Raw genomic sequence first — 72,089 nt, forward strand, 5'->3', positions numbered from 1 at the left:
TGAAAGTCCGTGTTGCCAAGCGAAAAGCCAAAAACATCACTGCTCTAGAGGAGATCTGCATGGAGGAATGGGCTAACATACCAACAACAGTGTGTGGCAACCTTGTGAAGACTTACAGAAAACTTTTGACCTCTGTCATTGCCAACAAAGGATATATTACAAAGTATTGAGATGAAATTTTGTTTCTGACCAAATACTTATTTTCCACCATAATATGCAAATAAAATGATAAAAAAACAGACAATGTGATTTTCTGGATTTTTTTTGTCTCAGTTTGTCTCCCATAGTTGAGGTCTACCTATGATGTAAATTACAGACGCCTCTCATCTTTTTAAGTGGTGGAACTTGCACTATTGCTGACTGACTAAATACTTTTTTGCCCCACTGTATTTCTATCACAAGCCCCCCTTAGATATCACTTGCCCTATTCCTAGCCTCCTGTCCCAAAGCGCTGCAACTCTTTTGTGCTGCCGGTGAACTGATACAAGCTTAATGCCTGCGCCCCACTCCGTACAGACTTTTCGCAAATGGGCGGTCAGGAGATCTGTCCCTAACGGGGGTTCGTTGCAATCAGTCTCTTAGTCAACAGCATGTGTAGTGAGCGATGTGTAGTCTTTATCAGGTAGGTCATCTATTCGGTCAGGCAGGGCATCCACAACATCATTCTGGCTTGGGTGTCATCTTCTGGTAGGGGAGCTTTCTTGCAATGCGATGAGTGGATCCAAGTGGGTCTTCCCTCCAGTTTCACAGAGTTTGGTGTCATCAGCAGCACTTGAACAGGACCATCAAATCTGGGATCGAGTGGTGTTCTCCTTACAAACTTTTTTCACCAACTCCCAGTCTCCTGGCTTCACGGAGTGCGTACCGGACACTGTATCTGGATCTGGCAATGAAGAAAAAAACTCGAGAATGGATGTTAGCAAGTTTCTTGGTGAGTTCAATTACATAAGCAGACAAAGTATCATATTGCATAATCAGCGGCTGAGGGAAAGGATACCCCTAATCTGGGGCTAGACCCAAACAAAATTTCATATAGTGGCAGCTTTTCTGGGCCTCTGGGAGTGTGCCTAACACTGAGTAGTGTGATTGGGAGTGTGTAGGCCTAAGTCTGACCCTACTGCTGACCAGATCTCTCGTGTGAGATTTGCTGTGAATGTGGGTCCCTGGTCACTCTCTATCACATCTGGGACTTCATAGCTGCATATCTCGTCTCTGAGAGTAGCTTCTTTGCAGTGGTCTTTGCTGACTGGTTTCTCACTGGGAAAGCTTCTGGCCATCCTGAGATCACGTCCACAGCCACAAGGGCATATTCAAATCTTCCACTTGGCGGCATTTGGATGTGGTCTATCTGGATCCTCTGGAAGGGGTACAGTGGTCTAGCAAGACGATGTGTGGGAACTTTCTCCAGTCTTCCAGGGTTGCATTTGCCGCAGGTCAGACAGCTGGTAGTGAACTTGGCTGTTAGGGTGGGGATCCCTGGAGCGAACCAGTAAGCACCAATCAGATCATTCATCTGTGTCTTTAATCTGTGTGCGGGCCCATGTGCCCACTGGACCATGATAGGGTACATGTTTCGGGGTAAACAGGGTTTGTAGTCCATTGAGTATACCCTTCCTTCTTCATGTGTTGCTCACTTCTGCATCCAGCATTCCTTCTTATCCTTTGGGGCTTGCTCTTGCAGCTTTTTTGAGCAGATCCCAGGATGTCATCTTGTCAGGTTTCCTGTCTTCAGCCGTCCTGTAGCAGCCATCCGGCTCTACGACCTCTCCCACTTCTCCATATTGTCTTCCTTTGCTGCTTATTTGGCTGCCATATCCGCCATGTTGTTGCCTCGTGCCTCTACTGTGTTTAGTTTTCCATGCGCTTTGACTTTTAGTACTGCCACCACTTTTGGAAGTTGAAGTGCGTTCAGCAGGTCCTTAATGGCTCCATGATGCTTCATGGTTGTTCCGCTTGCTGTGATGAAGTCCCTTGCAGCCCAGATGGGTCCGAAGTTGTGTGCTATGCCATGCGAGTACCTTGAATCGGTATACATTTTCTCAGTCTTGTCTTCTGCCATCTGGTAGGCCTTCATCAGCGCTATCAGTTCTGCTTCCTGTTGCATGATGCTGAAGCAATCATGGTCATCCGTCCGGAGCAACTCCAGATTGTATCATGCAGACTTTTTATCTGAGGGTCCATATCTGTATCCCCCCTTGGGAGTGGGAGTAGAGTGGACGGATTGAGGACTGTGCATCTGCAGTTGGTGACATTGTTGGGCAGGAGTAGAGAGCACTGGAGGCGAAGATGCCTGGCGGTGGAGAGATGTTTTGGCTGGGTTTGGTTGAAGATTGCTGAGATGTCATGCGGAGCCAGGGTTTCCAATGGTTTTTCCAATGATGTCAGTAGTCCTGTCCAGGAGGGCGTGTGCTGCAATTGCTGCTCTCATGCGGGAAGAAGAGGCTCCCCTTGCATCTGGATCCAGGCGAGCTGAAAAGTAGTCCAAAAGTCTCTGCTTTCCCCCTGAAGCTGTGTCAGGACTCCAGTAGCAAGGCCTTCTTTTCTCAGCAAGTAGAGACGGAATGGCTTCTCGTAGTCAGGTAGGCCTAGTGCTGGCGCTGAGACTACACAGCCTTTTAACTTCTTGAACGAGCTGAAGGCTGCATCTGTCAGGAGGAACGGGGTCACACTGACGTATTCACACAGAGGCTGCATTAGGACTGAAGCATCAGGGATCCAGGCTTTGCAATACGAAACTAGACCAAGGAAGGCCTGTAGCACCTTTGGAGTTGTTGGAGGAACCATCTTCTCCACTGTGGTCTTCCGGTCATCTGTCAGGCATTTCGCCTGGTGAACAATACAGTGTCTCTGGAACGTAACTCGCTTCAGACACCACTGGACTTTGTTCTTTGAGACTTTGCAATGCTGCTCCGCCAGGTAGAGTAGGAGATACAAGAAATAGGCTTTACACGTGTCTAAGCCAACTGCACAAAGGAGTAGATTGTCCACGTATTGTAGCAGGGTTACTTCTGCATGTTCTGTGACCCAGTTGGTGAGGACTGTGGACATTGCTCTGGTGAACTGTGAAGGGCTGTTCTGGGCCCACTGTGGCATCACTGTCCATGTGTGGTGTCCCCACTGGTGCATTAAGGCAAACAGGAACTGGTCTTCCGGATGAAGGGGAACACTGGAGAAAACATTAGCCAGGTCGGTCACTGTGAACACTTTTGCTGTGGCAGGCACATTTGAGAGCAGAGTGTGCGGATTCGGCACAGCTGGAGTTTCAAACACCGTGACGTAATTCACAGCTCTCAGGTCATGTACCATTCTGAACTTGGCTAGCTCTCCTTTTACAGTCTTTTTCTTGACCGGGAAAAGCGGGGTATTGCAAGGCGATGTGCAAGGAACAATGATTCCTATTTCCAGGTAGACCTTCAGTTGGTCAGAGGCTGCTTGACTCTAGGCCTTACGAGGGTACGGAGTACCTGGCTTGAGTGACACCCGTACTGGGGCAACTTGAGGTTTTCTCACGTGCTGGGGTCCCTTAGACCATAGACTTTCTGGTACTACATCCAGTACCTCCTTGTGTTGACCTCATCGGTTGTTTAATGTTCTTGTAGGGCCGCCATCATGACTCTTCTTGGGTCAGGGATGAAGAAAGTGTCACTGTCCCATCTTCCTGGAACACTGTGGTTGCCTTCAGCTTCTGCAATAGGTTCGCTCCCAGCAGGTTGAGTGGAAGGTCTTTGACACCACAAACTGGGACAGGATAGAGTGTCCTGGCTGAGTGCACACGCTCAGTGACTTTGTAAGCTGAGAATGTCTGACTTGACCATCAATGCCTATGCGAGGCACAGAGGATTCTGATAGGCAGGTGGGATCAGTGAGTTCCACAGGTCTCAACACACTTGCACCGGTGTGCAGAAGAAAAGATCTGACAACGCCATCCACTTTAAGGGTAATTTGAGGTATTGGTCTTGCAGATGAAGTTTTACATGTCAGGAGCGTAGTGTCTTGCGGACCTGCCTTGCTTGCCCCTATCCTTTGGACGGGGTGCTTCACTGCTTTCTGCACTTCTTCCTTGACCTGTTTCTCTGGACCAACTCTTGGGTTGCATGGGTCCAGTCTCTTCGGGGGTGTGGGTGCTTTGCACTGGTTCTGGAAATGGCCAAACTTGCCACAAATGTAACACTTGACACTTCTTATGTCTTCGTAGGGTGGTTGCGCTTCCAGGTCAGTGGTCACCATGAGAGGTGCTGTCTTCTGCATCCCTGGTTGGGACTGAATCCCTTTGGCTACTGTGGACAACGGCATGATGGGCACTGTAGCAGCAGCGGGGTCCGGCCTGCTGATTGAAGCTGTGGTGGTAAGATGGGGCCTGCAGGTGCGTCAGTGGCGAGGCCCGGGGGTGCCATGAGACCGGCGGCTGCATCCAACCCAAGGTCTTGGGGCATTACAGGGGCTGCGGCTGCATCTGCCATCACTTCTTCCCTCTGTTCTGACATAGCTTTTCCCCTTTGCTAACCTTATTGAGGTCGGTGTCTCCTCTCTGGAGTCTGCAGCGGTTCTTCCGGTGTGTTGATCGGCACTTTGCAGCGTCTTCACCTCTGGCTCCCCTTCCGGCGTTCTCAGCAGCACGGCACCCATTTCCTTCTTCACGCTCTTTGTGGTGCTATAATGGTGGCAGTTTTGGTGATAATCGGCAATAAACAGTCTCCTAGGCGCACATAAAACATTTTGCTGGGTCAGTCCATTGCCATTGACCTGTTCTCAGGCCTAGCCACTATCAGTGGTTTCCTGATTGGCTGTCTCAGTCCATGCACAAAGGCCTGTGCCAACATTTGCCTGTGTATCTGGTCATGAATGGTGAAGCCCAAGTCTTGGAATACTTGCATTACTCTGCCATGAAACTTCTTTACAGACTCTGTCTTGTCTTGGCTCATGTCATGTACGCTGAGGACTTGTCCTGCCAATCTGCCTTTGGCCCACTCCCTGAGCTGTTCAATTAGCTGTGGCCCTGACTCCCAAGCATGTACATCTAATTCTGCTGGAAGTTTGAATTGTTCCTTCATGATTGGCCAGAGTGCATCACCTGCTTTTGTTTCCATTTATGGCCCAGAGATCATTCCAGGTGGCTGCATATGTTCGCTGGTTCTGCTACATTCTTCGGTAAAATGGCATGGAATGCATCCCTGGGTCTGGAAGATTGTCATCTGACTTGAAGTGCAGTGCACATAGTGTCATGGTAGTGCCTCTATCTGCCCCTACATTCTTGGTGCCTGTGGGTTTCTTTTCCTAGTACTGGACAGCATGTATGATGTTCCCTCTTCATCTTAATCAGAGGAATAGTTGTGATAGCGTGTACTGGGGTCATACACTGACTGATTTTGGACTTAGAAGTTGCTTTTTTTGTGTGAGGATGCCTCCCCCCTTGCTGAAGCTGTGATGGATTTGGCTTATAGTTCTATGTTGGTGTGAATGTAGGCAGCTCTGACCGGTGCTGAAATTGTACATTACAACAAATGGTGATGTCAGTACTCCCCCCCTCTGCACCCAGGGCTGAGCTGTCTGCTATGTCTGGGGGCTGCTCACTGCATTGTGCGTAGGGGGATTTTCACCTTCTTTCCCTGATATCACAACTGGTAATGGCTGGATTGTGCCAGGGACATAGAAGGGGAACCTTGTGCTGTAAGCACCACATTGTTTGAATTGGGCGTTGGCCCAGCCGGCAACAAAGAGGAAGAAAGAGGAAGAAGAAGTAGGGGTTGATTGAAGAAGGAGGAAAGAGGTGTGGAGAAGGAGAATGAGGAGATAGAGAGAGAGATAGAAAGGTGTGGTAAAGAGAAGCGGGGAGAATCAGGGTGTGTAGAAGGAGGTGGAGAGAGAGAGAGAGAGAGAGAGAGTGAGGAGAAGGGGGAGGAGAGATGGGTGTGGAGAAGGAAAAGAAGGAGGAGATAGGCGTGGTGGGGGAGTGGAGAAGGAGGAGAGAGAGAGAGAGTGAGGAGAAGAGGGAGGAGAAGATGGAAGGTGTGGAGGAGAGAGATAAGGAGGAGAATAGAGGAGTGGAGATGGGTGTGGAGAAGGAAGAGAAGGAGGAGATAGGTGTGGTGGGGGAGTGGAGAAGGAGGAGAGAGAGAGAGGGTGAGGAGAAGAGGGAGGAGAAGATGGGAGGTGTGGAGGTGAAAGATAGAGAGAGGGAGAGAGAGAAGAGAAAAGTGTGGAGAAAGAGGAGAGCTGGAGAGAAGAATGAGGAGAGAAAGAGTGACAGAGAAAAAGGAGGATAGAGAAGAACAACAAGAATAATAGAGAGGAGCAATGATGCCTTCTCCCTGTAGGGAGAGACGGGGCGCGCCACATACTGTGCAAAAAAAACCTCCCTATACCATGGATTCTGCTAAAAGCAGACTGCGCAGATCCAATATCTCCCATCTCATACACACAAAAATCACTTCCTGTTTTGCTCACACAACTTTCTGTACCACCTAAACGATGTAAGCTCTGCTGCTACTTCATACCATGTATTAGTATTCAGCAATTTAACATCAGCTAACTTCCCTTATTTTCCTTTCTACGTCATGCCATTCCGCAGCTTGAAGTCTGCCATTCTTATGAATTTCACATACTCTATACCTTCCAAAATTCTTCACATACTTAACACCGTGTTTTGCCACTATCACTATCTGGGGGGCTGTTTTCTCTCCAGGAAGTAAAAGGCTTTCCTGTTGCTTGGCCACCTTATTCCCCATGGCAAAAATAAAAATAAAAAACAAACAAAAAAGGAAAAAAAAACAGCAAAAACTTCTAAAAATTAGTATATAAAAACTAAAAAAAAAACAAAAAACGATAAAACCGTCAAAAATTTAGTTCACAACCAAAAACTCAAAATTTTGATACAAAAGAAAAAACTTTAAATAAAAAACAAAAACAAAGAGACAGAAAGGATAACTTTGGAAAACTTAAAAAAAAACTTTAAAAAATATATATATAAAAAAACAGAATAAAGACTTTCAAAAGAGTAAAAAAAACTATATATATTTTTTTCCTTCTCTCTGCGCTCAACGCAGTCAGAGACACACACTTCCCCTTTTCTTATGCTATTGTATCCAATGTCACTAAAATCACGTATCTGAAAACACGTATGTCGCATCAGAAATGATAGATACAATTTGTAACACTTCTTCACAAATAGCTACACATAGCCAGCATTGCAGAAACAGCCAGAAAAAAAAAAAACAGATGTGACAGTGTGATTTACAATGCATATATCTCTGCTTGCAGCTTGGAAAAGAGGAAGTAAAAAGAAAAGAGAAGAAAAAAAAAAACAACAACTTTCTTTTACAATTGTATGCTCTTAAAGCAGCAATACTTGACACACAGAAACAGACAGACGTCCGGGAGTGCCCCTTTTTATTCTGTGACACGTGCAGGCCGTTCTGGGAACAGACAACTATCAATCGCACTGGCACGCATATGCCGGGAAATTCTACCACCCTCCGTTCCGGTCGTCCTGACTGGCCGCCGGCTACGGGAATCTGTGGCAGCCCTCTAAGCTATCACCATCTGAGCCTGGAACATGGGACTGCCTGTCCCGAGACCTCCTGTCTCCTGCTGCACGGGAATCTGTGATAGCTTATCGAGCAATTTGACCTCCTGCCGTCTCTTACCCAGCCACCACAGTCATTGTTCCTTCCTTCTCCCGGATCTTACACAAACACAGAACACATACACGGCACACAGCAGACACCTTGACTTATATCCCAGGGTTTGGATACAGGCTCTGGACTTTTTACACTACCTGGGAATGCGGTGGTGACCACACCTGACCGGCAAGAGGCATAGACCCGGACTGGGCACAGGGGACTTTCAGGTAAGATGATAACATTTTCTTACCTTACTTATGGAGCTGCGCAGTCTCCATCCCGTGAACCAAGGCCATGGCCAACACCTCCGTCTCTCCGGTCAGCAGGGTCCCGTGTGTTTCATCCATGCCCCACGTTGGGTGCCATTTGATATGGAAATTTGGTTTGGATAAATTTATCCCTGTGTGTGCTGCGGCCGCTCCCAATAAGACTGAGTATTTTGAGCGCTCAAGGAATGAGACATGCACACGCATTGTTGTGTCAATAACATTCCATCAATACTGATACTTTATTGTACATACATAGTTTTATAATTTCATATAGAAAGGAGTGGCTAGGGGTTGTTAGGGGTGGTTAGTTAATTACCATATTGTCTAGCTCCTCTGTCATTGGTTATCTAAACATATATGGAATATTGTGATTAATGCACATACGACTGCTGATTAAGCAACTAAAATTGAGCTTTCTGCATCTAGGACAGAGTTGAGACATCTGATCAGCACTTAATACATCTGACACTGTTGGTCTGCCATTTCAGCAAGATTCAGCGATATTCTAGACATTATTTCAGGACATCTGGCCTAAGTTCCTGTTTTTGCTTGGAAAACCCCATACAGTTTGTCTGGCTTATATCAGTTTATGTCAGCCATTTTAAGCCCTTGATTATAATATATATATTAGCTGTGGATATATGAGTATATATGATTATAGAGGAGTATACATGCAAGTGAGATCTACATGATATATATATTTCTATCACACAACCTGATGCATGCTACAGAACTACAGTATGCCAACCTGATGTCAACGACACTACTCGCAAATGCCATCCTGATATACACTAGACAACTCACGTATGCCAACCTGACGTACACTTCGTAATTAACGAATGCCAACCTGATGTACTGTACACAACTCACGTATACTAACCTGATGCACTCTACACTACTCACGTATGTCACTACATTATAAAATTCACATACCAGAACACACTACATTAATTCCAATATAGGGTCACTTCTGCACATATTTAGTATTTACACGGCAATAATGACCCGACGTATAAAACTATCCTACTTGTTAACTCCTTCAATGACCATTAAAAAAAAATAAAAACGAGGCAAACGACAATGCTTTATCATCATACCCCAGAACAAAAAGTGGAATAAAATGTGATCAAAAGGCAAATGTAAATAAAAATTATATCTCTGAAAACATCATCTTGTCCCAACAAAAACAAGCCACCACTCAGCACCGTTAGCGGAAAAGTAAAAAGTTATAGCTTGCAGAATAAAGCAATGCAAAAATATTTTTTTCTATAAACTTGCAACTGCAATGCGAGAAACTTGCGCGAGTCTCTCGTCTCAATACCTGGCAATGTCACCGGCGTTTCGGACCGGAGCGTTCAGCTGCATAGAAATACATGCAGCCGCACACTCCAGTCCCAAGTGCCGGCGTATTGAGGTGAGAGACTCACGCAAGTTTCTTGCATTGCAGTTGCAAGTGTGACGCCGGCCTTAGATGGAAACTCCAAAGTAAGTGCTCAGCAAAAAGCGCAGGATAGATATGCAAAATGTCATGTAAAATGTTCCCAATAAAAGCTTTGTGCTCCCAAATCCCTCTCCCTTCTGAGCCCCAGTGTGCCTAAACCACACTTAACGTCCACATGTTTGGCATTTCTATAGCAATGAGAGCCCGCCCAATTTAAGGGTGTGTATCTCCAGAAACACTAACTGAGGATAATGTACTGGGCACTACAGTGTACTGGTGACTACAACGTACTGGGCACTGCAATGGCAGTTTGTAATTTTCACTCAGCAACATCCACTGCTGCTTGTTTCCGGAAAACACTCATGGAGTCAAAATCGTCACTAGACCTATAGAGAAACTCCTAATGGGTATAATTTCCAAAATAAGGTTATTTGAGGGGGGATTCTGCTCTTCTACTACTTAGGAGCTCTGTATATGGAGGCCACAAACTATTTTAGGAAAATCTGCGCTTCAGTAGGCAAATAGCGCTCCGTCACTCCCGAGTCTCACTGTATGGCTAAGCAGTGCTGTATAGCCATATGTGGGGTATTTCTACATTCAGCAGAAATTGTGGGACACATTTTTGTGCCATTTTTACCCATTTCCATTGTGAAAATATGAAACAAAATTTTGGTGGTAAACATGCAAATTGTCTCTTCAGAGAGGAAGAGGACTAGAACTCTAGTGCCACCTATTGGAAGTAGCAATCCTAACAGTCAATGTCAACCCTTTAATGAGCCTTGTCACATGACTTAGGATAATAGCCAAACCAGAATCTCAATTTGCAGACACTGTGTTTCGGGGTACTGCCCCTTGTCAGTGCAAAGTGGAGATCTGGTTTGGCTCAGTGAGAGGCGTCTGACTGGGATCCAAAAAGGATTGTTTCTCCTTGCAGAGAGTGACATGTTAAGCATGTTGAGATGGGGAGACTTAAAGCCGCAATGCTCCTCTGGGAAATATGCAAAGAAGAGACAGTTTGCATATTTCCTAGAGGAGCATTGCGGCTTTAAGTCTCCTCATCTAGACATGCTTAAAGGGAACCTGTCACCTGAATTTGGCGGGACCAGTTTTGGGTCATATGGGCGGGGTTTTTGGGTGTTTGATTCACCCTTTCCTTACCCGCTGGCTGCATGCTGGCCGCAATATTGGATTGAAGTTCATTCTCTGTCCTCCGGAGTACACGCCTGCGCAAGGCAATATTGCCTTGCGCTGGCGTGTACTCCGGAGGACAGAGAATGAACCTCAATCAAACACCTGAAAACCCCGCCCATATGACCCAAAACTGGTCCCGCCAAATTCAGGTGACAGGTTCCCTTTAACATGTCACTCTCCGCAAGGAGACACGATACTTCTTGGATGGTGGTAAACATGTAATTATTTTTTCCTCATTGCCATATGGTATACATTTCTGTGACACACCTGTGGTGTCAATATGATCACTGCACCCCTAAATGAATTGAGAGGTGTAGTGTGTAAAATGGGGTCATTTATAGGGTGTTCTGTTTGGCACCTCCAGGGGCTCTGCCAATGTGACATTGCACTCTCAAACCAGTCAAAGTATGAACTCCAGTATGGTGCTTCCTTTTGTTATGTGCAGGGTGCCTCGGGGGTGAAGTGGGGTTTATAGTTGCCACTTTCGCAAGGTTTTGCAAGCAAGAAGGGCTCATTCGTTTCAGTCCTAGTGTAGATTCTTTCAGATCCCCCTTAATCAACAAAAAGCAGTGGCTGGGATGCTTTCTGAAGCCCAGGGCTGCTTCTCCACAGCAAGGCCTCATTCAGACGTCTGTTTCACATTGATATTCTATACGCGATTTTCATGTATAGAACACATACCCATTATAGTCTGGTCTACTGTTCCCATGCCCGTGGCTTTTATAGACTTGTCTGCATAAAGTCACAAATATTTTTGTTTTTGATCCCAGTGAAGGATCAAACTTACCCATACAAATCTGTGTAATTGGAAAATCAAAGCGCACATGGAGAGCTTTAGTTTGGTGTCAGTTTTTAGTATTAGGCCAGCGTCACACTGGCGTATTGCATCCGATGCGAGATCATCGGATGCTATATGCTAATGACATTCCAGAAATAAATGCAAGGCCGACAGCACATCTGACAAAAATTACCAGGAATTAACAGGAACAAAGGCCGAGGATGCCCGTCCTATATCCACTGGACCCAGGTGGAAGAGCACATACCATAAGTTGAAGTGAAGGACAGCATCCAATCGAGGTGAAAGTGAAAAATTCTTCTTTATTGTGCCATAAAATGCGATGTTTCAACCCAAATGGGTCTTTATCAAGCATTTATTATGCTTGATAAAGACCCATTTGGGTTGAAACGTCGCATTTTATGGCACAATAAAGAAGAATTTTTCACTTTCACCTCGATTGGATGCTGTCCTTCACTTCAACTTATGCTAATGACACTCGGCTCCTGCTCGCAGCAGAGCAGGAGCCGAGTGTCATGCGTCTGTGCTCCGATTCTCTCGCACAGGGAGGATCGTAGCACATCTGCGGAGGAGGCGGAGAAATGAATTTCTCCATCTCCTCCATTGCCGGGGTCCGCTTATAACGCACAGCACTCGGATGATATCCGAGTGGTGTGCGCTGTCTCACTCACACCCATAGGTTTATATGGGTGCGAGTGAGCCGAGAGATTGTCTCGGACTGAGGAAAACGGCCGACAAAAGGTCGGCTGGTGGGAGCTGCCCCATAGCTGAACATTGGTCCAAGTGCAATGCGATTTTTTATCGCATTGCACTCGGCCGTTTAAAACGCCAGTGTGACGCCGGCCTTAGACTGTGTTCACACGTTGCATTTTTGCATGAAAATTAACAGCTGCTTTTTACTGTAAGAGAAAAAGCTGTAAGATTTCCAAAATCTCATGCATACACATTGGGTTTTTTCCTGACAGAATTGGAAAACTGCTTTTTTTTAAAACTGCAGCATGTCACTTCTTTCGACGTTTATTCGCCCATAGAAAGCAATGATTAAGTGCAAAAATGCAGCAAACAAGGTTCCCATCAGTTTTTGTTGCATTTTTAGTGAAAAAAAGCAGGTACAGCAGGATGTGAAACCCATTTGTGATTTTCCCAAGTTTAACCACTTAACCCCAGGAGGTATTTTAGTTTTTGCGGTTTCGTTTTGTTCCCCTTCTGCCCAGAGCCATAACTTTTTTATTTTTCTGTCAATATGGCCATGTGAGGGCTTATTTTTTGCGGGACGGGCTGTACTTTTGAACGACACCATTGATTTTACCATGTCGTGTACTCGAAAATGTGAAAAAAAATTCTAAGTGCGGTGAAATTGCAAAAAAGTGCAATCCCACAGTTGTTTTTTGTTTTGTTTTTTTTTTACTAGGTTCACTAAGGCCGGCGTCACACTGGCGTTTTAAACGGCCGAGTGCAATGCGATAAAAAAATCGCATTGCACTCGGACCAATGTTCAGCTATGGGGCAGCTCCCAGCAGCCGACTTTTTGTCGGCCGTTTTCTTCGGTCTGAGACAATCGCAGCATGCTGTGATTGTCTCGGACTGAGGAAAACTCTCGGCTCACTCGCACCCATATAAGCCTATGGGTGCGAGTGAGACAGCGCACATCACTCGGATATCATCCGAGTGCTGTGCGTTATAAGCGAACCCCAGCAATGGTGGAGATGGAGAAATTAATTTCTCCGCCTCCTCCGCAGCTGTGCTCCGATCCTCCCTGTGCGAGAGAATCGGAGCACAGACGCATGACACTCGGCTCCTGCTCTGCTGCGAGCAGGCGCCGAGGGTCATTAGCATATCGCATCCGATGATCTCGCATCGGATGCAATACGCCAGTGTGACGCCGGCCTAAATGCTAAAACTGACCTGCCATTATGATTCTCCAGGTTATTTCCAGTTCATAGACACCAAACATGTCTAGGTTCTTTTTTATCTAAGTGGTGAAAAAAATGTCAACTTTGTTAAAAAAAAAAAAAAAAAAAAAAAAAAATTGTGCCATTTTCCTATACCAGTAGCATCTCCATTTTTCGTGATTTCAGGTTGGGTGAGGGATTATTTTTTGCGTGCCAAGTGGACGTTTTTAATGATACCATTCTGGTACAGATACGATCTATTGATCACCCGTTATTGCATTTTAATGCAATGTCGCAGCAACAAAAAAAAATTCTGTCGCTTTTATTTTTTTTTATTGCTACACCCTTTAGCGATCATATTAATGTTTTTTTTTATTGCTAGATCGGGAGATTCTGAATGCGGCGATACCAAATATGTGTAGGTTTGATTTTTTATTTTTATTTTTGAATGGGGCAAAAAGGGGGGTGATTTGAACTTTTATATTGTTAAATTTTTTTTTTTTTTTTTTAACTTTTGGCATGCTTCAGTAGTCTCCATGGGAGACTAGAAGCTGGCATAACTCAATCGGCTCAGATACATAAAGGCGATGATCAGTTCACCTGTGTGAAGATGAATTACTCACTTGCTATGAGCGCCGACCACTGGGCAGTGCTCACAGCAAGCCAGCAGTGACAACCATAGAGGTCTCCAGGAGCCAACCCATCGGTGACCTGCGATCACGTGACAGGGGTCACCGGTGGGCGGATTTCTGGCACGATTGCCGGAAGCACATGTTAATTAACGCGGTCAACTTTTGACAGTGGCATTTAATGGGTTAACACCGTGGGTGGATCGTGATTCCACTCATGGCTGTTCCGGGCACTCGTCACATGTTGAAAGCAGCTGACACCTGCCAGAAAAGATGTGGGAGGGAGGGAGTCCGACATTGGCGTACTTTTAGGCCAGATGTCGGAAAGGGGTTAAACCAAAAAGTCTTGGGGTACCGTCACATTTAGCGACGCTGCAGCGATCTAGACAACGATGCCGAAGTCCCCGGGTAACCAGGGTAAACATCGGGTTACTAAGCGCAGGGCCGCGCTTAGTAACCCGATGTTTACCCTGGTTACCAGTGTAAATGTAAAAAAATATCGGATTACTCACCGGTAATGCTCTTTTATAGAGCCCACGACAGCACCCACTGAGAGAGAGGGGATCCGCCCCTAGGAACAGGAAACCTACAGAGAGATAAAAGGGGCGGCCCCCCCTCGCTCCTCAGTTGTTTTACAGAGAAAAAGGAGGAACCGCCGCCAGGTTTTTTAGTTTAACAGGTTTTAGGCATATATACATATTTACAACTTCATATCATATTACTCTATTATATACATCTCCCTATTAAGACACCACGTGCAACTAAATAAAGAAAAAGGGAGGGATTTGAATGGGTGCTGTCGTGGGCTCTATAAAAGAGCATTACCGGTGAGTAATCCGATATTTTCTATTCGCCACGACAGCACCCACTGAGAGATTTTCAGAGACTATATACTGGGTGGGTTAACTGAATCAAGAACCGAAACCCCAAAGGTTAGGTCAGAAGCAGCAGATAGGTCTAATCTATAGTGTCTATAGAAGGTATTTGGTGAAGACCAAGTTGCAGCCTTACATATAAGGTCTATCGGCACATTCGCCCTTTCTGCCCAGGAGGTCGACACGGCTCTTGTGGAGTGTGCTCCCACATGCATTGGAGGATCTCTTCCTCCAGCTTTATACGCCAGGACTATGGCATCTCTAATCCAGCGTGATAGCGTGTTCTTTGTAACTCTGGAACCCTTGGTTTTTCCCTGGAAAGACACAAAGAGAGCCCTACTCTTCCTCCAGTCCCTAGTCCTCTCTAAGTAGGCTAGAATAGTTCTCTTAACATCTAGGGTATGAAGCCTGGCTTCTTCTGGAGTCGAGTGGTCTTTATAGAAGGTAGGTAACAAGATCTCCTGGGATCTATGAAAACTAGTGGCTACCTTAGGGAGATAACAAGGGTCCGTTTTCAAAATTATTCTATCAGATGTCACGGATAGATAAGGAGGGTCAATTGACAAGGCATGGAGATCACTCACTCTTCTAGCGGATACTAACGCTACTAACAGTATTGTTTTTAGCGAGATGTTCTTTAATGAGGCCGCATGTAGAGGCTCAAACGGGCTTTGTGTCAAGGCATCTAGGACCAGAGATAGATCCCACTGAGGCACCTGTGGTATATGAATAGGTTTTGATCGTTCACATGCTGATATAAAACGAGAAACCCATCTATCTCCCGCCACATCATAATTAAAGAGGGCTCCTAGAGCTGAAACCTGGACTCTTAGAGTATTTACAGACAGTCCCAATTCAAGTCCTTTTTGTAAGAACTCCAATATTGAAAATATAGGTACTTCAGCGGAAAGTTGTGCAGTATGAAATTGAAGGAATTTTTTCCAAACCCTGACATAGATTTGGGTAGTGGAAGGCTTTCTACTCTTCATAAGAGTATCTATAAGCCCACTGGAAAAACCCCTTAGAGTTAGTAAGTGCCTCTCAAATTCCATACCGTCAGATTCATGCCTTTTACCCGAGGATGGAAAAACGGTCCCTGAGACAACAGGTCCTTGGTCTGAGGCAGGATCCAAGGGTCTGTAGTTGACATCGCCCTGAGCCAGGAAAACCATGGTCTTTTGGGCCAGAATGGGGCTACCAACAGAACTCTTGCCCCCTCCTCCCTTATTTTTCTTATTACTATAGGTAATAGATTCCATGGAGGGAACGCATAGGCCAGGTCGAATGTCCATGGCACCTGAAGGGCATCGAATATGTCGGGGTTGTCCAGTCTGCAAAGGGAAGCAAATGTTTTGACCTGACGGTTGGACCTTGTTGCGAATAGGTCTATTTGTGGCACGCCCCATCGGTCTGTTATCAGCCGGAAAATATTTCTGCTGAGCATCCACTCCCCTTGATGAAGGGTATGGCGACTGAGGAAATCGGCACGAATGTTGTCTATGCCTCTGATGTGCACCGCTGATAAGGACAACAGATGACTTTCGGCTAACGTCATGATGTCCGATGAGATTTTCATAAGATTTTCTGACCGTGTACCTCCTTGATGATTCAAATAGGCTACTGCCGAGGTGTTGTCTGAGAGGACCCTTGTGTGAGAGCCTCGTAGCTGGGGAAGAAAGTGGAGTAGGGAATAATATATGGCTCTTAATTCTTTTACATTAGAGGAATTAGCCAATTCTGACCTGCACCAAAGGCCCTGAACCACCTGATCACCAAAATGTGCTCCCCAGCCCTCCGGACTAGCATCCGCGGTTACTACGGTAGAAGGGGTGATGACCCATGGTACCCCCTGTGATAGATTTCCCCAATCTAACCACCATGTAAGGGAGTGTACTACCTCTGCCGTTAGGAAAATTGTTCGATCTAAATGTACCCTATTTTTAGTGTCCTCCTGTAATACCAATCTTTGGAGCTGCCTGGTATGGAATTGAGCCCATTTAACCGCAGGGATACATGATGATAGTGAACCCAACAATGACATGGCATTTCTCAGTGACATATTACGCTTTTTGATAGCTAAACTCACTTTGCTAATAATCGAAAACTTTTTATCATCAGGCAACCAACATTTTTGGTCTACTGAATCCAGAAGGAGTCCTAAAAACCTCTGACAAGTGACGGGTTGGAGTATGGATTTTTCCCAGTAAACAATCCATCCAAGCTTTTGTAAAGAGAATACTACCTCCTCTAACCTTTGCTCACACTGAAAGGAATTTTTTCCCACAATTAGTAGGTCATCAAGATATGGGATGACCAACGTGTCTTTTAATCGTAGAAAGGACATTACTTCCAAAAGTAACTTAGTAAAGACCCTAGGAGCCATAGATAGACCAAAGGGCATTGCTCTATATTGAAGATGACGAACTTGACCGTCTATAAAAACTGCTACTCGAAGAAACTGCTGGTGTGACTGGTGTATAGGAAGATGGTAATAAGCATCTTTGAGATCCAGTACTACCATGTAACAGTTAGGGAAAAATTTTTAATGGCTGATCGAATGGATTCCATTTTAAATGTTGTGGGTTTTATGAACATGTTTAGTTTTTTCAAATTAAATATAGTTCTATAGGATCCGTCAGGTTTGGTAATCAGAAACAAGGGGGAGTAGAACCCCTGCCCCGTTTGAGATGACGGAACCTCTATTAAGACCCGTTTGGTAAGAAGGGACTTAATTTCTACTTCCAACGCTTCTTGTTGTAGTGTGGATTTTAGGGAGGTGAGCAGGAAGGAATCCGGGGGTTTTCGGACAAAGTCTAGGGTGAGGCCTGAGGATATTAATTTTATGGCCCATGGGTTGACAGTTATTTCCTTCCACTGATTGATAAATCCTAGTAGTCTACCGCCCACTGGTGGAATAGGGTTCCCGGGATTTTTCGGCTGGTTTGAAGGGACGTTTGTTAAACAAATTGCCTTTCTGCCTGAAGTCTTTCCTCCATTGCTCTTTAAAGCTTCCCTTTCTGCCAAATGTTGGCCTCCTGAATGCCCTTCTGTAAGCAGGAACAAAGGGATTAGGAAAACCTTTTTTACGTTCACCCACCTTAGTGAGTATCTCATCCAGAATAGTTCCAAAGAGGTACTCACCCTGACAGGGTAAGGCACACAACTTGGATCTGGACTGGGCATCCCCCTTCCAGTTTTTTAACCATAAGGCTCGGCGGGCAGTATTTGCGAGGCTAGCTGTCCTGGCCGCCAGGCGGAGAGAATCCACGGAGGCATCGGATATAAATGCCGCAGCGCTCCTAATCAAGGGGATGGATGCCCACAATTTCTCCCTAGATATACCACTCTTGATATTCTGGTCCAGCTGGTCTAACCAAACCAGCATAGATCTACTGGTACATGTGGTCGAGATTACCGGCCTAAACGCAGTGACACAGGCCTCCCACGATTTTTTCAAAAGTGCATCCGATTTCCTATCCATGGGATCAGATAAGGAGCCTGCATCTTCCACTGGTAGAGAAGAACGGCAGGAAGTGGATGCGACAGCCGCATCAACCTTTGGAACTTTAGCCCAGGTATTTAAATCTTCGTCCTCAAAGGGGTAACGTCTCTTACAGGATACTGGTATAAACCCCTTCTGTCCCTTGCTCCATTCTTTTTTAACGAGGTCTTTTATAGCCTGGTTTACTGGGAATACGTGGCCCTTTCGCTGAGATAGACCTGCGAACATAACCACCTGGGCCGTTTGGGGTTCTTTAACCTCCGACACCCCCATCGTTTTCCTCACTGATTTGACTAGACTATTTACTCCATCAGTCGGGAAACAGACATGTTCCTCCTCATCTGAGGAACCAGACAAGTGGGAGACGTCTGAATCAATCTCCCCACTTTCCGCCGACGTGTCAGCATTAGGTGAGGATTTTCTCCTACTCCTCTTTTCAACACTGCCTGAGGGACCACCACTCAACGACTGGAGTTCCTCCCGAATCATAAGCCGTATTTCGTCCATTTTAACGGACTCCTCCTGCCGCAGGGTGTTATCTATGCATGCCTGACACAACCTTTTAGAATGAGAGTCAGGCAGGGGCTCAATACATATAGCACACTGCTTGTGCTTGGTCTTCTCCTTGCTTTTTGCCTAAAGGGACATAAGCAGAGATCAATATAAGCTCTCAAGGAGCTGTATACCCAATCATTCTAAAGTATACTATATACCGGTTGTTGGGTGGATCGTCCGGCCTGGGGTGTGGAACGGGATGATTTCCTTCCCGATTTATCAGTGGAATCACTCTTTCTGGAGTGTCCACTATTCCTTTTTGCAGCATTACCACTTTGCATTAGTGGCTCTTCTACAGGGTGCTCACTGACTTCCTCGTGGGACGACATAATGCGCACTGTTTTCCCTTCCTAACGGATTTTTATAGTGCGGACTATCAATCCTAGCCCCCGCAGCTGCAATCGCCCTTTTTTTTTTTTTAATTACCTGCATCAGGAGGCTTGCGAACACCGCCAGGAGGAATCCAACATGGCGGTTCCCCCAGAAATGCAATGCCGACCTCAGGGGGTCGGCCATACTACATCCGGGATTCCGGATGCACTGCGCATGCGCCGGCGTCTGCCGCATTTTCCCGGCACTGCAACCCCACGCATCGTACCTGAGGGACCGGGGGGAGCCACAGCTGTTCAGCGCCACACCGTTCCAGACCGGGACCGACCAGGTAACTTCACACTGCCATGGTCGTCCTTCAACAACGATGTCCCAGCAGGGAGATCGTTGGAACATTTCAGGCCCCACTATTCGGCCGGAGCAGACGAGGAGGGAACCATCAGGAATCCCCGACTCTGCTTTTACTCGCTCTGGAGCCCCTGCCGCTCAGCAGAGACGTACAGGTGGCATCCAGGCGAGTTTTCCTCTTCTCAGACACCGCTGTACAGTGTCTACAGAGATCTTCTCTGTGGGCTTCCTTCTAGGAACAGGAAACCAACTGAGGAGCGAGGGGGGGCCGCCCCTTTTATCTCTCTGTAGGTTTCCTGTTCCTAGGGGCGGATCCCCTCTCTCTCAGTGGGTGCTGTCGTGGCGAATAGAAAAACCAAACACTACATACTTACATTCCGGTGTCTGTTGCGTACCCCGGCGTTCTGCTTCCCTGCACTGTAAGCGCCGGCCCTAAAGCAGAGCGGTGACGTCACCGCTGTGCTTTGCTTTACGGCCGGCCGGCGCTGACACAGTGCAGGGAAGCAGAACGCCGGGGGACGCGACAGACACCGGAATGTAAGTATGTAGTGTTTGTTTTTTTTTACATTTACACTGGTAACCAGGGTAAACATCGGGTTACTAAGCGCGGCCCTGCGCTTAGTAACCCGCTGTTTACCCTGGTTACCAGTGAAGACATCGCTGAATCGGCGTCACACACACCGATTCAACGATGTCTGCGGGAGATCCAGCGACGAAATAAGGTGCTGGCCTTCTAGCTCCGACCAGCGATCTCACAGCAGGATCCAGATCGCTGCTGCGTGTCAAACACAACGATATCGCTATCCAGGACGCTGCAACGTCACGGATCGCTAGCGATATCGTTGTGAAGGTACCTTTGTTCTCATCACTGGAGGATGGCAGTTAGGATTAGTACAGATTAATTAAATTAGTGAGGTGTGAAATTGAACAATGCCTGATCAATTCAATAGCTGACCAATGTGTAAAAGTAAAGTGTCCACCCTACAAAATGCTCTGCCAATGTCTTAATTAAATTATACTTGACCAATTCCACGCCTCCCGCTGTTATATTTGTAATTATGTATTTTTCCATGAACTTTTTTTGTTTACCATCAGGGAGTTTCTCATCTTCCAAAATTGCAAAACTTTTCCTGTCCATTCTAATACTAGGTTTATATGTTGCTTTTTTGCTACTTTTTTTCTGCAGCTAAAATCTGATCTCTTGGCAGAAAAAAAAAACTGCAGACAAAAAGCAGGTGAAAATCTAGATCAGTTCCAATTTGAGAAAAAACACAAACACAAACAGTGCTATCAGAATCTATATGAACCCAAGATCCTGGTTGTTGCAGTCGAGCAGTGGGGGAGGGGTCCTGCAGTTTCCTCACAGCCAGAGACCGCACCTAGGGCTTATACAGGTCCTTCTCAAAAAATTAGCATATAGTGTTAAATTTCATTATTTACCATAATGTAATGATTACAATTAAACTTTCATATATTATAGATTCATTATCCACCAACTGAAATTTGTCAGGTCTTTTATTGTTTTAATACTGATGATTTTGGCCTACAACTCCTGATAACCCAAAAAACCTGTCTCAATAAATTAACATATCAAGAAAAGGTTCTCTAAATGACCTATTACCCTAATCTTCTGAATCAACTAATTAACTCTAAACACATGCAAAAGATACCTGAGGCTTTTAAAAACTCCCTGCCTGGTTCATTACTCAAAACCCCCATCATGGGTAAGACTAGCGACCTGACAGATGTCAAGAAAGCCATCATTGACACCCTCAAGCAAGAGGGTAAGACCCAGAAAGAAATTTCTCAACAAATAGGCTGTTCCCAGAGTGCTGTATCAAGGCACCTCAATGGTAAGTCTGTTGGAAGGAAACAATGTGGCAGAAAACGCTGTACAACGAGAAGAGGTGACCGGACCCTGAGGAAGATTGTGGAGAAGGACCGATTCCAGACCTTGGGGAACCTGAGGAAGCAGTGGACTGAGTCTGGTGTGGAAAGGCGTGTGCAGGAAATGGGCTACAGGTGCCGCATTCCCCAGGTAAAGCCACTTTTGAACCATAAACAGCGGCAGAAGCGCCTGACCTGGGCTACAGAGAAGCAGCACTGGACTGTTGCTAAGTGGTCCCAAGTACTTTTTTCTGATGAAAGCAAATTTTGCATGTCATTCGGAAATCAAGGTGCCAGAGTCTGGAGGAAGACTGGGGAGAAGGAAATGCCAAAATGCCTGAAGTCCAGTGTCAAGTACCCACAGTCAGTGATGGTGTGGGGTGCCATGTCAGCTGCTGGTGTTGGTCCACTGTGTTTCATCAAGGGCAGGGTCAATGCAGCTAGCTATCAGGAGATTTTGGAGCACTTCATGCTTCCATCGGCTGAAATGCTTTATGGAGATGAAGATTTCATTTTTCAGCACGACCTGGCACCTGCTCACAGTGCCAAAACCACTGGTAAATGGTTTACTGACCATGGTATTACTGTGCTCAATTGGCCAGCCAACTCTCCTGACCTGAACCCCATAGAGAATCTGTGGGATATTGTGAAGAGAAAGTTGAGAGACGCAAGACCCAACACTCTGGATGAGCTTAAGGCCGCTATTGAAGCATCCTGGGCCTCCATAACATCTCAGCAGTGTCACAGGCTGATTGCCTCCATGCCACGCCGCATTGAAGCAGTCATTTCTGCCAAAGGATTCCCGACCAAGTATTGAGCGCATAACTGAACATTATTATTTGATGGTTTTTTTGTTTGTTATTAAAAAACACTTTTATTTGATTGGACGGGTGAAATATGCTAATTTATTGAGACAGGTTTTTTGGGTTATCAGGAGTTGTAGGCCAAAATCATCAGTATTAAAACAATAAAAGACCTGACAAATTTCAGTTGGTGGATAATGAATCTATAATATATGAAAGTTTAATTGTAATCATTACATTATGGTAAATAATGAAATTTAACACTATATGCTAATTTTTTGAGAAGGACCTGTATAAGGAAGGGAAAAAATATTTCCTGGAATGCTTATTAGTACGATTTTAACAAATATGTATAGGTTCTTTGCCATACTCAGTCTTCTAACACTCATTTGGCAGCTGGTGAAGGATTTTTTTTTTTTTCTTGCAGGATACATATAGCTTTTAATGCTTTATTTTCAGAGGCAAAACCCCAGCAATTCTTGCATAGATTTATTTTTTCTTGTGTTCTGAGTGCAGAGAAACATAATTTACAAGGGGTTATCCCAATTAAAATAGCTCATAGGCTCAGCAACATAAAATCACTGTGACTGGGTAGATGTAACGTCACCACTGCAGCAGATCGACAAAGCGCAAAGCAATGGTGGAGGGGCAGCGATGGACACTGGGCAGGTAAAAGCTCAATTTGTTATTTTGTGTACCACTGAATCTATGGGCTAATATTTGAAACGGATGACCCCTTTAAAGGGAATCTGCAGGTTTTTGCAACCTCATCTGAGAGCAGCATAATGTAGGAAAAGAGATGCTGAAGACAATGATGTATCACTTAGTTTACAGTCATGATTTAGTGTGGAGCAGAGCAGAGGAAGCTAACCCCGCCCACACCAGGCTCTGTATATACACAGTCTATACACAGTGAGCTGCCTATTACAGGAGGGGGCGTGTCGGACTAGTATGCATGCACTACTGTGTCCCAGCAATGATAAGCTCCTGGTGCTAATCATTGCATGAAAACAAAGCCACGTTCTGGTCTTGTAGGCTGACAGAGGAAGCCCCCTGTGACAATCTCTGGGTGCTGGCAGCAGACTGCAGGGGTGGTCCTGCTGCTGACATGCGGGCAGTGACAGTGTGAGTCCTGTGGGAACTGCCTGTGCCATACAGCGGCTGTAAGTGGGGACATGTTGGGATTTCGTTTGTGTATCCTTCACACAGTGTTCCTGTACCTACCAACTAAAGCCAATTTTAGGTTTTCTTGGGCCATGTAAACACATTAATATAGTTGCCTTTTTCATACACATTTATTAAATAAAAGTTTATTAGACATATTTCCAAAAATGAAAACAAAAAGGCAACTTCACATCTGTATTAAAAAAAAGTTTGTATAGCAACTTCTGAGTACTAGAAGGTGAGACTACTAAAATCTCTGCGCTCCTGTGTGAAGGGGACAGCTCCTGGGCGTGATCATTGTCATAAATAAACAGTCTTGTCAATGGCTTCTTAGGAAGGCCACAAATCCACGGAGACCGGAGAGTCGTCCTGTGCCGCTCACTCTGCTGTGTTCGAGCCGGTATCTACAGGGAAAAGAAACATCAGTGGTCAGACTGCCTTCATACGGGTCACACACAGTGCGGACACGTCTCCACTGAGGACCACGCAGCTTTTCCTGACACTTTGCACTTTATTCACCAAATGTTTTTAGCTTTGATCCATTAGGTCACAACTGCTATCAGTGAGGGCTTGGGGAGCATTACACAATGGAGGCTTCGGTAATCTGACATTACCTCTTGTTTGATTAGTGGCTTAGGTCGCTGCTCTATTCCTGCACTATACTTTGCACTGCAGCTCAATCTGTCACAGAAGCAACTCCAGGATATGTAATCATGTTTTGGCCCAATAGTGAAGAAATTCTGAGATTAGTAGTGCCCGCAATTCATCTACCGGTACTATATTCCTGATTTGTGAGCCTACATTTTGTTCCTCGGCAGTACCAAATAACCATAAATCTGACCACCCATGTAACACAGCGTCCTTTGTGAGTTATAGGAACGCAGACGGAGAAGTGGTCAAAATGGACACCGTGTGAATGATCCGCGTAGTCAAAGTAAGGGTCAGGGGTAACAACCAGAAAGAAGTCGCCAACATTTACCAGACGGCTGGTCATGCTTTATCCTTAGGTCTGCCCGTAATAGAGTGCTTATTTAAAGCCACCCTCATGGTCATGCATGTGAGCCACCACTCTAGTCATTGGCCAGAAAACAGATGGCGGTCACATGGACAACACTCGACTCGTTCCAGCAATGCCAAGGACCACGCATGGAGCCCTGGTTTTTTTTTTTTTTTTGGGGGGGGGGGGGGGGATTTGCTGACTCGGAACAACTTCTGCTACATATATAGCGGCTGGCCCACAAGTTCAGCAGGGAGCATGGAGACTGGAGTCCAGATTGTATGGTCATACAGATGAATTGTTAAAAATTACAAGGATTAACAAAAAGAGGTTGTGTCTGATATGGCGAGTTGACCCCACTACAGTGAGTGAAGCTGAGCTGCTATACCATACACGACCAGTGGTCAGGGGTGGTGCGGTTTCTGAAAGAAAGCAGCCATGTTTTCCCAATTATGGACAACTCCTTTAACCACTAAAGAAAAAAGATCATGTAGAACACGAGACATGTGCAATAAACGAGGAAATTCGGGTCCCGAGCCGTCATTGCGAAGGTTTCCAGCAGGATCTTACTTTTTCCATCACAGGCTACAATCTTTACTTTGTCCACTTTCACAAGATCCGTCACTTCTCTGAACTCCACATCATTTAGCACGAACGTCCACACGTTGTCACAGAATCTGTAGGTATTTAAGGATCCCTGAATGGAAACACAAGCATGGCAGATTAGATAGCATGAGTATAGTGTGTAGAGAAGGAAAAGCTGGACAAAGCGCAATAGGGTCTTATCCAAGTATAGAAGGGTGATGTGCCCCCATATAGGCGGGGTGTGAGTGACCGCTGCTGCAACATCCACACATGATCAACTTCGTGATGTACAAACAGGAAAAGCAGATTTCAAATGCGCTGATGAAGCCAACATCGGGATATTGGAATCCGCAGCGCATTTAAAATCACTTTACCTGCTTGTACATGATAAAGAAGGAAAGATGCTCGGGTGCCTATACTGATAGCGTCAGATCTCCTTCAGGGGCCAGAGCTGTGAGCCCCTGGGGAAGTCCAGGGGCCAGCCAGGCATCATATACATGGCCGTCAATATGTCAATGGGACAAAGCGTAGCCAGACATGGCTTCCCCCGGTGATGGCAGCTAGTAGGAAGGAGGAACACAAGGTATACAGGTCCTTCTCAAAAAATTAGCATATAGTGTTAAATTTCATTATTTACCATAATGTAATGATTACAATTAAACTTTCATATATTATAGATTCATTATCCACCAACTGAAATTTGTCAGGTCTTTTATTGTTTTAATACTGATGATTTTGGCATACAACTCCTGATAACCCAAAAAACCTGTCTCAATAAATTAGCATATTTCACCCGTCCAATCAAATAAAAGTGTTTTTTAATAACAAACAAAAAAACCATCAAATAATAATGTTCAGTTATGCACTCAATACTTGGTCGGGAATCCTTTAGCAAAAATGACTGCTTCAATGCGGCGTGGCATGGAGGCAATCAGCCTGTGACACTGCTGAGATGTTATGGAGGCCCAGGATGCTTCAATAGCGGCCTTAAGCTCATCCAGAGTGTTGGGTCTTGCGTCTCTCAACTTTCTCTTCACAATATCCCACAGATTCTCTATGGGGTTCAGGTCAGGAGAGTTGGCAGGCCAATTGAGCACAGTAATACCATGGTCAGTAAACCATTTACCAGTGGTTTTGGCACTGTGAGCAGGTGCCAGGTCGTGCTGAAAAATGAAATCTTCATCTCCATAAAGCATTTCAGCCGATGGAAGCATGAAGTGCTCCAAAATCTCCTGATAGCTAGCTGCATTGACCCTGCCCTTGATGAAACACAGTGGACCAACACCAGCAGCTGACATGGCACCCCACACCATCACTGACTGTGGGTACTTGACACTGGACTTCAGGCATTTTGACATTTCCTTCTCCCCAGTCTTCCTCCAGACTCTGGCACCTTGATTTCCGAATGACATGCAAAATTTGCTTTCATCAGAAAAAAGTACTTGGGACCACTTAGCAACAGTCCAGTGCTGCTTCTCTGTAGCCCAGGTCAGGCGCTTCTGACGCTGTTTATGGTTCAAAAGTGGCTTTACCTGGGGAGTGCGGCACCTGTAGCCCATTTCCTGCACACGCCTGTGCACGGTGGCTCTGCATGTTTCCACACCAGACTCAGTCCACTGCTTCCTCAGGTTCCCCAAGGTCTGGAATCGGTCCTTCTCCACAATCTTCCTCAGGGTCCGGTCACCTCTTCTCGTTGTACAGCGTTTTCTGCCACATTGTTTCCTTCCAACAGACTTACCATTGAGGTGCCTTGATACAGCACTCTGGGAACAGCCTATTTGTTGAGAAATTTCTTTCTGGGTCTTACCCTCTTGCTTGAGGGTGTCAATGATGGCCTTCTTGACATCTGTCAGGTCGCTAGTCTTACCCATGATGGGGGTTTTGAGTAATGAACCAGGCAGGGAGTTTTTAAAAGCCTCAGGTATCTTTTGCATGTGTTTAGAGTTAATTAGTTGATTCAGAAGATTAGGGTAATAGGTCGTTTAGAGAACCTTTTCTTGATATGCTAATTTATTGAGACAGGTTTTTTGGGTTATCAGGAGTTGTATGCCAAAATCATCAGTATTAAAACAATAAAAGACCTGACAAATTTCAGTTGGTGGATAATGAATCTATAATATATGAAAGTTTAATTGTAATCATTACATTATGGTAAATAATGAAATTTAACACTATATGCTAATTTTTTGAGAAGGACCTGTATATGAACATTAAACTACACATGTACTGCAATAATTAGGTCACTGACGTATTTCTATATATCTATTCTATTCTGACGGGTAACTTAATATTTCATATTTACATGGTTTAGCACTAAAGAGTGCAACTTTATTTGTTATAGATAGAGATGGCTACTCTTAGTTTGCACCTGTACACACCAGTTTTCAGTTTTTTGTTATTTGTAAATTTACTGTACTTGGCTGATGAAATGTCGGGATTCCTATGAGATTGGTGTGTAAAAATCGGACGGCATACGCATGGTCCATGTGCCGTGCTATTTTCTCTTTCTCGCACCTATTGACTTGCATTGGTGAGTCTCATCCGATATACGTGACCACTAGCAACATGCTGCAATTTTTTTCTCAGTCCGATTCGAGCCGAGAAAAAAAAAAAATTGAAGATGAACATAATCAAAGACTATCATTAGTCAGAGTGCAATCCAATTTTTTTAAACGTAGATGAGTATGAGCCCTCAGCCCCAGTTACAGGGAAATGTCAGCTTCTTGCCTGCATGCATTGCACAGCTGACTGGGTGTCCCAGGACCAAGCACCAACTGTTCCTTCCCTACACTCTGAAACAACAGGAATGCAGGGTTCGGCAAAGGAAGCACTGACAGTGATTCCTAATCTATAGAAACAAGTGCTTCCTGGTTCATCCCTGTGTGTACAGAGATTATCAATTACCAAGTCTACCTTCTCTGTGGAAAATCTGTCTGACAGTCGGCTCCCCACCCCCACAACTGTACAATCTGTTTGGAGTGCACTGTGTTAGAACAGTTTGAGAAGTACTGGGGCCCTCACCTCTCTGAGTGCCAAACATTAGGGCCTTGAGGATTACCCCCTGAAACTGACGGAAGGTCCCCGCATTGCCTGCAGATTGGAACAGCACAAACGCATTGAACAGTGCCATCTGTACAATGTGCACAGCCAATTTTTTGTACCATACTTTGGCTTTTCGCATGGCACTGTATGGTTTGAGGACCTGATCTAAGAGATCTACACCCCCCCATGTACCGATTGTAATCCAAGATACAATCTGTTAGGGCTGGCGGAACGCACCAAGTATATTTAGATATAATTATTGGTGCGTTCGCAAGCCCGGGGTCCACAGTGCAGGAGACGAACCTGCTGCTAGCAAATGGTGGCACAATATGGCGGTAGAAGCAAACTCTGTTACTTCACAGAGTCGCACAGAAGGGAAAACGCTGTGCCCTGTTAGCGTCACAGGGGAACACAGCTGCCTAACAGAGCAAAAGCAATCAGTGGTCAGGGAGTAGCAAGCACACAAACACCTCCTCTCCGGTGGAGCCGGAATTCTAATGGCTGTACGCCAGCCCTGAATTCACCATACAAACTCCTCAACGGAGGTGCCGGTATTCCAATGGCTTATTTCAGCCGGACCCTGACCACAAGCTGACAAGACCACTGAATAGCAAAAGCTCATGACATAAGCTGATCCTAGCGCATGGTCGTGCGGCCATGCAAGCCTTTTATAGCTGCAGCAACTTCAGGACCTTCCTAGAGGATCAATGGGAGTTGCCACAGTACCTGAGCAACTTCAGGACCTTCCTAGAGGACCAATGGGAGCTGCTGCAGTACCTGAGCATGTGACCCCTGACCTCCAATGAGGTTTTACCTTGGGCATGCTCAGAAGGGGAAAAGCAGGACTTAGTCCCAGAGACGTCAGCTCGCCGTAGACCAGTACTGGCTACAATGGCTGAGCCTGGAAAGGCAGAGATAACCATCCGCACAGTATCAGGCTGAGCCAGACGCTGGGACCGACGTCTCCGCTGAGCAGACTCCACTGCGGCTCGAGAAGAATGGGAGACCGCAGCGGAGATGGTTCGAGACTCCCCCTGTGCAGAGGCAGGAACTCGATCCCTAACACAATCTGGCTTTCGGACTTGAGCTGTGGTCCCACGAACACTGACAAGGGAGCTGTTGTCACGGTGTATGGTGGTCAGGATAAGGACATCCCTTTTGTCCTTATAATTGACCATTAGCATGTTGTCGCTGCATTGGGCTCCGCTTTCACCTTTTGTCAGCGTTTACCCAATTAGCGGCTTAGGGAGGCCTCGTTGATTTTTTTCGCACGGTGCCACATGCAACTGTAGCTCTGACAGAGTATCTTGAGGGGGATGCTGGTGTAGAAGTTATCAATGTAGAGGTGATAACCCTTATACAGCAATGGGTGCAGCAATTCCCACACAATTTTCCCACTCACCACAGGACAGGGGGGCATTCAGGGAGGTTAATCTAGGTGTCCTTCCCCTCGTAGACCCTATATCTGAGGGTGTACCCTGAGGTACTCTCGCAGTTTGTACAGTTTTCTTCCGTACCTGTACCTCTTACTGGGCAGGTATTGTTGAAATTTTAGCCTCCATTTGAAATGAAGCAGAGATTCATCTATAGTGATGTCCCTCTGGGGTGTCTACGCATCATCAAATTTTCTGCTGAAGTGGTCAACCACTGGAAGAATTTTATATAGACAATCAAAGTTTGGATCATCTCGGGGAGGACACTGCACATTATTACTACAATGCTAACATTTTTGGATCTCCTCAAATCGTGTCCTTGTCATGGCCATGCGGAATACCGGTGTGGTGTAGAGAATATCAGTACTCCAGTATTGCCAAATCTCTGGTTTTCGGATTATGCCCATATGCAGCACAATTCCCCAAAATGTCATCATCTCTCTGGCATTTACAGGGGTCCATCTGGCGTATGATGAAGTGGGATTTTGGGTGAAAAATTGTTGGGCATACATTTATTTTTTCATCACTGAAAATGAATTTGAAGAAGTCAATTTCAGTGAGGCCAGTGGTGTCAAACTGGATTCCTGAGCTGCCAATGAATTCCAGAATGATGGGCTGAACATTTTTTTTTTGTAGGGGAAGGTGCAATCCATATGGGAACAATTGCTGCAGGAGTTGCCTGGGTCCTAGAGCGCCTTACTGGGGTCCTTCCTCACTAGAAGAGGAGGAGGAGGAGGAATGTGGGATCTTCCTCACTGCATGAATCCGTGTCGGAGGCAAGGAAGGCATAAGCCTCCTCTGGTGAATAGCGTCTTCTTGACGAATGGACCATTTTTTTTTTTTTTTACATCTTTTTCAAAACCCTGAGGATATGTGTATAAGTGGTGCTTTTACATGCGTAATGTGTGTGTGGGGCTTGTGTATAGGGTACTATTTATTAGAAAAGAAAAAGTACAAAGAAAAAAATGTAGAAGAAACACTTAGAAGAAAAAAAGAAAGCAAAAATCAGATGTGTAAAAAAAAAAAAAAAAAAAGTTTGTATAAAATAAGTTAGATGGTCACTACACTAATGCCCTCTCTATAAATGTACCCGATGTAACATTTTTTTTTTTTTTACAAAAGAAAACGTCACAATATGACGTACCCTAATGCACTAGAAATTACCCAGCGATTTTTTTTTGCATAAAAAAAATAAATAAATAAGACGCTACCTCCTACCTATAAAACTACTCTATATTTTTTTTTCTCTAAAACAAGATCGTTCGTCACTAACATTGTGACGTCTGCTACACTAACACACTACCTCACTACCTCTAAAACTACGCTGTACTATTTTTTTTTCTTCTCTAAAGCAAGATCAGTCGTCACCAAACCCAGTGACGCTGGCTACACTAACAATACCTCGCTACCATTAAAAATACTCTGTACTAACTACTATTATTTCTTAAAATAAAAAATCAGATGTCGCTTAGACTGCCATGTCCACTACGCTAATTAACTTAAAAAAGAAAAAGTCCTGTGGCGCAGTCTCTGACCAGCAGCGGTACTGATCAGAGCACTGCAGGCACAGGAAGAGCACAAATGTTCTGCGCAGGACTCCGTGCACATAAAAATAAGCGCAAAAAAGTACACTAAAAATTCAAATGGAGGGGGGGAGGGGGTGGTGGGTGCTGGAACAGGGTTGGGGGGACTGGGAGGTGTCTCAGAGGAGGGGATGGGAGAGCACAGATCGCAGGAGGATCTCAGCACAGATGGACGCTGGAACCGGAGGCAGGAGATATCACACTGGCCACCAATGAATTCTTTACTCAGGTGACACAGAGTGGCTAGAGAACCGCCCTGCAAGCCAAATCTGAGACAAAGATGGTGTGCAGGGCGGTGATCGCTGTTTTAGATTAACCCCTTTGGCGCTGATTGGCCAGAAACTATTGTTCAGCCAATCAGCGCCAAAGGGGTTAATCAGGTGAGGTGACGTCGCGATCACCCCACCCAGTGTGACGGCTGTAATTGGTGCTGTGTCACACAGCATTGATGACAGCATGTCACATTTTTTTTTTTTTACTTTTTTGACATATTGCTGTGATTGGCCAATTCTGACCTGCCAGCCAATCACAGCAATCGCCGATGAAGGCGGTACAAACCCCCGGGGCAATGTGCCAGGATGGCCTGCTGTCAGGGTCAGCAGCCATCGTAACCCGAACACCGCGCGGTGACCAGAAATGATGCCGCCGTACATATACCGCTCTTTGCGGGAACGCACCTCCCACAAAGCAGTATATGTACGGCGCATGTTGGGAAGGGGTTAAAGTAAATGCCAACATGGAGATAGGATAGGGGGTGCTTGAAGCTGGATGTGGTGGGAGTGCTTGTATCCCCTGGATACAAGCATATTTCCTAAATATTATATCTGTGGGGAAGCTTTGGCTGTCATTAGAGCAATAATGGGGGCTCTTGGCATCACTACTGTGGAGGAGGCGGAAACTGGATGCACTACTCAGTGTGAAGGGAGGGCTCTGGATATGGCTTGTAACCATATCTCAGACCTGAATGTGGCCATCAACACAGGAAAGGTTGGTGACCACTGTCCTACAGGTTTTTCCGGTTTTATAGAATTATTAATGGCTAACACTGACGATTGTAGGATAGGTTATCCATACAAGATCAGTGGGGGTTCAATATGGACAGCCTCATTGCTGAAGTCACCACCGTAGCTCCATGGCCCCTGCCGCGTGCTGCACCACCTCTCCAGGTCTAGGTATGAACACTGACAAGCTTAGGAATGTGTGGAACAGTTATCATTCATAGACAGCACAGGAATGCCTTCTAAATGGTAATAAAATGAAAGGTTGCAGATGTGCTTTATCATAAAGCCCTACATTGTGTCTCACAGCTCCCATGATGTGGAGTTGAGTACTAGATGGGCAGATATTTTTCAGCTGAGTAACCTCATAGGTTTAGGACTGACCAGTCCATGTTCAGTGAAGCTGGATTATTGAAAATTACAGTTGGATTAAGTAATAGAAATTCCCTTTACACAGAAGGTGGTCCCGATCCCTCCAGCAGCTGATGTGTAAGCCTCTGATGTTCTTACCCGGAAGTTGACTCTGTTTCGGACCCGGTGAGCCAGCGCCGAGTTGATTGCCTTGTCAAACTGCAGCAGCACTTGGAGAGCGAGCTGTGGGTTGATTTGCTGAGACTGGAACATAAAAGATAAATCAGATACATATATTGCTGATTATCCACAGTTACTTCATCAACTGCTGCACCGCTGCGCAACTGAGGCTGCTGTATTCCTGTTGTAGGTACAATAGGAGCCAATATAATACAGGCATGTTTCACAGGGTGGGGTGCAATTGGGGGGAGTCCTAGATTAACAGCCTGCAGAGGCTCCCCACAGACAGCTGCGATACTCATCAATGTGACCTGTAAATGGCATCTGCAGAAATACCGAGGGGAACATAACCTAAGCTTAACTATGCTACATATTGAAGTGTGACTTGTAGACCAAAGAAAGATATTATATGATGCAATAAGGATCAGAGAGCTTTAGGGTATGTCCCCTCTTCTCCCCCCCCCCGACAGTAAATGCTGCGGGTTGGACGCTGCGTACATCCGCAGCGTCCAGCCAGATGTTACAGCATAGTGGATGGGATTTCAAGAAATCCCATGCCCCAACGTCTGTGGTTTACCTGCGGAGACGGACATGCGGCACGTCTCTCCAGACCGCAGCATGTCTATTTATCTTGCGGAGACGCGATTCTCCACAAAATACAGTACAGACCAAAAGTTTGGACACACCTTCTCATGTAAAGATTTTTCTGTATTTTCATGACTATGGAAATTGTACATTCACACTGAAGGCATCAAAACTATGAATTAACACATGTGGAATTATATACTTAACAAAAAAGTGTGAAACAACTGAAAATATGTCTTATATTCTAGGTTCTTCAAAGTAGCCACCTTTTGCTTTGATGACTGCTTTGCACACTCTTGGCATTCTCTTGATGAGCTTCAAGAGGTAGTCACCGGGAATGGTTTTCAATTCACAGGTGTGCCCTGTCAGGAAAAATCTTTAAATGAGGTGTGTCCAAACTTTTGGTCTGTACTGTAAATCTCACCTGTACAACGTATTGGACGCGGTGATTCCGTACGGTTCAATGAACACATGCGGAATCACCTGCGCTCAAAAGCCAGCAGCACTTTGGACGGAGCGAACATGTGCTGTGTCCAAAGCGCTGCCTAATATTGACCGTGTATACAATACTCAATCTATTCCTTAACAGGAGGCAGGGGGTAAACGAGGGGAAAGAGAAGTCGATAGCGCTGATGAGATAAATTAAGTTTTTTATATTCGCTTGTAATATTGATTTACGCAAAGTCCATAGGAAATAAATACAGTTCCCATTTAATCAGACCAATAATTAGCAAACAAGCGTTTATAAGAACGAGGGACCAGGATGATCACCATGTACGTTGGTGCCATATAAATAATGGGATTTATAATAATGACGGCAATCAGCCCACAAAGGAGCATAGAGCCTGATCATTGGGTGATGATGCCATACAGGGACAGAGCAATTGGATTAACGATTATCTATCTCCTGACTGCTTCTGATGCCCAATGTGAACAGGACCAGAAACCTTGTATGCAGTCCATTGGGCCACCATTGGCTAATGGATATGGGCCTTTAGTTGTAACGGATTCATCCTTTGCAAAGGGAGAAGTAAAAGATATCATCACAGGAGGAGGCACTAGTGATGAGCGAGCTCAGATATCACAGTATCCGAGTATCTTGGGCGTGCTCGAGTAATATGTTACAGTGCCCTCGGCTGTTCGACAGCTGCAACACATGGGAGGATTGCCTAAAAAACAGGGAATCCCCACGTGTTAAGCTGTCAAACAGCTGCGAATCATGCAGCCGCGGGGACTCGAACATGTTACTAGAGCATGCCCGACATCCTCGGAAAACACGATATCGGAGCTCACTCGCTCATCACTAGATGGCACCAATCTGACTCCTGACCTTAGTACCAGTTCAGACCTACTGGTAAAGACAGGAATCTGACACCTGATAGGCGCAGTGATGGATGCACATCCGGTTGTCAGCGTAAAGCTCATGGATCGGATATCTTGCGCAGTTAAATTGGTAATACAGGATTATGAGGGGCGGATCACTGGGCTCCTATATACTGGTGGCAGGAGAGTGGGGGAGGGGATGACACCTGCACCTATATACTGGTGGCAGGAGAGTGGGGGAGGGGATGACACCTGCACCTATATACTGGTGGCAGGAGAGTGGGGGAGGGGATGACACCTGCACCTATATACTCATGGCAGGAGAGTGGAGGAGGGGATAACACCTGCACCTATATACTGGTGGCAGGAGAGTGGGGGAGGGGATGACACCTGCACCTATATACTCATTGCAGGAGAGTGGGGGAGGGGATGACACTTGCACCTATATAATAATAAATAATAATAATTTTTATTTATATAGCGCCAACATATTCCGCAGCGCTTAACAACTTATAGAGGGGACTTGTACAGACAATAGACATTACAGCATAACAGAAATCACAGTTCAAAATAGATACCAGGAGGAATGAGGGCCTGCTCGCAAGCTTACAAACTATGAGGAAAAGGGGAGACACGAGAGGTGACAGGTGGGAGGAGGGGATGACACCTGCACCTATATACTGGTGGCAGGAGAGTGGGGGAGGGGATGACACCTGCACCTATATACTCGTTGCAGGAGAGTGGGGGAGGGGATGACACTTGCACCTATATACTCGTGGCAGGAGAGTGGGGGAGGGGATGACACCTGCACCCATGTACTGGTGGCAGGACAGTGGAGGAGGGGATGACACCTGCACCTATATACTGGTGGCAGGAGAGTGGGGGAGGGGATGACACCTGCACCTATATACTGGTGGCAGGAGAGTGGGGGAGGGGATGACACCTGCACCTATATACTGGTGGCAGGAGAGTGGGGGAGGGGATGACACCTGCACCTATATACTGGTGGCAGGAGAGTGGGGGAGGGGATGACACCTGCACCTATATACTGGTGGCAGGAGAGTGGGGGAGGGGATGACACCTGCACCTATATACTGGTGGCAGGAGAGTGGAGATGACACCTGCACCTATATACTGGTGGCAGGAGAGTGGAGGAGGGGATGACACCTGCACCTATATACTGGTGGCAGGAGAGTGGAGGAGGGGATAACACCTGCATATATGTACTGGCAGGACAGTGGGGGAGGGGATGACACCTGCACCTATATACTGGTGGCAGGAGAGTGGGGGAGGGGATGACACCTGCACCTATATACTGGTGGCAGGAGAGTGGGGGAGGGGATGACACCTGCACCTATATACTGGTGGCAGGAGAGTGGAGATGACACCTTACCCTATATACTGGTGGCAGGAGAGTGGAGGAGGGGAGAACACCTGCATATATGTACTGGCAGGACAGTGGGGGAGGGGATGACACCTGCACCTATATACTGGTGGCAGGAGAGTGGAGGAGGGGATGACACCTGCACCTATATACTGGTGGCAGGAGAGTGGGGGAGGAGATGACACTTGCACCTATATACTGGTGGCAGGAGAGTGGGGGAGGGGAGAACACCTGCATATATGTACTGGCAGGACAGTGGGGGAGGGGATGACACCTGCACCTATATACTGGTGGCAGGAGAGTGGAGGCGGGGATGACACCTGCACCTATACACTGGTGGCAGGAGAGTGGGGGAGGGGATGACACCTGCACCTATATACTGGTGGCAGGAGAGTGGGGGAGGGGATGACATCTGCACCTATATACTGGTGGCAGGAGAGTGGGGGAGGGGATGACATCTGCACCTATATACTGGTGGCAGGAGAGTGGGGGAGGGGATGACACCTGCACCTATATACTGGTGGCAGGAGAGTGAAGGAGGGGATGACACTTGCACCTATATACTGGTGATAGGACAGTGGAGGAGGGAATGACACCTGCACCTATATACTGGTGGCAGGAGAGTGGAGGAGGGAATGACACCTGCACCTATATACTGGTGGCAGGAGAGTGGGGGAGGGGATGACACCTGCACCTATATACTGGTGGCAGGAGAGTGGGGGAGGGGATGACACCTGCACCTATATACTGGTGGCAGGAGTGGAGGAGGGGATGACACCTGCACCTATATACTGGTGGCAGGAGAGTGGGGGAGGGGATGACACCTGCACCTATATACTGGTGGCAGGAGAGTGGGGGAGGGGATGACACCTGCACCTATATATTGGTGGCAGGAGAGTGGAGGAGGGGATGACACCTGCACATGTGTACTGGCAGGAGAGTGGAGATGACACCTGCACCTATATACTGGTGGCAGGAGAGTGGGGGAGGGGATGACCCTTGCACCTATATACTGGTGGCAGGAGAGTGGGGGAGGGGATGACCCTTGCACCTATATACTGGTGACAGGACAGTGGAGAAGGGAATGACACCTGCACCTATATACTGGTGGCAGGAGAGTGGGGGAGGGGATGACACTTGCACCTATATACTGGTGACAGGACAGTGGAGGAGGGAATGACACCTGCACCTATATACTGGTGGCAGGAGAGTGGAGGAGGGAATGACACCTGCACCTATATACTGGTGGCAGGAGAGTGGAGGAGGGAATGACACCTGCACCTATATACTGGTGGCAGGAGAGTGGGGGAGGGGATGACACCTGCACCTATATACTGGTGGCAGGAGAGTGGGGGAGGGGATGACACCTGCACCTATATACTGGTGGCAGGAGAGTGGGGGAGGGGATGACACCTGCACCTATATACTGGTGGCAGGAGAGTGGAGATGACACCTTACCCTATATACTGGTGGCAGGAGAGTGGAGGAGGGGAGAACACCTGCATATATGTACTGGCAGGACAGTGGGGGAGGGGATGACACCTGCACCTATATACTGGTAGCAGGAGAGTGGAGGAGGGGATGACACCTGTACCTATATACTGGTGGCAGGAGAGTGGGGGAGGGGATGACACCTGCATCTATATACTGGTGGCAGGAGAGTGGAGGCGGGGATGACACCTGCACCTATATACTGGTGGCAGGAGAGTGGAGGAGGGGATGACACCTGCACCTATATACTGGTGGCAGGAGAGTGGAGGAGGGGATGACACCTGCACCTATATACTGGTGGCAGGAGAGTGGAGGAGGGGATGACACCTGCACATATGTACTGGCAGGAGAGTGGAGATCACACTTGCACCTATATACTGGTGGCAGGAGAGTGGAGGAGGGAATGACACCTGCACCTATATACTGGTGGCAGGAGAGTGGGGGAGGGGATGACACCTGCACCTATATACTGGTGGCAGGAGAGTGGGGGAGGGGATGACACTTGCACCTATATACTGGTGACAGGACAGTGGAGGAGGGAATGACACCTGCACCTATATACTGGTGGCAGGAGAGTGGAGGAGGGAATGACACCTGCACCTATATACTGGTGGCAGGAGAGTGGGGGAGGGGATGACACCTGCACCTATATACTGGTGGCAGGAGAGTGGGGGAGGGGATGACACCTGCACATATGTACTGGCAGGACAGTGTTGGAGGGCATTATACCTGCACCTCTAATGGTGGCTCCCCGCACACCACTGCTCAGTGCTCTGACGCACTCACCTGGATCAGCTCGTCCAAGCTCTCCTGCAGACTGTTGCCCAGAGTGGTATTCCTATACAGCTGATAAGCCATGACTTAAGGTGGTCAAACTCCCGTTGACCAGTCCCTACTTTGCTGCCAGCGGTCCCCTACGAACAAACGATTATGGGAAAAGGTAACGGCTAAAAATCCCGGCACTTCCTGCAAAACACAACACCGGAAGCTCTTGGACACTCAGCAGTAATGCGCATGCGTTAGGCACTTTCGCAAAAGTCCCATTTCCGGCGCATGCGCAAGTGACTGCCGTTGTGGGTCATTGCTTGATGACGTCCTCATTGAGAAGCGAATCAGCTACCACTGCGGGTCACGTGTGCATCGTAACCGGAAGTAAACTAGTGTCGTAATGACGTATGGAAGGTAGAAAGGCATTGTGGGGAACTGTGGATTGTTTGCCCAGTTCGTGCCTGACTGCCTGTTGTCATGGTGATCGTTTTTTTTGCTACAGCAATGTCTCCTCATGTCCTTACTACTACAGCTAAAACTACAGCCGTTTTCCATGGCGGACCGCACTTAGGCCGTTATCCGTCCAAACCCTTAACCCCTTCACCTCCTTGGGGTTTTCCATCTACGAGTTTTCTTCCGTTTTTCGCTCCCCTTCTTCCCAGAGCCATAACTTTGTTATTTTTCCATCAATGAAGCCATGTGAGGGCTTGTTTTTTGCAGGACGAGTTGTACTTTTGAACGACACCATTTTTTTTGTCATTCACAAATCAGTGTTATTACCACAATTGTCGCCTCCTCAGACTTTGGCAACCGCCGTGGTTCCTCCTGTCGCCGAGTCCTGATCACTGGATAAAGCAGGGCTGCGGCGTTGTGTGTTCCCATTGTACCCGGCTCTCTGACATCACGGTACCGCACAGTCGCCCCTGCAATGTGCCTTCTGTGTCTACACCAAGATGATGACGGGATGACTGAGGCGCCATCAGCACACCGGAGCCTTTCTCCCACTCTTATGTTGCTATAAATGGACATCTTCTGCTAGAAAATGACTTTACACCTCAGAAATCTTACACAGTAAAATGGCCGCCGGGGAGCAGACTTGCGGCAGTTCTTCCTCTTTTGCTACAGTCTTACCACACCCACCCAGTGCTTCTCAATCAGGTGAAAATCGACACCATTTGTTCTTGGAAGAGGTAAAAAATTCAAAATGCGGTGAAATTGCAAAAAAAGTTCAATCCCACACTTGTTTTTCTTTTTTTACCATGTTCACTAAATGCTAAAACTGAGCAGCCATTATGATTCTCCAGGTCATTACGAGTTCATAGACACCAAACATGTGTAGGTTATTTTATTAATAATAATATTATTACCAATATTTAAGTGGTAAAAAAAAAATCAAAGTTTCTTAAAAAAAATTGTGCAATTTTCCAATACCCGTAGCGTCTCCATTTTTCATGATCTCAGGTTGGGTGAGGGCTTATTTTTTGTGTGCTGAGCTGACGTTTTTATTGATTCCATTTTGGTGTGTATATGATCTTTTGATCGCCCGTTATTGCATTTTATTGCAACATTGCGGAGACCAAAAACAGTCATTCTGGCGTTACTATTTTTTTTCGTTTCTCGTTACACCATTTACCGATCGGATAATTTTTATATATTGATAGATCGGGCGATTCTGAACTCGGCAATAACAATATGTTTATTTTTTGTCTTTGTTTTATTTTGAATGGGGGTGATTTGAACTTTTTAAAATATTTTTAAAAACATTTTTTTTTTTTACTGTTCAGTAGCATCAATAGTCTCCATGGGGGACTAGAAGCTGCGGTCATCTGATTGCTTGTGCTACACAGAGCAGGGCTGAAGCAGAAATGCTCACTTGCTATGAGCGCTGCCCATAGCAACACGGCAATGACAACCACAGGGGTCTGCTGCAATCCCCAGGTTGTTATGCTAACCCATCGGTGACCCCAATGTGACACGGGCACAGATAGGCAGGATTAGTGACGCGCTTCCATCGCGATTATGTTAAATGCCGCTGTCGGAGATTGACAGCGACATTTAACATGTGAGCAATTGCAGGTGGATCACGATTCCAGAGATGTTAGGGGCACATGTCAGCTGAGAAAATCAGCTGATGTGCTGGAAAAGTTGCGGGATCGGCGCCAGAGCCCGCACCAAACGGGGAGGCCACCTTAGACATAACTAAATGTCTAGGGTTAACAAAGGGGTTAAAGGAGTTTTTCAACTCAGTATTAATTATCTCTTTTTCTTAAATGCATGTGTTTTGTATTGAAAATCATTAGGCATACTTCACTGTTTTGCATCTACAGACTTGTTTCCTGCATATTTAGCTTTGATGTGGTCTGTGGTCATAGATCAGCTAAGAGGAGTTAGAAAAAAGCAGAAAAGAGTTACAAACTCTGCTATTGGGCAGTCAGGATGGGCTCATTCTCAGTTACCTCACTCTGCGGCCAGCAATAGAGAATGGAACACAGAGGCTAAAGAAGGCGAAGAGTGCTAAATTTTAATAAATCTTAATTGCAAAAAATGATTATGGCTGAAAATAGATGCATTTATGTAGGAGAAATTGCCCCCAAACACCTGAGGAAGTGGATTTGAAACGCGCGTCGGGGTGGAGGAATGCCTGACATGCTCGTGAACGCCTCATCACATTAGGTAAAACATACTTTATCTTTACTCATTTGGCCCGTCTATTTTTACCACTGTCTCTGTATTAGGACCAAAACTGGTGCCTGCTATTACGAACAGCACTTTACACTACAGCCGCCACCTTTATCCAGTCCTTGCGCTTCTTATAGCTGCATCTCTTGCACTTTGTTTATTTAGTCAAGGACTATATGTATTGAAGGATTATACAGGGCCTTTACTTACCTTATTTGGGTGTACTGTTCTTTGTTCCTGCTGGTCAGTATGGGCTATATTGTCAGTCCTTCCCTTTTGTGAGGCACGTTCAGTTTTGAGATTTTACTATTGCACTGTTATTATATTTATTTTAATAAATATGTTTGCCTTATATTACCTTAGTGGTTATTGCTTACCTTCCATATGGGTATGGTTTGCTTTTTGATTTTAGTACCCACAGACTTGTATTGTTTAGTTTGATCTGTGATTTGAATGAAAATCAGACTTGTCTCCATGATTTTGTGCAGACTACTTTGATAGCAAGAATGCAGATATAGGAAATGCTCCATATACCGATAGGTACGGAGGTTTATTCCTGAAAGATACAGATAGAACTTGTTTGTAAAAAATTGAAGTCTGAACAAGCCCTACGAAAAGTACAGTGTATGCGAGTATGAACCTAATATAAATAACACAGAGGCGGCACAAGCATCACTGTTCCTTCATGCTGATTGTCAGGGAGCGGGACCCGCAGCAATCCAATAACGATGTCCTATTCTAAAGGTATGTGCACACGCTGCGGACTGGTCTGCGGATTTTTCCGCACTGATTTTGATAAATCCGCAGGGCAAAAGCACAGCGTTTTTCCTGTGGATTTATCGCGGTTTTACCGCGTTTTTTGTGCAGATTCTACTGCGGTTTTACACCTGTGGTTTTTTAATATGGAGCAGGTGTCAAACCGCTGCGGATTCCGCACAAAGAATTGACATGCTGCGGAAAATAAACAGCAGCGTTTCCGCGCGTTTTTTTCCGCAGCATGTGCACAGCGGTTTTTGTTTTCCATAGGTTAACATGGTAATGTACACCGCATGGAAAACTGCTGCAGATCCGCAGCATCAAAAACGCTGCGGATCCGCAGCAAAAACCGCAACGTGTGCACATGGCCTTAGAATTTTGAAAGTTTTGTTAACCTGCATGTTTGACCCCGATTCTGCGTACACCAGAAACATGCAAAACAAATCTAAAAAAAGAAAATTATCAAAAGCTAGTTTTTATTAGATCAGAGATGAAACCAACTTTGAATAAAAGTATCATAAAACCGCACAGGTGAGAAAACAGTGACTGGGACAAAGCAAGATGAAATGAGTTGCAGTATACTCCGGACACAGATGAAAGGATTAAAAGTTTCTTTGTTTATTTAAATCCACAGCAAGATGAAATAACCTAGATTACAGCAATAGATCTGCAGTGCAATGTGCATGCACAAGGGGGCAGCTAAGTGCAATATGGTGAATGCAGATGCAAACCAGAGAGAGAGCTGACGGAGGAGAACGTAAGGGTAGATGTACTCTGTCAATGACTATATTCAGTCACCTCAGAAATGACTAAACACAATATAACATACTAAAGGTCCTGCCAGTCAGTATGACCCACACCAACAAACACGTGTAGACACAAGATGTGGGCTCCGGGCCCCCTGGGGGGCTGTCCCCTACATTTAGAGGAGTTGCGTTTGGTGGCGTACAGTAATCCAGGATGTCCCATCTTGTCTCTGTGACTGTTTCCGCTCATCCGTACGGTATGACAATACACCGGTGTATAGCCAGGGGGCTTGTTGCCTAGAGGGGTTTTTCATACGTAGATGGCATGTTTGGCACTTTTGTAAATCTGATGGTATTTGGGCTGCAACATGAACAAAAGAAAACGCACCAGACAAATGTAAAATTTGATAATGAGAAGCCTCTAGTAGGAGCTCTTACAACTCCCGCAGAGGCAATGACACTTATGGAAGACTTGCTAGTAAATAGCTAATACCCTGAGACTCAGGCCTGTACTGGACAGGTAAAAATACCTGAGCACTAGTTATAAAAAATGAAAACCTACATGACTGCAGAGAAATATTTTTTGCCCAAAAAATAAGTTGACTAGATATGAGAAAATAGATTGACACAACCCTGGTCCAGCATCTACATGAGCCCTCCGAGAAGCCAGGCAAGGCAGTTTGACACTTCAATTCCAGGGTCCCGGGCACCTCTAGGATCCCACAAAGTACATAAGCATGACAGTTCGCCCAGGACGCCAGCATTCTTGTGTCGGCTGAGGAAGTTTGCACTGCCCTGGTCTGGCTGCAAAGGAGCAGACACCAGGCCAGGGTCCTGAAGATCTAGCTGCTCAATACCATTGTGTACCCATAGAGTAACCTAACGGCGAGATACGAATGAGTGGGGTGCAATCAATTGGAGTTGGCAGTTTTCTACCAGAATATCATAACCCAATACTATCAGAGAGATACCCTAATTTGTAAAAGATCAATGATTTAAAAAAAAAAATATATATATATATGATGGTATGTCCTGGCCACCTTGCCATAGCCCTGATTATCATCGTCTGCAGAAAGAAGCATGCCAAAGAGATTTTCAATGACTACTAGGAGAAGTTTGAGAACCCTTCATCAGTTTTTTTTCCCTTTCTCTACATTTGGTACAAACTGTCACAAAGACCAAACACCGATGAAAATCTGATCCGACACATTGTGACAGTTTGTACCAAATGTAACTTCAATGTGTCGGATCAGATTTTCATCGGTGTTTGGTCTTTGTGACAGTTTGTACCAAATGTAACTTCAAAGACCAAACACCGATGAAAATCTGATCCGACACATTGAAGGAAATTGTTTTTTTTTCAAGCACAATAAAAAATAATGGCATACTCTGTCACACAAATGTTATGTTGTCTGACTTCTGCACCAAAATAACAGGTGGAAATGTGATAACACTCGCCGCCAGGCCAGGATATCCACCTGTAAATAAATGACAGCACCGTAAAGATCAGGATGGGTTTTGTGGACAAGACACAGACACCAGAATGTTCTTGTGTTACTGTGAAGTTTACCTAAAGGGTTTCTGCATTCGACATCCCAAACTTTTTTCTTCTTCTTATAATGCTGTATTGATATTAACCCCTTCACAACCTTGGATGCATCTATAAGTTAATTTTGGTAAGTACTTACCGAACTTGGATGTATGGATACAATGTATCTTTAATGAAGCACAGCAGTCGTGGTGATCGCATTAAGATGCCTGCTGATTCTCATGGCAGGTAACCAGGCATCGCCATCCCGCGGGGGTGGTATCAGCACAGATCATAGGCTGGAGACTGGCAAAGCCAGCGTCTCCAAGCCTACAGCCATCAGATTGCACAGATGTGATCTGCCCCCCACAGTGACAGCTTTGTGCTGCCTCATTCTAGCTCCGGCCGTGTGTCTGGTCAGAGTGCTGTTCTGTCACTGTGCCGGACCTTGTGGTACCACATACTTTTGAAACCCGCACCATCACTGCTGCCAGTGTTCCTGCAATTCCTGAAAGACGACGTTCCCAATCCCTGATTTTTCCTAATCCACCCCAATCCACATACCTTTTTCCCCCCTCTCCACATCCCGCCACTTCTGCTGCTGAGCGCTGATTAGTACTTGATCACTCTATTTTTGGCAGCTTTTTTTCTGTTCTTACGTCTTGCAGCCTCCAAGCACTGATCATTGACATAAATGATGGATCGGCACCCGAGCTCACTGTTTTACAGGACTTTTTGTCCATATTTTTTCTTCTCCCCCCACCTCTTTGCATCACTGCTGAGTCGCTGATCACACGTCACTGATGGTCAGCCGTGATCACTTTTGGCAACGCCTTTTTTTTTCTGTATTTTTTTATGCCCTTTTTGCACCACATCGGTGCCACGTCCTACAGCCGTTGAGCGCAGGTTGGGGACGAATTTCACTTATGGGCCTCTGCTTATTTTGTGTGTGGAAAAATAATTAAAACAAAAATTTAGATTAGTTGACAGGACTAGATCAGGGATATTAAAAATATACTGTAATAATCAATGTCTACTACCGTATTTTTTTATACTGAATTTAGTTAGGGTTAGTGTCAGATAGCAAAAACAGAATCACATCCGTGCATGCGTCCTGCAGCCATCAAGTGCTGATCTGAGACACATCACTGATCGGCATCCGGTTGTTGTTTTTTTGTGTGTGAAAACGAATGAAAAAAAAATTTGTTGATATAACTATATTAGGGACAGTAAAAATATACTATAGTGATCGGCGTCTAATACAGTATTGTTTTTTACTGAATATAGTTAGCTTAGAAAAACCAAAAAGAAAAAAGGTGTTCCTCCGCACAGCTGTGAGTCCAGTTTTACTCTATAAGACCAAATAACCCCTTGCTTCTCGGAACAGCCGACAAAAAATACCGTTAAGTATAATCACGGGGTGCAACTTCCAAAAACACTTTTGCAGTCCATATGAAGATAAAAAAGTGCACTTACCCGTGTTCTGAGTGGTCACAACTTTATTCGGACATAATGTGAAAATAGCAGGGAGGGATATGAAACAACTTGGACAACGGCCATTTCGTGCCTCAGCACTTCAACGGGTCCTTGAACCATAAAGTTGTGACCACTCAGAACACGGGTAAGTGCACTTTTTTATCTTCATATGGACTGCAAAAGTGTTTTTGGAAGTTGCACCCCGTGATTATACTTAAAGGTATTTTTTGTCGGCTGTTCCGAGAAGCAAGGGGTTATTTGGTCTTATAGAGTAAAACTGGACTCACAGCTGTGCGGAGGAACACCTTTTTTCTTTTTGGTTTTTCAAGATTGCATTGTGTTGTATTTCGTCCACGAGCACGCTGTCTTTGAACTCTGACCATACCCAACGTAGCTGTGGTGTATTATCAGCTGGCAGTGCCACTGTTATGGAACCCGAAGCTGCACCTTTGTCACACGGACTATTGGCAGGGAGGGAAAATGTTGATTCATATTTTTCGGAATGTGAACTTCATGAAGATATTGTATCACTCAGCACCAAGACTTTAGAGTACAAACTTTTTTCCATTGCTGAAAAAAAGGTTAATTCCTTCTGGACCAACAATTCATTAAAATCCTACCTGGATTGTGGACGTGTTCCACGAGGTCTCAGAATTACAAAAGAAATGTCACAATTCAAAGACAACGAATTGTTTGTCAAAGAATGGGAAAATATCTTATTACGTTGTTCCCAGGATCTTTTGCAACTTGTACTCAAACAAAATATTGCGAATTATGAAGTTATCAAATCGGAACTGATTAAAACCAAAGAGGAATTAAAGGCCAGACTATCCGAGTCCCAATGGACGGTTACAGACAAAAAATTAGACACCAAATTGATTATCCTGCAAAATGAGATAAAACAAAGAAAACGAGATAAGTTTATAAGAGACAAAAATGACTTTGAATCGGGCAGGATTTTTACATGGAATAAAGGGAACCAACCCGGTACTTTTCGTAAATTTCAGAGGAGACAGTATCAGAAAAAAGGCTCCACCTGGAGAAATCGAAATGGAAATAAAAAAGACTATCTTACAACAGATTCGGACTCAAGTGCCACCGAAGAATTGAGTGGAACATCAAGAATCCCTACCCCGACTTCCGGGAGGCGGAGCTAGTGAATGGCCGCTTCTTAGCAGAGCTCCTGGGTTAAGGGCGCTAATTTTATCTAAAGCACCGTTTTCTTTCACCCAGAGACCAGGATAAGGACCGGACAAGGGGTACCGACGGTAGTCCCAGCTTTCCGGATCCCCCGGGAGTCAAGAGGCGCATTCAGCGCCACATACAGTGCAGTACTCTGCACCGTTCCCGGCCAGCAGGGTCGGTGGCGGCGGAGGCGGCTAGGAGACCGGAGGAAGAGAGTGAGCGGCACGCAGAGGCACTAACCTAGGTTGGTGAGGAGAACAGGAGCTGCTGAGGAGGACCGGAGGCGTGCAGGAGCGGTGAGCAGCTCCGGAGAGGCGCAGAAGATCAGCGCGGGAAAAGGAGGTGAGCCGGCGCCATCTTGCTAGAAAGCGCGCCAGCCCTCACAGCCCGTTGCGCACAGCCAGAGAGGAGAGGTGAGCTGAACCGCAACTATAACAGCTGCTACAAGGACAAGGTGAGCAGCGCAGGGGACATATATATTATCCTGGCACAAGGGGAGCTGGTGAAAGTAGCGAGACCTGAAGTCCCCAAGAGGAAGGCGCACTAGACCCCCCCCCATATTGTGGGCACTGACTTGTAGCAAGCAGCAGCGCTGGTGTAGGAGAGTGGATGCAGCGCCCCTGATCTAAGTCAGTCACAAGGAGAGAGACATTTCTGCAAGGAGGCACACCTGTTACAGGGTGATTTGCACATTCTGCATAGCAAGAGTCCAGAACTGGCTTTCATCATAGCTCTATAGTAACCACAGTGTCATTGCAACATATTTGGATGTCACAGAGTTTTAGGTGAAAGCTCACCTAATGTGATAATGTAAAGGACATTTAGATTCATCCTCAGATGTAGCTATCAAGCACAAAGATATCACTAACAACTTAACAAATATCTCAGGCTCCCATCGCACCATGGACAAATATGTGGGCAAGGGTACCAAGGCCGGCAGAAGTTCTACACGTAACCAGGCAGGCACATCTCCGGTATCATCAATTGCGGACACCAACACAGACAACCCACAGTCAATAGCAACCGCTATCATAGAACGGCTGATGCCCGAGATAGACAATCGTTTGGCAGCTTTTCAAACTTCATTGGACACAATAGTCTCACAAGTTAATACCCAGGGAGCACGCATAACAGATGCGGAACAAAGAATATCAGACCTGGAGGACTCTACCATAACTCTCACAAACAAACTAGATGATAAAGAAAAGATTATTTCGGATTTAATAGACAAAGTAGATGACCTTGAAAACAGGTCCCGTCGTAACAATCTGAGACTTATAGGCCTCCCAGAGTCGATCCCTTCCTCAGAACTAGTAAAAATCACATCTGAATGGCTGCCTAGAGCTCTTGGAGTATTGCCAACATCAGGCGTCGTGGCCATTGAAAGAGCACAGACTAGGACCCCCAAGAGGAGGAGAAGGGGTCAGGCCGCGTCCGGTCATTTTCAAAATCCTGGATTTCCAGGATAAAATTCGTATTTTGGCAGCATTCAGGAAACAACGTACTCTGTTGTATGAAAACCACAAACTATTACTATTCCAGGACTACTCGGCCGCCATGGCAGCTAAACGCAAAGCCTTCAATCCTGCTTGTAAAATATTGGTGGATAAAAATATTCGCTTCAATCTGCAGTATCCTTCGATTCTGCGCTTTGTTATGGAGGGGAAAAACTGGTCCTTCAGTGATCCAGGAAAGGCTCTGGAATTCCTTCATGAAGCACCCCGGGCTCACTCTAATTCTGTTAAATCCTGATAAGAAAGCTACTTTAATATGTCATTATTAAGTGATATCTTGCTTGTGCTAACATTTTTATGCCCTTAAGCGGCATGTTTACTTTTTATGTTATGTTCACTTTAAGGTTGAGTACACCTGTTATTGTTATAGAGTTAAATTGGGGAGAGAATTTGGGAGGGGGGGATGGGCTCTGCTTATGTACACTTAAATCTTGGGTCCAGGGAGATCTTACGCTCACTCGCTGGGATGGGTGGGGATCTCACAACTTATACAGGTGGGTCTGGTGGTCACCCGAAAAGGGATAGGTTAATGACTGATCAAGCAGGCACCAAAGATACCACTATCCGCTCTTTACAATGGTGCTCATGGAATGTCAATGGACTTAACTCCCCGGTCAAGAGGAAGAAGGTTATGCATTTCCTGCAAAAACAGAATTTCCACATTAATTTTTCTTCAGGAGACACATTGGGTTAAGGGTAAACACCCTTCTATGTTAAGCAGAAAATATACACTTTGTGCTGAGGCCTCATATACAAAAAAACGAGGAGTAGCCATACTGATATATAATGGCCTCAACTATGAGATACTAGACACTCTAGAAGATCCTCAAGGCAGATTTCTGCTAGTCAAAATCATGATTAAGGGAATGTGTTTCAATCTAGTCAACATTTACGCCCCAAATGCACCTGAGGTTCAGTTTCAAGTTAAACTACGAGAGAGACTGGCGGGATGGGATACGTCACGGGTGGTCATGGGAGGTGACTTCAATGAGGTAGCAGACATATCCATGGATAGATCTAACCCTAAAGAAACTCATCGTTTAATGCAGGATAGTGGCATCCAATCACTAATAGATCACTTTGATTTGATTGACATATGGAGGCTACAACATCCTTTGGAGAGGGACTACTCTCATTACTCCCATGTACACGATACACATGCCAGGATTGATTGCTGGTTGTTACACGAATCTTTGTTACCCTTAGTAACACAATCAAACATACAAAACATTCATATTTCGGATCACGCCCCGGTGACGTTTCAGTCCAAATTAGTATCCCCAATTCACCAGGAACGGAGGTGGCGCTTTCCTTCATACCTATACCAATCAGACGATTTTAGAAAATACCTACAAATGTCATGGGAAGTATATAAAAATGATAACCAGGTCCACTGTGATAGCCCACACCTGTTCTGGATGGCCTCTAAGGCCGTGTTGAGAGGTCAAATCATTTCCTATGTCAGTCATAAAAAAAAGACATAATGAATAAAGCTAGGGATACACAAAAATCAGTAACTCAAGCATACAAAGATTTCAAACTAAATAACACTCCATTGACAAAGGAAAAATATTTGAGGGCAAAGGAAGAGGCAGACACTTTAGCCCATGAATTGGCTTTATTCAACTTAGACTACCAAAAACAAAAATATTTTAAATGGGGTAACAAGCCGGGGAAGGTGTTGGCATCTCTCACAAGACCATATAGGAAACAGACGAGAATACACAAAATACAACAACGCAGCGGTCACACCCTAATTAAAAATGAAGAGATAGTGGATGAATTCCGTTCTTTTTTCAGTGAGTTGTATAGGTCAGAAACAGGGGGAGGAAGCGGGGAATTCCTCACAGACAACCTTGCCCCAGCGCTTACAGAGGAAGAGAGAGAGACCATTAATTCCCCAATAACACCTTCAGAAATTGTACAAACTATAACTAAACTTAAAGTATCTAAAGCACCCGGCCCAGATGGGTTCAGCAACGAACACTATAAGATCTTGGGTTCATGTATAGCTCCCTATTTGAGTGAATTATTTAATAAGATAGTTGGACTTGGTCATATGCCGGACTATTTCAATGAGGCGGTGGTTATTGTTCTCCCAAAACCAGGTAAAGATCATGCTCAAGTCGAAGGTTATAGACCTATTTCATTATTAAATTCAGATTTTAAAATTTTCACAAAAATTCTGGCAGACAGATTACAGAAAATAATGCCAAAATTGATATCACCACAACAAACTGGTTTTATTCACGGGAAATCCATTACATTCAACATTAGGACAGCGGTGAGTGCCATATCTTATAGTAGAGCAAATAAACATATGAAAACCATTGTGGTAAGCCTAGACGCGGACAAGGCGTTTGATAGAGTAGCCTGGAACTATCTGTATGATCTGTTATCATTCCGAGAGTTTGGTCCGTGGTTTAGTGAAGCGGTCAAAACAATTTATAGGAAGCCATTATCCAGGATGTCCGTGAACAATGTTCTATCCAGACCCTTTGAGATTCAGAGGGGAACCCGACAGGGATGCCCCTTGTCTCCACTATTGTTCAACATAGCATTAGACCCATTTCTGAGAAGGTTACAAAACGAGGCGGCATTTGAGGGGGTGAAGGTGGGAACTACATCGGTAAAGATCTCGGCCTTTGCTGATGATGTTCTTTTATTTATTGCCAACCCAGTTGAGGCAATCCCGGCCATCATGCTTATTTTAGAGAGTTTTGGTAAATGCTCTGGTTTCAAAGTCAACTACAGTAAATCTGAAGCCCTGGCAGTTTTCAGATCCGGGAGGTTGAGTGACCCCACATTCCCATTCCACTGGTGCCAGGAATCCATTAAATACCTGGGGATACGGTTGCCTGCAGACCCATCTATTTTATATAGAGCTAATTATAGGCCACTGGTCTCCTCCATAATTGATCTTCTCCACTCCTGGAAACACTTCTCACTGTCATTCTCTGGTAGATGCTATTTAATTAAAATGATAGTTTTTCCCAAACTGCTATACGCCTTTCAGACTCTGCCCCTTCTCCTGACTCAATCAGATCAGGATCTGTTGAACCTAAACTTCCGAAGATTCATTTGGGGGATTGGAGGTAGATCACGCATAAGTCTCGCAAAACTACAGGCGACTAAATTGGAGGGTGGTGTTAACTTTCCTGATTTGGGAAGATATAACTTAGCGGCTAACCTCAGATATGCAATTGATTGGATTAGGGGTCTTTCTCATTTTGCAAACATTGAAATAGAGCAACAATTTTACCCACACATTTCACTACCATCTTTATTACATCTAGGTGGGGAGGAACTCCCAGTGGGAATACATGACCACCCATCACTTTGGCAAACGATGCAGACTTGGCGACAATGTAGGAAGATTGGTGGTTTGAGATATGATTTATCTCCATTCCAGACCTTTTTGGGAAACCCGAAATTCATGGAGGGCTCCACACCGTCTTTTTATAAGATTTTGGCTTCTCAGGGTTGCAGGCAGGTGGTAGACCTCTTGGATCTTAATTTCTCAATAATATCTTTCGAAAAGGCATCACAACAATACCCATTATTTAACAATAAACCGTTTTCATTTCTTCAAGCGCGTAGCCTGGTACAGAAATGTCAGACACTGGGGGAGACGACAGAGGGGAAGGCCAACTTAGATGGGTTTATTCGGAATGCAAAATCTAACCCGGCTTCTATAAGTAACATCTATTCAATATTGCGTAGAAAATGGGTGGGGGAAGGGAAAACCACGGGTGTGGCGAGATGGCTGAGGGATATGCCTGACTTGGAGGTGAGTGACCTTTTTGAGGCTACCATGACACAAAGAAAAATTCTACCATATAGCAGCTATACTGACATGGCACTTCTAATATTACATAGAGCCTATATCACACCTTGCATGCAATCTAAAATGTCCCCATCCATCGTCTACTTATGCTCCAAATGTAAAGCCCGTAATACTGACATATACCATCACTTATGGAGTTGCCCGCAAATCCGAGAACTTTGGGGAGAGGTACACAAAGAACTGCAAAAAAATTTGTGGAACGGGTTTCACACTTACCCCACAATGGGCTATTTTTAATATCCTAGATGAAACATCTCGAAAATTACCCAAACACATCAAGGCAACACTTATGACATGGGCTTCAGCAACTAGAAAGAGTATTTTGCATCAGTGGTTGAGTCCTTTAGTCCCTTCACTCCCTTTCATTCGCACAAAAATACAGTTTATATTTAGAATGGAGTGGCTGGACGCACTGACTAACAAAGAAAAACAAGTAAGCAAATTCTTTTCTACATGGGTTACTTTTATTCCATCGCTCCCTTTGGAGACTAGGGAGAAACTGAGAGCACAGTTTGAAAATACCCAATGGTACTTATTGCAGCGGATAGGTGGTGACTCACCAATTCCTTGAGGTACCTTTATGGTTGGGTGTACGCAGAGTCTAGAGGTTTATGTTTTTGGATTAGGTAGGGGTGGGAGGGTTCTGGGATACAATATCGTTAATATTGCCACATTACTGTATTATTAACATTGGAAATGTATGATGTGTATTATATTATATTATAAACTCTAATAAAAAGATTTAAAAAAAAAAAAAAAGAATCCCTACCCCTATTTCATAATGGAAACAATGCGGCATCCCCTTTAGACGCAGGACGCGCCGTGGGGGTAGAAGAAATGGCAGAAAGAAATCGCCGAAAGAGAAAACAAGTTTCATGGAGGCCGATGTAAGGGACATGAATGCTGTCATTAATTTGACGGATCATGTCCTGAATGATGCACATTTTTCTGTATTAACTAAAGGCCTGAACTTTTGCTTGCCGGCAGAATTTAACCTTGTAGACTTCAAAATCGACTTATTTAAAGCCACTAGAAAAATGCACCTTTTCAAGCATTACAATTGTAAAAATAAAAATATGAGCACCTCAAAATTGGGTCCATTGGAAAATTTTCCAGGAGAAGTACCCTGCCGTATAGGACCTTTGGGTTTCATGGCAGGGGAAGAAGGGGAGGCTATACGGGAAGACGCCCTTCTGCTGCTAAGCTTGGCGGACCCCACCTTTTCTGTGTCCGATCGTAAGGATATACCAAGTGTACCATTCACAAGGGGTGTTAAATCCACTTATATGCCCCCAACATCCCCAGGCAATCTCATAGATGTCTTTGAGATGCAGGTTCTAAAAGATATTGAATCTATCCTATATAAAAAATCCCCTAATAATTTATCGTCAGGTGAATTACGGGCTTTAAAAGAAATACGGGGATGGTCGGACACTATATGCTCGGCAGATAAGGGAGGGAATATCGTATTGTTAACGAAGGAGTATTATGAAAAGGAAGCATTGAGGCAGTTGTCAGAGTCTCACACATACGAGAAACTTAAGGGGGACCCTACTTTCAAGTTTAAGGGCATTCTGCGTTCATTCTTGAGACGGTTTGTGGAGGACAGGGTTTTCTCGGAGAAGCAGGCTAACAAATTGTTGCCTGATTATCCGAGAAAGCCACACTGGTACCACATCCCGAAGGTCCATAAATCCATCACACGGCCCCCGGGACGCCCTATAGTTTCGTGTGTGGGGTCACTTACAGAGCCACTTTCAGCTTATCTAGACTGGTTGCTGCGTCCTCTCCTACGTGATATACCGTCCTATGTTAGGGATACTAGCGATTTTTTAGACACATTCAAAGACTTCGTGTGGCAGGATGGTTTTTGTCTAGCCTCCATTGACATTGAAAACTTATACACTAGAATCCCTCAAAAATTGGGAATAGAGACTATTAAATCTGTCCTTCAAAAAACTCCCACTGATTCAGGCACCATTGCGTTCATTTGTGAGGGTTTATCCCTCATTCTTGAACAAAATGCATTTCAATTTGATAATACGTGGTATAGACAAATTGAGGGAGTGGCCATGGGTACACCAGTTGCTTGTACCCTGGCAAACCTCTTTCTGGCTAAATTTGAGGAAGAATACATCTATTCAACAAAAAATCCTTTTTTAAAACACATCAAATTCTTTTCCAGATTTGTGGATGACATTCATGGTGTGGGATGGGTCCCGGGAGACTTTCACACAATTTGTGGAGTTCCTGGGGACATTGAACACCATGAATATGGGATTCACCTCCCAATTCGGAGAAAATGATCTGGTATTCTTAGATGTCAGAGTAAGGCCGGCCTCACACTGGGCGTAAGACAATACGCCACGTATTATACGTCCGTACTACGGCCGTAATACTGAGAAATGTTCCCAAAATATTGATCCGTAGTCAGGGTGTGTCAGCGTATTTTGCGCATGGCATCCTCCGTATGTAATCCGTATGGCATCCGTACTGCGAGATTTTTGCGCAGGCTTGCAAAACCGACATCTAATGGATTTATGTGCTCAAATGTTCGGGAAAACATATATATATATATATATATATACTGTATATATGTCATTGAGACACATATATATATATTCTGTATTTAGATTTCATTCAGCGCGATATCTGTGAACAGCCGGTAATTCAATTGCCGGCTTTTCATTTCTCCTGCACAAACCCGACAGGATATGAGACATGATTACATACAGTAAACCATCTCATATCCCCTTTTTTTTGCATATTCCACACTACTAATGTTAGTAGTGTGTATGTGCAAAATTTCAGCGCTGTAGCTGCTGAAATAAAGGGTTAAATGGCGGAAAAAATTGGCGTGGGCTCCCGCGCAATTTTCTCTGCCAGAATGGTAAAGCCAGTGACTGAAGGCAGATATTAATAGCCAGGAGAGGGTCCATGGTTATTGGCCCCCCTGTGGCTAAAAACATCTGCCCCCAGCCACCCCAGAAAAGGCACATCTGGAAGATGCGCCTATTCTGGCACTTGGCCACTCTCTTCCCACTCCCTGTAGCGGTGGGCTATGGGGTAATGAAGGGTTAATGCCACCTTGCTATTGGAAGGTGACATTAAGCCAGATTAATAATGGAGAGGCGTCAATTATGTCACCTATCCATTATTAATCCAATTGTTGGAAAGGGTTAAAAAAAACACACACACACATGATTTAAAAGTAGTTTAATGAAATAAACACAGCGGTTGTTGTAATAATTTATTGTTCTCTCAATCCATCAGGAACACCCTCGCTTGGAAAAATAATAAACGCACAAGATACATACCTTCTGGTGAACCGTCTCGTCCCACGAAGTAATCCATCTGAAGGGGTTAACTAATATTACAGGCAGGAGCCCTGCTAAATGCAGCTGTGCTCCGTGCCTGTAATCCCCGGCGAATGAATGAAATGTAGGTCATTGACCTACATTTCCTTCAGTCGCAGTGATGCGCCCCCTGGTGGATGTCCTCATATGACCTGGAGCGTGGGAAAAAGTTCCCAGGCTGCAGTTCATGAGAACATCCACCAGGGGGCGCATCACCGCGACTGAAGGAAATGTAGGTCAATGACCTACATTTCATTCATTCGCCGGGGATTACAGGCACGGAGCACAGCTGCATTTAGCAGGGCTCCTGCCTGTAATATTAACCCCTTCAGATGGATTACTTCGTGGGACGAGACGGTTCACCAGAAGGTATGTATCTTGTGCGTTTATTATTTTTCCAAGCGAGGGTGTTCCTGATGGATTGAGAGAACAATAAATTATTACAACAACCGCTGTGTTTATTTCATTAAACTACTTTTAAATCATGTGTGTGTGTGTTTTTTAACCCTTTCCAACAATTGGATTAATAATGGATAGGTGTCATAATTGACGCCTCTCCATTATTAATCTGGCTTAATGTCACCTTCCAATAGCAAGGTGGCATTAACCCTTCATTACCCCATATCCCACCGCTACAGGGAGTGGGAAGAGAGTGGCCAAGTGCCAGAATAGGCGCATCTTCCAGATGTGCCTTTTCTGGGGTGGCTGGGGGCAGATGTTTTTAGCCACGGGGGGGCCAATAACCATGGACCCTCTCCTGGCTATTAATATCTGCCCTCAGTCACTGGCTTTACCATTCTGGCGGAGAAAATTGCGCGGGAGCCCACGCCAATTTTTTCAGCCATTTAACCCTTTATTTCAGCAGCTACAGCTCTGAAATTTTGCACATACACACTACTAACATTAGTAGTGTGGAATATGCAAAAAAAAAAGGGGATATGAGATGGTTTACTGTATGTAAACCATGTCTCATATCCTGTCGGGTTTGTGCAGGAGAAATGAAAAGCCGGCAATTGAATTACCGACTTTTCACTAACACCGCTGCGTATTTCTCGCAAGTCACACTGCAGGTCCGTGTGGAATCCGTATTTTTCTCGCCCCCATAGACTTTCATTAGCGATTTTTTTGCGCAATACGCTGACAAACGCAGCATGCTGCGATTTTGTACGGCCGTAGAAAGCCGTATAATACTGAACCGTAATATACGGCTAATAGGAGCAGCCCCATTGAGAATAATTGTGCCGTATGTAATGCGAGTTTTACGGACGTAGTTTCTGCGCTCTTACGTCCGTAAAACTCGCCAGTGTGACGCCGGCCTAAGAGTGTCGGCTGGCACCATACTCACAGAGGTTTATCGAAAGCCATCCTCCACTAATGCATTATTACATTATGGTAGTGCCCACCCCCAATACACAAAAGAAGCTTTACCTTTTAGCCAATTTTTACGGGTAAAAAGGATTAATAACGATTCAGTGGGTTTCAGACAACAGTCAGAAGATTTATACAAAAGGTTCGCTAGGAGAGGATACCCAGAACCGGTCTTGGATAAAGCTTTGAATAAAGCCATTAATATGTCCCCAGGAAATAACAGGATGGATAGATCTAAAAAATAAAAAAAGTTTGTGTTCTGCTTTGAATTTGGACCTCTGGATACGTGTATTAGATCAGCCATTCGCAAGAATTGGCAGATTTTAGGTCAGGACTCAGATTTGAAAGAGATGGTGGACAGGGGTCCCCTTTTTGCTTGTAGACGGAGTAAGAATATCAGAGACATGCTAGTACAAAATAGATTCTCCTCCAATCATGACACCTGGCTCACTGCACGTACCCCCAAGGGTAATTTCAAATGCGGCCACTGCAACTTCTGTAGTTTCCATCTTACAGGTACTCATATTAAAATTGGCTCAATCCAACATGTGATCAAGGATTTTATATCCTGCAGATCCACTCATATAGTGTATGCGATTTTCTGTCCCTGCGGGTTTTATTACATCGGTAAGACTTTCCGGCCATTATTTGTCAGAATAAGGGAACACTTCAACTCAGTAAGAACGGGGAAGGGGGTCCCAAAACTTATCAGTCATGTCAGAAACCATCATGGAGGTAGTATACAGACCTTGCGGTTTGCAGGACTAGAGAAGGTACACTTACCCCGACAAGGTGGTGACCTGTAGCGTCTCCTTCTACAAAGAGAAGGGAGATGGATATTACGCGCAGACGCATTGGGACCCTTAGGTCTCAATGAAAGGATAGACATGAGCGTGTTCCTCTAAGATTGTTCAAAAAAAGAAAAATGTCCGCAATATAGTTGATTTATATATCTATTTTCATGGTGCTGTGTTTTTAATTTTGTTTTAATTGTGTGGATTTGTTTCACTGTTCACATTTAGAATTGCATGTGTTTGTTCACTGACGGGATTGGAGGAGTTTTGTCTGCCACAGGTGTGCATAAGATTCCCCTGCATTTCCCTTCAGTGATAGGACCCGTTGAAGTGCTGAGGCACGAAACGGCCGTTGTCCAAGTTGTTTCATATCCCTCCCTGCTATTTTCACATTATGTCCGAATAAAGTTGTGACCACTCAGAACACAGGTAAGTGCACTTTTTTATCTTCATATGGATAGTTAGCTTAGTGTCAGATAGTTGCGGGTGTTCATTATTTTTTTTTCCAAGGTCCATCTAGTTATTTTGTTTTTTATTTTACCAAATTTTTATGTTCTTTTATTTCTATCTTTTTCTTTCTAGATTGTATTTATTTAGAAGTGAAGAAAATAAAGTTTACACCAAACATACACACACCTGAATAAAATTTGGTACACAAACACCACATACATGAAAAAAATGTCATGCTTGTCCCAATCATGGTACTCAGCTGATAGTGAGGGATAGGATCCCACCTTCCTTTATTTTTTTATTTTCCTCCTCCTCAAGTGATACCGAACTGCTACGCACATTTCCAAGGACAGAAAATGAACCAGCGCCCACCATTACTGACCCCGTATGGGCCTCATCCCCAAAAGATTATGGACAACAGATTAGTGGCGCAATAAGGAATCAGATTTGACACTACTGGCTTTACAGAAATATTTTTTCAAAGTCTTTTTCTAGGAGGATTTTGTAAATCTCATGGTGGCCTAGACAAATTTGTATCCCCAACAATTTGGCACATAACCACCCTTCATCATTTTCTAACTGGACCCTTGTAGACACAGAAAAAATGATGGGGTTAATGAAGAAGCCAGAGCATTGGCAAAATTGGAGTGTTGACGTTTTGAATCACTCCACTGTTCTGCATGGCTATGCTCCGTAAACAATTTGAGGCAGTCCACAAAAGTTTGGATTACAATGGACCCGTAGAAGTGCTAATCGCACGAAACGGCCGTCGTCCCTCTGCACTCCCCGCACTTTCCAAGATGTGTTTGTATTAACCTGAACATGGATTAAACATTGTGGATCAGCCAACTGGTGAGTGCCGCTATTTTCTTACAATTAACTTTTGGAATGATGCATTACAATGATAATGCACGGTTTCCTCCCCGAGATGACCCGAAGTGTGACTGACTTTTCAAAGTTTGTCCGGTTATTGGGCATTTCAGCAACAAGTTTGCTGAGGTGTACATTCCCCAAAGGGACATCTACGAGTCCCTGATACATTTGAAGGGGAGGCTCAAATTCCAACAAAATTAAACTTTACAAGGTATACGAGAGTACCTCAGGGTACACCCAAAGGTTTAGAGTTTATGAAGCGAAGGACACCTGGACTGATCCCTCTGAATGTCCCCCTGTCCTGAGTGTGAGAAAACTGTGAGATTTGGTGCACCCACTGCTGAATCAAGGTTATCACCGTTCACTTTTATACCAGCATCCCACTCTTGAAGTCCCTCCCTGTGTGAGCTACTGCAGCATGCAATACTATCTGCATAAATCAGACAGGACTCTGTAAGACGCTAAATGGGCATCTGCTCTGAAAGGGTGAGAGCAGAGCCCAATGTAGCGACAACATGCTGGTGGTCAAGTACAAGAGGGATGTCCCTTTCTTGACCCACCATACATAGTGATGGCAGCACTTCCACCACTGTATGAGGTACTCTGCACAGGTCACCAAAGCAGTCTGTGTCCTGGAGTACAACAAAAACATGGGGGGGAGTTGATCTCTCTGATGAAGTCCTCCAGCCGTACAGTGCCATGAGAAAAGCCAAGTTGTGGTACAAGAAGCTGGTTGTGCACATTGTACAAAGCTTATGTGCTATCATGATTTGCAAGCTATGTCGTACTTTCAGTTCCAGGAGTTAGTGATCAAGGCCCTAATCTTTGGAAGTCAAGAAGGAGCAGGCCCCAGTACTTCCGGAAATGAAGGCGCTCGTATCGTACCAGACCAACAATTCCCCGATGAGATCCCTCAAACTACACAGAAATGAAGGTCGCAAAAGATGTGCCGAGTGTGTTACAGAAGGGGGACACGCAAGAACACCACTTATCAATGCGACATCTGCCACGACAAACCTGGCCTGTGTATAAAAGAATGTTTCTAACAGTACCACACATCCATGAACTACTAAATTAATTTCTGACTTAAACAACTCACGTATGTCAACCTGATGCACTCTACACTACTCAAGTAGTGGGGATGTGTGCCACTCTCTGTACTAGTGATGAGCGAATATACTCGTTACTCGAGATTTCCTGAGCACGCTTGGGTGTCCTCCAAGTATTGGTAAGTGCTCGGAGATTTAGTTTTCATCGCCGCAGCTGTATGATTTACAGCTACTAGCCAGCATAAGTACATGTGGGGGTTGCCTGGTTGCTAGGGAATCCCCACATGTAATCAAGCTGGCTAACAGATGTAAATCATTCAGCTAATCACTAATCTGTACCCTAGACCACCTAGGTAACATGCCTTTTATTTTTTGCCTAACTTTGTTCCTCTGGTTTGCTTTGTCATAACTTCCAAACTGGCCCACATGCTATGGACTACTTGTTACATCTAACCAGCTTCTGCTAGGTACCTTTCAAACTTTCTTCTCACAGCCTTTGGCTGAACTACCTTTCATACAATACTTTGGTTGCCAGTTTCTAGCATTGTGTACTGTGATGATATGGCCACTTACTAAAGCCTATAGGACAAATGGACATAGAGCGGAGTCCACAGTTCTACGAGTTAGACTTTTTCCAGCACGGAGCACCGGTTGCGTCAATATTGTTGTTTTATTAGAGATTTGCTTTCTCCTCAGTTCATCCTCAGGAATCCATGTTTACATTCAGTGACAGTAAGCAGAGGAAGATAAGCAGGCTAGATCTTATGTAAACCTAAGGCCAGACAGGAGATTGCTAAAGGTACCGTCGCACTCAGCGACGCTGCAGCGATATAGACAATGAGCCGATCCCTGCAGCGTCGCTGTTTAGGTCGCTGTAGAGACGTCAAACACAGCAGCTCCACAACGATGCAGGAGCGATCCCGTGACGTAACGGTGACTCACTTATCGTTCTCACAGGTCGTTAGCTCCATGTAAAACATTGCTGACATCGTTGCTTTTGCTGTCAAACATGACGATACACGCCGACCTGACAACCAAATAAAGTTCTGGACTTCTAGCTCCGACCAGCGATATCACAGCGGGATCCGGATTGCTGCTGCGTGTCAAACACAACGAGATCGCTATCCAGGACGCTGCAACGTCACGGATCGTTGTCGTTCTCGTTGTAAAGTAGCTGAGTGTGAAGGTACCTTTAAGGTAAATGTAAGGGTACCGTCACACATTGAAATTTCCATCGCTACGACGTTACGATTCGTGACGTTCTAGCGATATCGTTACGATATCGCAGTGTCTGACACGCAGCAGCGATCAGGGATCCTGCTGAGAATCGTACGTCGTAGCAGATCGTATGGAACTTTCTTTCGTCGCTTGATCACCCGCTGACATCGCTGGATCGTTGTGTGTGACAGCGATCCAGCGATGTCTTCGCTTGTAACCAGGGTAAACATCGGGTAACTAAGCGCAGGGCCGCGCTTAGTAACCCGATGTTTACCGTGGTTACCAGCGTAAACGTAAAAAAACAAACCGTACATACTCACCCGTCGGTGTCCTTCAGGTCCCTTGCAGTCTGCTTCCTGCTCTGAGTGCCGGCCGGAAAGTGAGAGCAGATCACAGCGGTGCTGCGATCTGCTCTCACTGTACGGCTGCACTCAGAGCAGAAAGCAGACGGCAAGGGACCTGAAGGACACCGACGGGTGAGTATGTACGGTTTGTTTTTTTACGTTTACGCTTGTAACCAGGGTAAACATCGGGTTACTAAGCGCGGCCCTGCGCTTAGTTACCCGATGTTTACCCTGGTTACCCGGGGACTTCAGCATCACTCCAGCGCCGTGATTGCAACGTGTGACCGCAGTCTACGACGCTGGAGCGATATTCATACGATCGCTGCGACGTCACGGATCGTGCCGTCGCAGCGATGAAAATTTCAATGTGTGACGGTACCCTAAAGCAATCATCCCATCAATCCATTGTTCTACCAGCCTAGGCTCATTGTGTGGATGGAGATAGTAGATCCAGGGGAGCCGTCACCACAGGGGTCTCACATACAGTGCCAGGTGATGGAATATGCTTTGTTCTATGAGCTAAAGAAAAAATTGTTTAAGGGAGAGGGAGAAAAAGACACATGGGCTGAATCAGGCAGTTGTTGGAGGGACCTCGATGGGAGAGGATCTAAGCTGGGATGGATGATCTATGGAGTTTTGGAGATTGATTGCTGGCTGGAGGGGTATCCATGAGCTACAGTCGTGATATCCATCCATCGTCTGGAGGAACATAGGCTGTGACTGCACACTATAATGGCTGAAGATGCCAAAACCTGTGGGCCAACCAAAAGTTGGGAGACAGTGGGTATCGCCTGGTACAGGGCCAGTGGAACTACTGATCTCAGATTGGGAACTTGTGGACTGGGGACATTGTATGTTGGCCATCTACATGTATTTGTTGTACATCCATGGATGTATGGAATAAAAATAGTTGCACTGTTAACCTGAATATGTGATTTTTATAACCCACATCAGATTCTCGCAAGTGGTGGCAGCTGGTAGGATCACTTATCTCTGGACAGCATACCAGGGAAAGTAACTGAGCTGTGACTTGGCAGAAGAGATGGCAGACTCCATCTACAAGAGGCTCAAGAAGGAGCTGAGAGTGCTTTGCTCTGAGAGAGCTAGAGTGCTTCCTGGAGGACAACCCTAATACAATGCTTGGATGACTGGGACCGTGAACAACCACATGAGGAGGGACCACAGCTTAGAGCCGACATCCAGATGGCGGAGGATCGACCAACTGAGCTGAGGCAAATGTTGGACTTGCTAGGAGAGCGGGCCACGGAGATAGAGTGGAGCGGCAGTGTAAAGCAGATATCTGGGTGTTCATGTAACAGTACTCCCACCAGCCCCAAAGCAGAGGACAGTGGATTACAGGAGATTAACCCCTTCAAGACGCAGCCCTTTTTTGTTTTTGCGTTTTTCGCTCCCCTCCTTCCCAGGGCCATAACTTTTTTATTATTCCATCAATATGGCCATGTGAGGGCTTATTTTTTCCGGGACGAGTTGTACTTTTGAACGACATCATTGGTTTTACCATGTCTTGTATTAGAAAACGGGAAAAAAATTCCAAGTGTGGTGAAATTGCAAAAAAAAAGTGCAATCCCACGGTTGATTTTTGTTTGGCTTTTTTTGCTAGGTTCAGTAAATGCTAAAACTGACCTTCCAATGTGATTCTCCAGGTCATGACGAGTTCATAGACACCAAACGTGTCTAGGTTATTCTTTATCTAGGTGGTGAAAACAAATTCCAAACTTTGTAAAAAAAAAATAAAATAAAAATTGCAATTCTCCGATCCCCATAGCGTTTCCATTTCTGAGGTTGGGTGAGGGCTTATTTTTTGCCAAGCTGACGTTTCTAATTATACCACTTTTGTGCACATACATTCTTTTTATCGCCTGTTATTGCATTTAAATGCAATGTCGCGGCGACAAAAAAAAACCATGTAATTCTGGAGTTTTGAATTTTTTTCGCGCCACGCTGTTTGGCAATCAGGTTAATCCTTTTATTAATAGATCGGGCGATTCCGGACGCGGCGATAGCAAATATGTGTAGGTTTGATTTTTTTTTTTATGGTTTTATTTTGAATGGGGCAAAAGGGGATGATTTAAACGTTTATATTTTTTTCATATTTTTTAAAACACTTTTTTTCTTTTGCCATGCTTCAATAGCCTCTATTGGAGGCTAGAAGCTGGCATAGCCTGATTGGCTGTGTTACATAAGAGCGATCCTCAGATCGCCCCTATGTAGAATTACAGGCTTGCTATGAGCGCAGACCACAGGGTGGCGCTCACAGCAAGCCGGCATCAACAACCATAGAGGTCTCAAGGAGACCTCTGGTTGTTATGCCAACGCATGGCGAGGGTCGGCGATGCGCGCATTTCTGGCCCGATGGCCGGAAGCGGTAGTTAAATGCTGCTGTCAGTGTTTGACAGCGGCATTTAACTAGTTAATAGCGGCGAGTGGATTGCGATTCCACCTGCCGCTATTGCGCACACGTCAGCTGTACAAAACAGCTGAAATGTCGCGACTTTGATGTGGGCTCAGCGCCGAAGCCCACATCAAAGGGGGAGACATGACATACGCAGTACTAGTACGGCGCATGTCGTGAAGGGGTTAAGGTAACGGGATATACCACAGTTCAATGAGGACACCTTGGATATTGATGAACATCTCCAGTTATTTGAGAACCTCTGCTTGCTACTGATATGGAAATTTTTGGGTTGGATAAATTTATCCCTGTGTACGCTGTGGCCGCTCCCAATAAGAGTATTAAAAAGAGTATTTTGAGCGCTCAAGGAATGAGACTGCACACCATGTTGTGTCAATAACATTCCATCAATACTCATACTTTATTGTACATACATAGTTTTTAGCATAGCATATAGAAAGGAGTGGTTAGGGGTTGTTAGTTAATTACCATATTGTCTAGCTCCTCTGTCATTGGTTATCTAAACATATATGGAATATTGTGATTAATGCTCATATGACTGCTGATTAAGCAAATAGAATTGAGCTCTCTGCATGTAGGACAAAGTTGAGACATTTGATCAGCAGTTAATACATCTGACACTGTTCACACTTTTGGGATGGAAAACCCCATACAATCTGTCTGGTTTATATCAGTTCATGTCAGCCATTTTAAACCATTGATTATAATGTATATATTAGCTGTGAGTATATGAATATATATGATTATAGAGGAGTATACATGCAAGTGAGATCTACATGATATATATATATATTTCTATCACAAGCCCCCCCTTAGATATCACTTGCCCTAATCCTAGCCTCCTGTCCCAAAGCGCTGCAACTCTTTTATGCTGTCGGTGAACTGACACAAGCCTAACGCCTGTGCCCAACTCCGTACAGACTTTTCGCAAATGGGCAGTCAGGAGATCTGTCCCTAACGGGGGTTCGTTGCAATCAGTCTCTTAGTCAATAGCATGTGTAGTGAGCGATGTGTAGTCTTTATCAGGTAGGTCATCTATTCGGTCAGGCCACAACATCATTCTGGCTTGGGTGTCATCTTCTAGTAGGGGAACTTTCTTGCAATGCGATGAGTGGATCCAAGTGGGTCTTCCCTCCAGTTTCACAGAGTTTGGTGTCATCAGCAGCACTTGAACAGGACCATTAAATCTGGGATCGAGTGGTGTTCTCCTTACGAACTTTTTTTTCACCAACTCCCAGTCTCCTGGCTTCTAAGAGTGCGCACCGGACACAGGATCTGGCAATGAAGAAAAACTCGAGAATGGATGTTAGCAAGTTTCTTGGTGAGTTCAATTTCATAAACAAAGTATCATATTGCATAATCAGCTGCTGAGGGAAAGGATACCCCTAATCTGGGGCTAGACCCAAACAAAACTTCATATGGTAACAACTTTTCTGAGCCTCTGGGAGTGTGCCTAACACTGAGTAGTGTGATTGGGAGTGTGTAGGCCTAAGTCTGACCCTACTGCTGACTAGATCTCTCGTGTGAGATTTGCTGTGAATGCGGGTCCCTGGTGACTATCACTTCTGGGACCCCATAGCTGCATATCTCGTCTCTGAGAGTAGCTTCTTTGCAGTAGTCTTTGCTGACTGGTTCCTCACTGGGAAAGCTTCTGGTCATCCTGAGAACACGTCCACAACCACAAGGGCATATTCGAATCCTCCACTTGGCGGCATCTGGATGTGGTCTATCTGGATCCTCTGGAAGGAGTACAGTGGTCTGGCAAGACGCTGTGTGGGAACTTTCTCCATTCTTCCAGGGTTGCATTTGCCGCAGGTCAGACAGCTGCTAGTGAACTTGGCTGTTAGGTTGGGGATCCCTGGAGCGAACCAGTAAGCACCAATCGGATCATTCATCTGTGTCTTTAATCTGTGTGTGGGCCCATGTGCCCATTGGACCACCATAGGGTACATGCTTCGGGGTAAACAGGGTTTGTAGTCCATGGAGTATACCCTTCCTTCTTCATGTGTTGCTCTCTTCTGCATCCAGCATTCCTTCTTGTCCTTTAGGGCTTGCTCTTGCAGTTTTTTTTTTAAGCAGATCACAGGACGTCATTTGGTCAGGTCTCTTGTCTTTAGTCGTCATGTAGTAGCCGTCCGGCTCTACGACCTCTCCCACTTCTCCATATTGTCTTCCTTTGACTGCTTATTTGGCTGCCATATCCGCCATGTTGTTGCCTCGTGCCTCTACTGTGTTTAGTTTTCCATGCGCTTTGACTTTTAGTACTGCCACCACTTTTGGAGGTTGAAGTGCGTTCAGCAGGTCCTTAATGGCTCCATGATGCTTCACGGTTGTTCCGCTTTTTGTGATGAAGTCCCTTGCAGCCCAGATGGGTCCGAAGTCATGTGCTATGCCATGCGAGTACCTTGAATCGGTATACATTTTCTCAGTCTTGTCTTCTGCCATCTGGTAGGCCTTCATCAGCACTATCAGTTCTGCTTCCTGGGCTGACAGACTGGGCGGCAGACTTCTGGACCACAGGATCTCTTGATTGCTGGTCACTGCACATCCCGTATGGAATCTTCCTTCATCATCTGCAAATCTGGAGTCATCCACATAGAGGATCAACTCTGGGTTGGTCAGTGGCTCTTCTGCCACCTTGGGTAGTCCTGCTGTTTCCTGTTGCATGATGCTGAAGCAATCATGGTCATCCGTCTGGAGCAAATTCAGATCCCTGCAGAAGGTATCATGCAGATTTTGATCAGACTTTTTATCTGAGGGTCCACATCTGTATCCCCCCTTGGGAGTGGGAGTAGAGTGGACAGGTTGAAGACTGAATCTGGAGATGGTGACATTGTCAGGCAGGAGTAGAAAGCACTGGAGGCGAAGATGCCTGGCGGTGGAGAGATGTTTTGGCTGGGTTTGGTTGAGGATTGCTGAGATGTCATGCAGAGCCAGGATTTCCAATGGTTTTTCCACTGATGTCAGTAGTCCTGTCCAGGAGGGCGTGTGCTGCAACTGCTGCTCTCAAGCGGGAGGAAGAGGCTCCCCTTGCAACTGGATCCAAGCAAGCTGAAAAGTAGTCCAAAAGTCTCTGCTTTCCCCCCTGAAGCTGGTCAGGACTCCAGTAGCAAGGCCTTCTTTTCTCATCATGTAGAGACGGAATGGCTTCTCGTAGCCAGATAGGCCTAGTGCTGGCGCTGAGACTACTGCGCCTTTTAACTTCTTGAACGAGCTGAAGGCTGCATCTGTCAGGAGGAATGGGGTCACGCTGACGTATTCACACAGAGGCTGCATTAGGACTGAGGCATCAGGGATCCAGGCTCTGCAATACGAAACTAGACCAAGGAAGGCCTGTAGCACCTTTTGAGTTGTTGGAGGAACCATCTTCACTTCTCCACTGTGGTCTTCCGGTCATCTGTCAGGTGTTTCGCCTAGTGAGCAATACAGTGCCTCTGGAATGTAACTTGCTTCAGACACCACTGGACTTTGTTCTTTGAGACCTTGCAGTGCTGCTCCGCCAGGTAGAGTAGGAGATACAAGGAATGGGCTTTACACGTGTCAGAGTCAACTGCACAAAGGAGTAGATTGTCCATGTATTGTAGCAGGGTTACTTCTGCTTGTTCTGTGACCCAGTTGGTGAGGACTGTGGACATTGCTTTGATGAACTGTGAAGGGCTGTTCTGGGCCCACTGTGGCATCACTGTCCATGTGTGGTGTCCCCCCTGGCGCATTAAGGCAAACAGGAACTGGTCTTCCGGGTGAAGGAGAACACTGGAGAAAGCATTAGCCAGGTCGGTCACTGTGAACACATTTGCTGTGACAGGCACATTCGAGAGCAGAGTGTGCAGATTCGGCACAATTGGAGTTTCAAACACAGTGACGTCATTCACAGCTCTCAGGTCATGTACCATTCTGAACTTGGCTGGCTCTCATTTTACAGTCTTTTTTTTTGACCGGGAAAAGCGGGGTATTGCAAGGCGATGTGCAAGGAACAATGATTCCTATTTCCAGATAGACCTTCAGTTGGTAAGAGGCAGCTTGATTCTAGGCCTGGCCTGGGCCTTACGAGGGTACGGGGTACATGGCTTGAGTGACACCCGTACTGGGGCAACTTGAGGTTTTCTCACGTCCTGGGGTCCCTTAGACCATAGACTTTCTGGTACTACATCCAGTACCTCCTTGGGTAGGCCTCATTGGTTGTTTAATGTTCTTGTAGGGCCACCAGCATGACTCTTCTTGGGTCAGGGATGAAGAAAGTGTCACTGTCCCATCTTCCTGGAACATTGTGGTTGCCTTCAACTTCTGCAGTAGGTTCGCTCCCAGCAGGTTGAGTGGAAGGTCCTTGACACCACAAACTGGAATAGGATTGAGTGTCCTGGCTGAGTGCACATGCTCAGTGACTTTGTAAGCTGAGAATGTCTGACTTGACCATCAATGCCCATGCGAGACACAGAGGAGTCTGATAGGCAGGTGGGTCAGCGAGTTCCACAGGTCTCATCACACTTGCACCGGTGTGCAGAAGGAAAGATCTGACAACGCCATCCACTTTAAGGGTAATTTGAGGTATTGGTCTTGCAGATGAAGTTTTACATGTCAGGAACGTAGTGTCTTGCGGACCTGGCTTGCTTGCCTCTGTCCTATGGACGGGGTACTTCATTGCTTTCTGCACATCTTCCTTGACCTGTTTCTCTGGAACAACTCTTGGATTGCATGGCTCCAGTCTATTCGGGGGTGTGGGTGCTTTGCACTGGTTCTGGTAATGGCCAAACTTGCCACAGATGTAACAGTTGACACTTCTTCTGTCTTTGTAGGGTGGTTGCGCTTCCAAGTCAGTGGTCATCATGAGGGGCTGTCTTCTGCACTCATGGTTGGGACTCAATCCCTTTGGCTACTGTGGACAACAGTATGATGGGTACTGTAGCGGCAGCAGGGTCCGACCTGCTGATTGAAGCTGCGGTGGTAAGATGGGGCCTGCAGGTGCATTCGTGGCGAGGCCCGGGGGTGCCATGAGACCGGCGGCTGCATCCAACCCAAGGTCTTAGGGCATTAGAGGGGCTGCGGCTGCATCTGCCATCGCTTCTTACCCCTGTCTGACATAGCTTCTCCCCTTTGCTAACCTTATTGAGGTCGGTGTCTCCTCTCCGGAGTCTGCAGCGGTTCTTCCGGTGTGTCGATCAGCACTTTGCAGCGTCTTCACCTCTGGCTCCCCTTCTGGCGTTCTCAGCTGCACGGCACCCGTTTCCTTCTTTGCGCTCTTTGTGGTGCTATAATGGCGGCAGTTTTGGTGACAATCGGCAATAAACAGTCTCCTAGGCGCACATAAAACATTTTGCTGGGTCAGTCCACTGCTATTGACCTGTTCTCAGGCCTAGCCACTATCAGTGGTTTCCTAATTGGCTGTCTCAGTCCATGCACAAAGGCCTGTGCCAACATTTGCCTGTGTATCTGGTCTTGAATAGTGAAGCCCAAGTCTTGGAATACTTGCATTACTCTGCCATGAAACTTCTTTACAGACTCTGTCTTGTCTTATGTCATGTGTAAGCTGAGGGCTTGTCCTGCTAATCTGCCTTTGGCCCACTCTCTGAGCTGTTCAGTTAGCTGTGGCCCTGTCTCCAAAGCGTGTACATCTAATTTTGCTGGAAGTTTGAATTGTTCCTTCATGACTGGCCAGAGTGCATCACCTGCTTCTATTTCCATTTATGGCCCAGAGATCATTCCAGGTGGCTGCATATGTTCGCTGGTTCTGCTACATTCGTCGGTAAAATGGCATGGGACGCATTTCTGGGTCTGGAAGATTGTCATCTGACTTGAAGTGCAGTGCACATAGTGTAATGGTGGTGCCTCTATCTGCCCCTGCATTCTTGGTGCCTGTGGGTTTCTTTTTCTAGTACTGGGCAGCATGTATGATGTTCCCTCTTCATCTTCATCAGAGGAATAGTTGTGATAGCGTGTACTGGGGTCATACACTGGCTGGTATTGGACTTAGAAGTTGCCTTTCTTTTTCTGTGTGTGTGGATGTCTCCCCCCTTGCTGAAGCTATGGCTTATATGGCTGGATTAGGCTTATAGTTTCATGTTGGTGTGAATGTAGGCAGCTCTGACCGGTGCTGAAGTTGTATATTATCAATACATGGTGATATCATTCCTCCCCCTTCTGCACCCAGGGCTGAGCTGTCTGCTAACTGATGTGTCTGGGGGCTGCCCACTGCAGGGGGGGGATTTTCACCTTTCCCCAATATCACAACTGGCAATTGCTGGATTGTGCCTGGGACATAGAAAGGGGAACCTTGTGCTGTAAGCACCATATTGTTTGAATTGGGCGTTGGCCCAGCCATCAACGAAGAGGAAGAAAGAGGAAGAAGGAGGAGGGGTGCGGAGAAGGAGAAAGAGGTGATAGAGAGATAGAAAGGTGTGGTAAAGAGAAACGGGGAGAATCAGGGTGTGCAGAAGGAGGTAGAGAGAGAGAGAGAGTGTGAGTGAGAAGATGGGAGGTGTGGAAGAGAGAGATAGAGGGAGGAGATAGGTGTGGTGGGGGAGTGGAGAAGGAGGAGAGAGAGAGGGTGAGGACAAGAGGGAGGTGTGGAGGAGAGAAATAGAGAGAGAGAGAGAAGGGAAAAGTGTGGAGAAAGAGGAGAGCAGGAGAGAAGAATGAGGAAAGAGTGACAGAGAAAAAGGAGGATAGAGAAGAACAACAAGAATAATAGAGTGGAGCAATGATGCCTTCTCCCTGTAGGGAGAGACGGGGCGCGCCTCATACTGTGGAAAAATAACTACCTATACCATGGATTCTGCTAAAAGCAGACTGCGCAGATTCTCCCGTCTCATACCCACAAAAATCACTTCCTGTTTTGCTCACATAACTTTCTGTACCACCTAAACGATGTAAACTCTGCTGCTACTTTATACCATGTATCAGCATTCAGCAATTTAACATCAGCTAACTTCCCTTATTTTCCTTTCTACGTCATGCCACTCTGCAGCTTGAAGTCTGCCATTCTTATGAATTTCACATACTTTATACCTTCCAAAATTCTTCACATACTTAACACCTTCGTATTCTGCCACTATCTGAGGAGCTGTTTTCTCATCAAGAAGTAAAAGACTCTCCTGTTGCTTGGCCACTTTATTCCCCATGGCAAAAACAAAAAAATGAAAAAAACACACAAGGAAAAAAGACACCAAAAAACTTCTAAAAATTAGTATATAAAAACTACAAAAAAAAAAACCCAAAACGATAAACCCGTCAAAAACTTAGTTCACAACCAAAAAGTCAAAATTTTGATACAAAAAGAAAAAAAACTTTAGAAAACTTTAATAAAAAAACTACATGAAAAAAAATAATAATAAAAAAACCCTATATATATTATATATATATATATATATATATATATATTCCCTCTCCCCTCTCTCTGCGCTCAACGCAGTTAGAGACACACACTTCCCCCTTTCGTATGCTATTGCAATCAATGTCACTAAAATCACGTATCTGAAAACACGTATGTCGCACCAAAAATGATAGATACAATTTGTTTCACTTCTTCACAAAAAGCACATAGCCGGCATTGCAGCTGAAAACAGTCAGGAAAAAAAACAGATGTGACAGTGTGATTTACAATGCATCTCTGCTCGCAGCTGAAAAAGAGGAAGTTCAGGGGAGAGAGAGAAGAAAGAAAAAAAACAAAACTTTCTTATACTATTTCATGCTTTTAAAGCAGCATTACTTGACAAACAGAAACAGACGATCCAGGAGATGCCCTTTTAAATTCTGTGACACGTGCAGGTTGCGCTGGGAACAGACTACTGCCAATCGCACTGGACACACCTGTGCCCGGGCCGCCTGAGTGAGAAGCACAACAAGCGGGAAGTCTACCACCCCAGTCCGGTCGTCCTAACTGGATCGCCGGCACTACGGGAATCTGCAGTAGCCCTCTAAGTTATCACTACCCGTGCCTGGAACATGGGACTACCTGCCCCGGAACTCTACCTGTTCCTCCTATGCACGGGAATCCTGCAATAACTTATCGAGCGATTTGACCTCCTGCAGTCTGTTACCCAGCCACCACAAAGCAGTCACGGTTCCTTCCTTCTCCCGGATTTTACACAAACAGAAAACATAAACACGGCACACAGCAGACACCTTGACTAAAATCCCAGGGTTTTGAATTCAGGCTTCGGACTTTTTACACTACCTGGGTGGTGACCACACCTGACCGGCAAGAGGCATAGACCCGGACTAGGCACAGGGGACTTTCAGGTAAGATAACATTTTCTTACCTTACTTATGGAGCTGCGCTGTCTCCGTCCCATGAACCAAGGCCGTGGCAACACCTCCGTCTCTCCGGTCAGTAGGGTGCGTTTCGTCCCTTTGCCCCACGTTGGGCGCCATTTGATATGGAAATTTTTGGGTTGGATAAATTTATCCCTGTGTGTGCTGTGGCCGCTCCCAATAAGAGTATTAAAAAGAGTATTT

At 45.5% G+C, this 72,089-nt stretch overlaps 1 protein-coding gene across 1 annotated transcript; it reads right to left on the reverse strand.

Moving 5' to 3' along the window:
- Nucleotides 1-23,413: 23,413 nt before the first annotated feature.
- On the reverse strand, nucleotides 23,414-38,357 carry GTF2A2 (general transcription factor IIA subunit 2). The gene is made up of 4 exons (XM_077263930.1): nucleotides 38,040-38,357; nucleotides 32,450-32,554; nucleotides 24,869-24,995; nucleotides 23,414-23,705 (listed from the first exon to the last, which is right to left on the reverse strand). Exons 1-4 carry the CDS (start codon nucleotides 38,109-38,111, stop codon nucleotides 23,680-23,682), a joined length of 330 nt encoding a protein of 109 aa, XP_077120045.1. The 5' UTR covers nucleotides 38,112-38,357; the 3' UTR covers nucleotides 23,414-23,679.
- Nucleotides 38,358-72,089: the final 33,732 nt, after the last annotated feature.

The sequence above is a fragment of the Ranitomeya variabilis genome, chromosome 5, assembly GCF_051348905.1.
Source record: "Ranitomeya variabilis isolate aRanVar5 chromosome 5, aRanVar5.hap1, whole genome shotgun sequence".
NCBI lineage: Eukaryota > Metazoa > Chordata > Amphibia > Anura > Dendrobatidae > Ranitomeya > Ranitomeya variabilis.

What these genes read in the sequence shown, in the direction of transcription:
- GTF2A2 (XM_077263930.1), bottom strand. Translation starts at nt 38,111, where the DNA reads ATGGCTTATCAGCTGTATAGGAATACCACTCTGGGCAACAGTCTGCAG. An exon ending in GAAACAGAGTCAACTTCCGG is followed by an intron (nt 24,996 to 32,449) that starts GTAAGAACATCA and finishes GTTTCCATTCAG; the next exon opens with GGATCCTTAAATACCTACAG. An exon ending in TGTAGCCTGTGATGGAAAAA is followed by an intron (nt 23,706 to 24,868) that starts GTAAGATCCTGC and finishes TTTTCCCTGTAG; the next exon opens with ATACCGGCTCGAACACAGCA.